The 72,089-nt window shown below is 39.2% G+C and overlaps 1 protein-coding gene across 1 annotated transcript; it reads left to right on the top strand.

Moving 5' to 3' along the window:
• Positions 1-19,992: 19,992 nt before the first annotated feature.
• LOC124126312 (death-associated protein kinase 1-like) lies at positions 19,993-54,671 on the top strand. Its single transcript, XM_048390334.1, has 9 exons — positions 19,993-20,053; positions 20,241-20,319; positions 25,330-25,698; positions 27,978-28,033; positions 28,450-28,537; positions 37,461-37,517; positions 38,004-38,059; positions 38,555-38,663; positions 53,863-54,671. The coding sequence occupies exons 2-9, from the start codon at positions 20,262-20,264 to the stop codon at positions 54,483-54,485; spliced, it is 1,416 nt and encodes a 471-aa protein (XP_048246291.1). The 5' UTR covers positions 19,993-20,053; positions 20,241-20,261; the 3' UTR covers positions 54,486-54,671.
• The last annotated feature ends 17,418 nt before the right edge of the window (positions 54,672-72,089 follow it).

A 72,089-nucleotide genomic window follows, 5' to 3' on the forward strand; every position in this document is an offset into this window, starting at 1 on the left:
GTAAGCATGTCTGCATTACCAGTAGCACCCGTAAGAAAGACTAGTGTTGTTGCACGCCGGCGCCACACAGCCGTCACCGTGTCAGGCGACGGCTGTATGTAAGTTACCGAGAGAAGCAAGTAATCGATGGACCAGAAGTCCAGTGACACGATATGGTATTTACCAAGTTTGAGGAGAAAATAATGTTTGTTTTTTAATTATGTTATATGTTGTTTTTTAATTATATCTGCTGATGCAGTATTCGGAACATCCATCGAGTTAAATTAAAAAGCTTGGAATTGGATAGATGAACAGAATTGGAAATTCAAAAGAAGCGAGAGAGCTAATACTTGAAGAATTTGAATGTCAAAATGAGGAGAGATAATTCAATTTCAGTGAAATGGAACAACAAAATCAAAATAATTCTCCTCTCTAAATGTCAGATTAGTCCCTCCTATTCTTGAAAATGTGACAGAAAATTACTATTGTAAAGGGTATTAAAGGCAGAGCTCAAGAAGTATTTTTCTGTACCAGTTACTCATAAGGGTAACAGTTACTCATAAGGATAACGTCAGGTCAGGAAAGTTCAGTCACTTCTGTGCAGACAATATTAAGTCCAAGGATAATTCATCCACCTGTAAAGACTCAGATAGCCCAGTTCGAAACAGTCTTCAGGTTTGTTGTCAGGGTTAAATATAGGTATTCTTAAAAGGCAGGCTATTTGATTGCTGGTTGTCATAATCTGAAGACCTCACCAAAGACCAAAAGTGATTTCATGTGCAAAAACATTCGGAAACTACTTCATATATTAATCTGTACATACACAATAAATACACACACGAATCCTCACGAAGACTTTGATAAGATACGAGATTATTTCCGCAACAATCGATGCAAGCACGGAACAGTTTCATAATATCTAACTGAGCTCATCATTGAATCCACCCAATTCAGAGGTATCCAACCATTTTTATTATGTATTGTCATTATACGTCGTTCCTTTTCTGGGTATGTTTTCATGGAATGATGAGCTTGCATTCGTTGGTGAATATGACGTTCTATTTTTATTGTTACTACTACTACTACTACTACTACATCATGATGGGATAAATATAAAGAGGGTGCGGATGATCCTGGCACAGTCAGGCTAGTTAGGCTAGACCCTTGTTCCCTCTACACACAGCACAGAGTAAGAATGAGACTTCTCCCGGGAATCACTGCCTTGTCGAACACATTAAGAACTTTTCGGTAAAATGTGAAGACTCCCCAGAAGGGCTAGCAAATCTGTTTCATTTCTGTACCGCCCAGCAGTATAGAAACATCAACAAAACAAACATCAACACTGGTGTCGATAAACTGTGATATTTAGAACATGTTTAATAATCTCAAAATACCAAAATATTGTTTAAATGATGAATTCAAACATAATCGCCATATATCAACGCTGTGAAATTGTACATTTATCCTTTTTTTGCATAATTAATGTAAAACGACTGACACATCATTTGAGAAACTAATACATTATCTTTAAATTATTAACTTATTCTGTAATACATTTTTTTTATTGAAGTTCAGGAAAGTGAAATTGAATACAAAACCAAAACACTTTTGAGTAATGCATTATTCAATGATGTCAGCTGACGTATGTTTTTCCTCCTCTAAATATTGTGTCAATATATATTTTCAATTTTAATGAATAGTTGAAATAACTCAGACACCAGACCACAAAAACCCACGATTGTCGAAATCGTACAATTGACTCTGATATTAGGAGCAATTACTTATGATTATGGAAATGGTTTTGTCGCTTTCATTATAATAACTTTGAATATCGGTAACATACTTGAAACATTACTTTGCCAGAATGCTGCACCTGAAGTAAAATAACTCATAAATAAAACGTCAACGCCAGAGAACAACTAGTCTTGACCATCCGACGAAACAGATTCCACCGGATGCAAAAAACCCTGAGTGGTTCACTGAAAATCAGTCATGACACCAGTTGTTCGTGGAAAGGGTAAGCCTGCCCTGCCTACCTGTAGCACCCACCAACATGTGCACCATTGATGGAAGGTTTAATGAGCTTCGTTTGTAGTTGGAGTAGCACAGTTAGTAATCTTTTATATCAACTGCACCTCTTTCTTAATACGTGCCACATTACACAATTAATAATATTTTCTTTTCTACAAAATATTTATGATTGATGTTATGTTCTACAATGGCAATAATTGAACTTTAACTCTTATACCTCTAACAGACAGGGGGCACGGGTGGCCCAGTCGTCTTAGGCACCGCGATTCGCTGTGCAGAGTTGCGTCCCTTGGGCACGCCAGAAACCTATGTTGTGGGTTCGAATACCGGTTTACGTTTCTAGGTTTGTCAGCCCCATACCCGTGGTCGTGGGTTTCACCGAAGTGGTAAACGTCTGAGACCTGCATCACTTCGGGCTTTCTTCCCAAATTAAGCTGACACGCCGCGATATAACTGGAATACTGTAAAAAGCGGCGTTAAATCCAACTCACTTACTCACGACGGGATATTTCTCTAGAAACGATTGTTGACAAATTGCTGAAATATACGTCATTATTTGCACAAGGTACGTTAATAATTCATTGAATCACTATCGGTATCGTCTACTGCATATGCATGTAACCAACCACAGTTTCCATGGATATCACCTAAATTCGCCTTTCATTCGTCGCTGTGCGGCTTGTTAATCGTTGGGACAACGTTTTGTCAGTAATATTTTATTTAGAAATAAAGACTGACACATATATAAAAAAGTCGGGAAATACTCGTAAATAACTTCAAAGTTGCAAAGTTGAAAGAGATATTAGTTTCTACAAATAGATATATGATAATAACGAGCAAATATGGAACACATTTTAATCGGTAGTGAAGTAGAACAGGAGACGTTATGGCCGCAAACGATCTTGAAGGACGATATGTGAAGGATTGGAAATTTGAAGGTGGCATTTTTGTCAAACATCTTTTCAATCGACAAGGCATACTACATATGAATCACCCACAGGCGATTTGAGGGAGTCTGTCCCTCTCCTCTAGCATCGCCTGCCCAAGTCCAGCCAACATGTTCGACGGCCTGTGACGTTGACGCACATCTCTCCCTATCATGTCCATGACATGTTCAGTAGGGGACGGGCTCATTGCTGTCAATGGCATTCACTGGATAGTGAACTGCCGGAGGTGAGGACGGGCGTTGTCGTCCTGAAAGACAAAACATCGATCAACACACCATAGAAACGGGACAACAAAGGGTGACAGTAGTACTGTCCAGTTTTTCCTGGAGTTGGGTCCGCTCAGTCACAGTGATGCAACCCCACACCATAACCGATCAACTTCCAAATCTGCCATCAGGTCTCAGGTTGACATTGGCTTGACGTTTATTTCGACGTCGTCAGACATGATCATGCCTATCAAGGAAGCAAAAAGTTAATCGGAACTTATCTGAAAACATGACACTTGACCAGCGACGATTACCCCGGTTTCAACGATTACCCTAGTTGACCTATGTCGGCAATTACAATGTGTAAGCGGCAGAAAACACGTGGCCGTCGAGCGTGGAGATGATCATGAGCTGCATGTACACGATTTCTAATCGTCTGACCCGCATCTTGTACTCATGTCCTTCTGATGGAAATCTGCACCAATTTGATTCGCTCGATTTCCTAGAACATGGTTTTAGATCAATCGATCCTGTACTCTTGTCGTTAACCTGGGACGCCATGAACAGAGTCGATCGTCAACATTTTGAGTTTGTTGGTACCTGTTTCATAGTCTGCTGATCACAGACTGTGAAGAATGGAACTTATTGGCCAATACACTCTGTCTATTGCCAGCTTCGAGCGTGCCGATAGCCCGTAGACGCTCCGCTCGTTAAAGACGCCGTATTCCAAGTTCATACAGAAACTGTGAATGATATCAAATCAAACCATTCAACAGGTTTATTCCAAACCTTGGTATTAACATTTAGCTTTCATAATTCCTTACTGTTTTAAGAGTATAAAATAGCGTACTCTATTGCCTACAAGTAACGTTTACACACGTGTATAACAGTCTGACATCATGCTGATATGGTTATGAAATTATAGGTAAGTGAGTAAGTTAGGTGTTGGATGACGGTTACAACATGCAAGGCTCCAGTAATATATTGAACAAGAAAATATCCTGTGACACTGAATAAGATTTAATGAAAAGTTTTTTACCAAATCTGAAACAAATTCGGTTTGCAACAGATAAAAGTCTCCTGTAAGTGTACAAATGGTTTAATTTGCCATACTGACTTCAGAATATGCGTGATTTCATGAAAAACATGAACATGCCAAAATGTAAATTTACAAATCAATAGCGCATGTGCCGGCCAGGGGATGACATTCACCTTGTTTTGTTGAAGATAATCCTGAACAAGTCAAGCAATATGAGGCGTTGTCATATTGAAAGGTAATGGCCGGGCCATGACGACGCAAAAACGATAGAACAACAGGGCCGATGATCTCGTCGCGGTAGCACTGTCCATTGAGATTTCCCTCTGCCACTATGTGTCCATTGAGATTTCCCTCTGCCACTATCAAACGGGTCCTCTGCCTTGCTGCAATTCCACCCCATACCATAACCCTGCCGCCCCCGTGACACAATGATTGACGTAACGTTCACCTCGACGTCGGAACACTCGAATCCGTCCATTGCTGTGGCTGAGGTGAAAACGAGACTCGTCAGTTAATAGAACTTGTCCCCACTGCATGGCCGTCCAGCATAGACACTGTCTGCACCGCTCTAGACGTGCTTGAAGGTGGTTTCCTGTCAAAATAGGACGTCTGGCGGGTCTTCTAGCGACAATCCCTGCACATCTGAGGCGGCGACGTACGGTTTTTGAAGATATTCGTCGTAGGCCAGGTATGCTTCTTGCAGTCACTGTTGCTGGCTGGAATCGATTTCGTAGGTGTGTTGATTGATTCCAGTTGTATGGTCGATTATTAGTTACGCGTAGCCTCTGGATGGTCTCTGACTGCATTCGTCTGTTGCCATCGTTGCCATAAACACCAAATGGTGTTTCTTTGGACGTTAAATTGTCTTGCAACATCCCGTTGACTCGATCCTGCTTCAAGCATACCAATGGCTCGCAGACAGGCATGGCATTTCGTATTGTTGAATAATTTCGTAATTTTGTTGGTTTTTTTGAATGGTTGTTGTCAGCACGATGCTAAACAATGCATATGGAATCCCGTTAACACACATGTTTTAATACCCGTTCTTGGGTAGTGAAATGCATGGGGCTTGCATAAAGTCAACTTTTACATGAAATGCAAGCTTTTCTGTAGCAGTTGGGTTTTTGTGACTTGATTCCATACATGTACTACAATATTGAAAACCAAACTTTACTTGTTTGAAAAATACACTAAAAAATTGGTGTCACGGGGACTTTTGTTGTTAAGTATACTTTAAAAAAGTTGAAAGGTAGATATGTGGAAGGCATTTCCATATTTGACGCATCTGAAACAAAAAATTATGAGTCACGCAAGTCCCTATTTTGAATTGTTCTGTATGTTTCCGTGTTTTTTTCGACTTGAACAACTGATACGCCTTTGCGTGTGTTTGTGACAGATGAGATGCACACCTTTTCCTTAACGCCTGGTATCATCTCTATTTTATGGAGATTCATATACACATGCTCATGAATCTGACAATCGACTCTGCTTTTCCTAGAGATGATTAATATGGAAAGGGTTTTGTCACTTTTGTGTCGAACAATATATCATATATATGATACCGGGTGTTGAGGGAAGGCCTGAAGTTATGATGAATAAACCATGTTCCACTTCAATGAATCCCTTGATCGCAAGTACAAACGATCAGGCAGTTCTGCACATAAAGTCGGCCAATCATGCCCCTGTTTAATTATGGGACTTATAACAACGTTTAATTTTGGAATATTTTGTTCAAAACGCATCTTAGACAGTAATAAGATATATCAGATCTCTTTCGGGTGTGATATAATGAGCCGTGCAAGTTAGAATACATCCAAGGTTTGATGAGGAAGGATGTCCTTAAAATCAACGTCATCTCTAGAAAACAGTTTCCATTAGCACTGATGTGTCACATATCAGCTGTATGGTTCGACCTGGTCTATGGGAAGTAGAAACCTTATCAAAACAGTATTAATGAACTGTCGCCTTAGTGTGATAGCTCAGTGATAGCTCAGTCGTACTTCAGTGATAGCTCAGTGCTGCAGGCAACACATCACTCATTTTTCTCGCTGCTGATCATACAGCAACAGCTTATCTCAGTGGACAGGTACGTTTTGTATTTGAATTACACCCATCCATCACCCATTAATGTTATTCTCAGTCAACTGCTAATTTGAATCATGAAACTTATCATAATGGGGTTAATTTTAATGCAAGTGTAAATATTCATTTCAGGACAGTGATGGACATTCAGCTTATAGTAAGTGTGACACTTACGATTTTGTCGACACAAGGTAACTTTTGAATTTGTTTCTCCATTTATTCATGTTTTATGGTTTAATTAAATTAAAATAGTTTGATTTGTAATATATAATGATGGCTTAATAACTTCGAATAGCACTATGTGTTTACAGTGAACAATGTTCTTTGTTGTAACACTGCGATAGACAATTGACTTGGGACTGGTATAGAAGTTATGTATTGGTTAATTTAGCCCCATGCCCGTTCACCTCAATCAGGATGCATGTATTGGAACGTTGTCTTTCTTGAGTGGGGAAACTGTCAACACGTTTGCTGCCACCTATCTTTTGTCAAATCACTGGGGCATCAAATTTCCAAACGACGTCATATTTTGTTCCCAACACGAATCACCTATTGATGACTGAGTATCACATTATATGTCAGCTTGTTGGTCTTTGTGTGTCTAGTTTACTATCCCGTGGTGATTCCGAGTCCCGAGAGAAATATGCTGGTCGTAAGAAACGACAAAATTGATCCATGGTCAGGTTCGGTGACTCGGTATGTGTCCTCATACCACGACAGCGTCAATGGTCACAATATCGATCACTGGGTTGTCAAATCAAGTTGCTGCTTTGCTGATTGCGGAGTCAAATCAAAATAATCAAATACAAAATATTGCTTATTGAATAATCAACAATTTCCTATTTCTCGCGTTGCTATGGCACTAAGCCCTGTTCCCCTGTCAACTATGTAGCCACTATACCCCCTTTCCATCCAGCGTATCAATATGTTGTCATCTGCTGCTGATTACCATTACGATGGAGGACTTGCCGTTTTGCTGCAACAATAAAACACACAACAAATGCTATTGCTTTAATGAACGTATACTATACTGCAAATGATTTGGAATGCGAGTTATTTCTATCCTCAACATTACGAAAAAAAATAAAACATGAAATGATATTCTTGTTCAAACATTAAAAAATATGTTTAATTATATTAATTGTCATTCTAATAATAATCCTATTATATCTTACAGCGGAAAATTGTTCGGAGAAGCAACAGTGTTCAAACTGTTCAAGTATAACAAAACAGTGCATCACAGATTGCTTTCCGGGGTATTTCGATCTCAAGTGCAAGTCGCCTTGCATCAAGGGATGCAGAAACAGTGAATGTACTCAAGCAGGAACAGGCATTCAAGAGTGTTCTGACGGTTGTATACCTGGTTTCTATGGTACTCAGTGCAATATCCCGTGTCCACGTCCGAAGGGAAGCTGTACAAAATGCCCTCACACATGCAATGGAACATTCTGCCATCTTACATCGTCTTGTGTTTCTGGATGCCATGACTCATACTATGGGTCCGACTGCAAGACGTGTTCAGGCAGATGTCGACATTGTAACAGGATAACAGGCAGGTGTGATGTGTGTCATGATCCATATTCCGGGCAGGACTGTCAATTTTCATGTGAATATTGTTCAACAACAAACTGTGTACAAGCATGCGCACCGGGATTGTATGGACGTACATACCCCAAATATGTAGTGAAAACTGTGTCTCTTACCCAGCCGCTGATACCAATCACAGTTTGACAAGTTACAGTTCTACCTCCTGCACATCTGAATGTCAAAGATATAGCGGAGAGTGTATCCGTGGTCGTGGAGATGGTTAGTCTGGTTCAAAATAATTCAGATATGTTAAACTGAAATATATATATATATTTTAAAACATATTACCAATCATCATTTTCGTAGATTTAAAAATCGTGCCACATATGTAATGTATGTAGGTATGTATGTATGTGCGTGCGTGCGTGCGTGCGTGCGTGCGTGCCAGCGTGTGTGTGTGTGTGTATGTATACATGTATGTATTTAAACTACTTCTATATGTTTAGTGAGTGAGTGAGTTGGGTTTAGCGCCGATTTTAACAGTATTTCAGTTATATCACGGCGTGTCAGCTTAATGTGATGCAGGTCTCAGACGTTTACTACTTTGGTGAAACCCGGGAACACGGGTATGGTGCTGACAAACCTAGAAACATAATCGGGGCGAACCGGGATTCGATCCCGAATGTATATTTAATAAATAAACAACTAGTCGGACTTGATTATAGAATTAGAATGACCCCGACTCGTTTATTTCTTATATGTGATGTTCACATTATATACAGTCTCTTTACGGGTGTTGATAAAATGTACAAGCGTTCAACATAATATTATTTACTAAATTTTAATAATGATGACTCCTTGAATAGAATCCGACCTCGGAAATGTCGGAAAAGTCCATTATTCATACATGTTGGTTAAGTTTGGTATTTCTGGCATATTCATCTCATCGATTACCTGTAACCTTTTCGCCTGATACTGATTGTCATATTTCTCCCACTTTTTTATGCGAGCGTTCGGCCAATGCGTTTATCTGCGTAGCCCAGCTACATCTATGTGGCACCATTTACTTGACACTTCCCTCTCGCATAACGTCGTCCAATATATGACGTCATCAAGTTGCATAGCGAGCGCATATTCGAATATCCAAAAATGACGTCATGATAGAACAGTGTTTTATCGTGACCTAAACCAAGCATAGTTTTTCATAGACCATTGCGCTTCGTCGCGTAGCTATCATAAGGATTTTAAGGATGTTTTTCACAGAAAGAACATCGATATTTTGAGGAAAAAGATTCAAATATAAATGTTATTAAACAGAGACAGTGATCAAGCTTCTTTGCATATTGTATAATGGGAGCCTAGACCTATTTTCGAGTGTAACCAGAAAGGCGTCCCATCTATACTAACATCTCAAAATTATAAGTGAAACCAATTAAAACCAGTTGTAAGTTGTGTATTCCATACTATCCACCAAAGGCTGAGCTTATGCGGAATAGATTCTGTCAATATCATTCATACATGATTGTGTTGACATGTATTTCGTTTAACTCTTCTTTTGTTTCAGGCCTGAGTCCCATCAATGGTGCCACAATCGGAACATCAACAGCACTGGTGGTTTTGGTCTTTGGAATCATTGTAACAGATTGCATTTTTCTCAGCAAAAGAGTCTCAGCAAACAGGTTTGTATATAAACTGAACTGATCTTCTTCACAAACGACAAAACTAGTCTCTGCTGCAATTTCATAGAACTAGATAATGTTTAACGGCTTTTATTTTCACCATCTTGTCTATAACAGTTGCAGTGCAAGGGTGGCTCAGTTGTCTTAGTGGGCAATTCGCTGTGCAGAGTTGCGTCCCATTGGCACGCAAGAATCCTACGACCTTTGGTTCACCCTGATTGTGTTTCTAGGTTTGTCAGCACCATACTTCTGCACGTGGGTTAACCGACGTGGTAACGTCTGAGACCTGCATCACTTGGGGCTTTCATCCCACACTAAGCCGACACGCCGTGATACATGGGATATTGTTTGAAGCGGCGTTAAACCTAATTCACTCCCTCACTCTGGCAGTTGCAATGGAGGCATTGCACCTGATTCATTTAATATTTTGTTGGCAAACTTGATTTAACATACACTTGAGAGTAGATTTTTATTGAATACCATCGCATTACAATTTATCAATTGCAAGCCCCACTTTGATTCTTATAGGGAATGTTGAAATACACGTTTTATTATTGTTATCGCAAGAACTTTTCCCATTGTTCGTTTTAGGGAAGAAAGACGCCACGGGGCAGTCATCCGTCAACAAAGTAATACAAATAGGCAGGAGGACTCAAGGAGGCTCTGCATGTCGGAAGACATCTACAATGAAATCAACGAAGGCGACAATGGACCAGTCATAGTTTTCCTTTAACTTTATTGGTTTACAGATTTCAAACACAATATTTCATTTGCATTTGTGGGTTGATAGCGAATTTGATAGTGGTTGATTGGCCTATTTTAACGTTCAATATGGTAAGAATTTTTGCACAAACACAAGGTAGCGTCGCTATTTGATAGTGATTCATAAACATGGAATTCTCTTTTCATGAAGTGGAAGAAAAACGTCTTTTTCGCATTTTAAAACAAATAAAAGTCCCCGCCTACTTCGCCTGTGGTGAAAGGGGGGTTAACATAATACATACATGGCGCAAACATAACTGTGGTAGCCGTAATGTTTGTTGATACAATACGATGCTTGTTTATACGAGTAAACTTATCTGATGAACTGTCATGCTTTTGTAATTTACAGTGTAAAAATATATATCACTATCTCCTATTATTTGAATGTACACATTACACATTATACAGGGACACAATTCTTCGACATTTAGAAATGATTTCTTTTTTGCATGTGATACCAACATTTGTATTTTTAAGACACTTCAAAATACATCATATGGAACCAAACAATTCCAATAATACTTATTCTGGAATGACACATTCGAACTCCCCTTTTTCTATTTCTACGATGATGTAAGTCAACATTTGTCAACAGATAATGTAATATATGATAATAATAATGAGTCCATTTGTTTGGCGCCAAACTCCATACCAGCTCGTGTGCTCGTGGCGCTTATATGTTACTACCCCGGTCAATCGATCAGTTGGCACTCGATTTTCATTCTCAGCTCCTTGGGGAGTACACGTGTATTAAAGATAGACACGCCCTTATCACTGCTATAACTATCAAATTGTTAAATATTAATTGCATAACACATTGTACATATTTGCACATAATGAATATTAATGCTATGAAGCCTAACTGTGTAACTTGATATGCCAATAAGGAGAAGGACTTTTAAAATTGGATCACTTTTACACAATCCTTTTATGATTTGTCATTATAATATTTTCAAAATAACGAGAGTATATTAAACAGTAAGGGGGAATGTTTGTTAAAAAAATGCTCACATCAAGAACTGTATGTGCCATGAAACGTGCTAACTATGTTGTAATAGTGTTAGTTATGGTTATCAGGATAAGATGTAATTCGCTCACCTCAGACTGGTCTTTATCGTGTTTTCTCATTTGGTATATTTTCTGTACACATTCTACATATTGCCCTGTTCCATTTTGTCTGATAATAAAGGTTTCCCTTCAAATTTATTTTCTAATTCATCAATAGGGAATATTCGCTTCTATCATGTTATATGTTGAAGTTTGCATGTTTAACATTAAATATCCATATGTATGCTAAATCATACTGTGTTACTGCTACTGTGACGTATTAGATTACTAAATGATGAAAGATGATAAGAATAATAATAAAAAAAATTTAATTGGACCTGCTTCAGATGATTTCATTGTCTCTAAGCGAAGAGATTAAAGCATTAGGGTAAACGTATGGTTTCAGTGTTTGCGAGAATACGCGTGGATTAAAATTGATCGTCATTCATCCCTGAATACGATTGAACGACAGAATGGATGAGGTGAGGTGAGGTGAAATTGGGTTTAACGTCGCGTCCAAAATTATTGCACTTAAATAGCGACGTGCATGCACGTGTGTGTGTGTGTGTGTGTGTGTGTGTGTGTGTGTGTGTGTGTGTGTGTGTGTGTGTGTGTGTGTGTGTGTGTGTGTGTGTGTGTGTGTGTCTGCTTGCTTGTCGAACCCCGAACTTTTTCCGAACTCTCCGGGAGGACGCTCAACCACTAGACCACGGAGGCGGTGAACGACGGAATGGATCGTGTGTTCAGGCTCACACTTTGTTGATTGCGTCTCATGTATGTTACCCCGACAGCATTGGACGAGATTCCAATCAACAACAACAGTGTGTGGTGAGAGGCGACACACAAACGATCTGGCATACTGTCAGCATAGCTAGTATTTTTACTTGTGTTGTCTTTAAAGTGTACATGTTCTTCTAGGGAACAAGTACATTTTACTTATTCGGAAATGGTTATAAAGAAGTTATTGAAGTTAATTAAGAATAATAAATGGAAGGCGGTTGAGATCAAACACTTATTAACATCATAAAACCAACTCCTCCAGTCATTCATGATGAAACAGTACTGACAAGAAGTATGTCAGTAGCTAAAATGTGCCTCAGCCAGATATGGGGATACTGTGTGTCCTTGATCGTGAATTAATTAACCCTGTAGCGATATTCCAGCCTGTGAAAATAAGAATGGCTCCTTACATTCTACTCACAGGTAGACTTTAACTCGAGTCGTTGCCAGACATAGTTATTAGAGTCGCACCTCATATATACATCTAAAAGTTAAAAGAATATATATACTATCATATGTGTATCCATGAGTCACTATGTAAGAGTTATGATAGACATGTATATGCAAATGTTAAAAGGTACATGTATATACATCACATAAAATACAAGGGTAAAGTACATGAAACGTAAGTAAACAAATAGAAAGGTATTGCCTTCATAGCAGATACCAATATCTTGAGAATATTTAATCCGGTTTTACTCTTTTAAACATTAGGTGATTATTAGTAAAATTTGCTTGCCAATAACTGACATCGTAAATCTCTTATACCCCGCCACGATCACTACAGGCTGAACGTGCATTTCTGAGAGACAGAATAATTACACACTGCTTCAAAGCAAAACGCCGTACGCTTTATCCGAGCCAATGGATGTCACATTACATAGCGGAAGCTTACCTCAGCTCAACGGAGCAGCTGTTTTCAATCAATGTGGAATTTATTGGAATTATTTAACAATGTCATATTAAAATATGTCGGTAAGATGAACTCGTTGCAGCAGGATCTCTCGGGGTCATGGGGTTTTATGCGTCCCTCGTTAGGTATAATACCACTCACTCAAAATAATTTCTTACACTAAAGAGTTCGCGTTTTAGTTCGTCATGGTAGAATGGAGATAAACTTACTGTGAAGAGCTAGGTTACCGCGCTAAATGTAACAGTGGAAACCTTAAAAACCTGTGCGTTCGGTTCCAACTTCAATTGAGCACGGTTATATCTACAGGTAATTACGGAGTAGAATAGGTCTTCAGCAACCCATGTTAGCCGTAAAAAGCGATTATGCTTGTCATAAGAGGCGACTAACTGGATCGGGTGGTCAGGCACGCTGACTTGGTTGATGCATGCCATCGATCCCAATTGCGTGGATCGATGCTCATGATATTAATCACTGGATTGTCTTGTCCAGACTCGATTATTTACAGACCGCCGTCATATAGCTGGAATATTGATGAGTGCGGGATAAAAACAACAAACCAACCAAGCAACTTTCAGGATGCATTGTGTTTTGTTCAGGCAGCTGCTGGGAACTTCATGATTGCTGCAGCAAAAATACACACGCATACTTCACAATATGTACGATCACCTTAGGGTTGTTTTTGTTTGGTACCATGGCACTATCATTTTTCAACACATTGTGGCTCCCTTGTTTTGATCATATAGTGTTTTTAGTTTGATCACATTTAGTGATCTACTAGCTTCAATCACGTTTTCATCCACGTCCGTCGGAATCACTTGTTGTGGTACATACTTGATTCCATCACTTGATGGTGTAATTGTTTTGATCAGGTTCTGATCTTATTGCTTCGACCAAATGCTGTCACCTTAGTATATAACATTGATGAGATCTCATGTACCCCACTGACTCTTATTTGCCACCTGCAATTAAATATTGCTTCGATTTTTATGAGCAATAGTCCCTACTCCTAAAATGATTATAATATATTTGTATGTTTTTGTCCTTAGTTTATTTCAGGTATTTCATTTATTTTAGGTACCACTTTTCTCTTTATTCTCGTCCAGTAATTTCGTTTACGAATACCCAACCTAACACTATGGAGTTAACATAAGAAGAAATGGAAGTTATAGTAGCATTTACTAAAATGGGTTTCGAGGCTATTGCGGCCCTACCTAACGGCCTTAAAGCTTCGATAAATGATATTTCACAAAATGAGAATCCTTTTAAACAGGAAGAGGAACATGAAGGTCACACATCAGCATCACACCGAGATGTTACTTACCAACATTTTCCTAAAATTCCCTTTTTCAGTGGCAAACAAGGAAAGGACACTGGATCTATGAAGTGGAGTGCCTGATTGGAACCAAGACCCATAGCCAGGAAGTCATCCTTCAAGCTATCAGGAAGTCACTTCAAGGAAAAGCAGCCACCATATATATAAATCTGAGGCCCCATGTGGAATTTTGAAATCTACTTCACAAGATGAAAAGTGCTTTTGGAACAGTCTTATGTCACAATTTTACAGTTCCTGTCAAGGAGAAGATGAGAATGTTGCTACCTGGAGCTGCCGTGTGGATCGCCTTATGTGTCAGTTAGCTAAACAGAAATCTCTTTCACACGTTGAACAGGACGACATGCTGCGCCCTCGCCTGTGGGATGGACTCAATCATCATTGAAGACTCTGACTGGCTACAAATATGATTCCATCTACAGTTTTGATGATCTGCGCTTGTGCCTCAGGGAAATGGAGTTTGATCTGAAAAGAGGCAATGCTGACACACCCAAGACCTAGCCAAAGGCAAACACACCTTCTGTTAACATGGCAACACCATCCGAGCCCAAGGAATCCAAGAGTGAACTAACAGAGATAAAGGCTGTGGTTAAGGAGCTACACACTGGAATGAAACAGCAGAAACAGCAACAACAGCTCTCAGCTCATGTTTTTTCAGCAGCAAGCTCAATTTTCAGAATGTTTAGGGCCTAGGCGCATACACAGAGGAAGAGGTCGGCATATCAACAGAAGTAGAGGATACACAGGCAACTGGACTCAAGTTTCTACAGGAAATGGTAACAGCCAGAATCAGTTTGATCAGTTTGGTCCTCCACCTCCAACCTATCAACAGAATACACATATTGCACAAGCATCAGCAGCTCCTACAGCCTCAGCTTTTCAGCCAATCGGAGATGCCTTCCTGCTGAGGCTACCCAGGTCATCATTCTTATGGATGCTGAGTCAGCAAGGATCACATGTGACGTCCTATAAACTAGCCCAGGCCTATTTGGAGGTGCAACCCTTAGATTCCCGAGAAGAGAAATTCCAAATGGTTAAGTTGGAAGTAACCATCTTCATAGAAGAAACACCTGTACAGACTACAGGATCTACCGTATCAGTGATGTCACTATCCTTCCACGAAATTTGTTTAAGCCACATTCCACTCTTCCCACTTGATGATATAGTAAACATAGAATGTGCAGGAGGAGAGCAATTACCATACATTTGATGTGTACAGGTCGGAATCAAGACTACAGGCCGCGGCAATGACATAAAAGGGCCTAACATGTTAAGTGATGGACACGAGGTATAATGGAAGAGTGCCGGGACTTTTTGGAATCTACATACTTTCAAGACTCCTTGACAACTGCCGAGATACAGTTGGTGTTCAGTTCAACTTCAGTTGGACGTATATGACGACACACCATTCAAACAGTGACATCGTAGGATCCCTCAAGCCATGTATGAAGAAGTTGGGATGCACCTTCAGGAACTTATATCAGTTGGAGTCATTGAAAGGTCTTATAGCCAATGTGGCTTTAATGTTGTGTTAACAAAGACGAAATGAGGAAGTGTATTGACTATCCTGTGCTGAATCTTCAGACCATTAACGATTCCTTCTTGGCGAAAATACTGTTTTCTCTGTGTTGGATATGAAGAGTGGTTATCAGCAAGTGGAAGTCAAAGACGAACACAAGCAAAGAACAGCCTTCATAGTTAGACCAATGGGATTTAACAGAATGCCATTCCAATTTTTCAAAGCACCTGCAACTTACCAGCATCTAATGGAAAAATGGCTTGATGGACAGCACTCAAATATTTGCTTGATTTATCTTTATCTTGGTGACTTGAGTTTTTCAAATGGTAAGTCTGAAACATCAGATACATTGTTTCAGCAGACGGCATCGAATCTGACCCTGAGAAAGTGCACAAGATTACAGAGTGGCCTTCCAATCCAGAAGAGGTCCAGAAAATTCTTGGTTTTGCTGGCTGTTATGGGAAATTTGTCGAGAACTTCTCGAAGATTGCCAGACCACCGTGAGAACTGATGCCAAAGTCAGCATCAAAGAAGTCCAAATCTGAGCAGCATTCCAACAGCATCGACTTGAAGTGGGGCGAAGAACAGCAAAGGGCTTTTCAGGAACAAAAGACTCGCTTGTCAACACTACCAGTGCTTGGTTATATTGATTTTTCCAAACCCTTTGAGCCCCCACATTGATGCCAGTATTTGGGGATTAGGAGCAGTGCTATACAAGGAGTAGGATGCAAGCAGGGGTTTGAACAAATCTGCGAGAAACTACTCTGCTCCTAAACTGAAGCATCTGTGTTTGAAGTGGGCAATCTCAGAGAAGTTCAACGACTACTTGTATGAGTTTGCAGTTGGCACAGAAAACAATCCCCTCATTTATGTTTTAACCGCTGATGCTACTGGTCATCGAAGGTTGGCAGCACTCTCTGCATATATTATTTATCATTAGGTACAAACCAGGGATGCTCAACATTGATGCTGAAGTTCTGTCAAGGCTGCCAGGCAGGTTACTAATAGAGGAATTATCCACTGTGAAGCCATCTGCAACGTCATCCAAGTTCCTAACTTTGTGGAAAGTGTATGCTTGTCAAAACAAGTCATAGATGTGGATGATATCGACATACACGAGGGGAAGTGTGATGTCAAACCCCAAGGACTGGAGAAGATCACAACTGAGAGATCCATCCCTGGCTACCATTATTGACCACTTGGAATGTAGCATCAGACCAGGCAGAAATCAATACACTGGAGACAGTAATATGACATCCCTCATCAAGAACTTTCCACTGACGCAGCTGCACAGAGGAGTACTTCATATAACACAACCAAGACAGCTGCAACTTGTCTTATCTAGTATATGTGGAGGTGCAGTGCTGCGCAGACAATGTTGTTCATCCAGGCAGAGACAGAACAGTTTCTCTCTTAAGGGAAAGGTTCTAATGACCAAAGACGTTGAAGTGGATGTGCAGTCCTGTGATCCGTGCACCTCTAGTGAATTTTACAACATCACAACCACATGAACTTGTTTGCATGGACATCCTTGTTGTCAACACCTTACCTATGTTATCCCACTCATATATGCAATTGTTGTTACTGTTAATCGTCTACTGTTAATCCTCCCCCAACTATATATATTCTGTACTAAGTCCCTCATTCAGTCTTGCTTGACAACGGTAGAAGGATCTATACCAAAACGTCGCTTTTTACAGTATAAAAGAAGTTGTTATCCATAAAATTGTGTCTACCTTGTCTACAAGTGTTGCGGGGATAAAGAACCCAAGACCCACCAACCATGGTGTCACTCGAAAATAGCCGCTTTGTCAGCTAGCCAAAGTTTGAGCTTAAATTGTTTGTTTGTTGTTTAATGACGGACTCAGCAATATGCCAGCTATATGACGGGTAGAGGTACTATCATTGAGAGAACAGTCGACTGCAGAAATCACCATGCCTCCCCAATAACACTTTTTCATCTAAACGTTATAAAGACGAAGTTGGTTGTCCTGAACATCTTGAGCAACTTATGGGATAAATAAACAATGGAATAAATATTTAAGAATTGACATCTTTTGCGTGTTTAGATGTATACACTTAAACACCTATGTGCGATTGCTTTATAAATAAACATATTTTAACTGTAACAACTTCACAGACTGGTATTTATCATTGAAACACAAACAACTGTAGACAACGATACAGAATCAGTGACATCTTCAGCGCAATAATGCTACATCAGCCCGAATCTTGTTATTTTCAAATCAATCATGAAAAAGTAGTTTGTAAGAGGGCAGGAGCTTAATTTATTTCTGTTTATAAACAATTGTTTGGTTAGCCATTCCAAAGTCACGGAATCACTTAAAACTTATTTATCATGGTGTATGCGTGTGCATATGATATATACAATTAGTACCAAACTTTACTTGAAGATATGTACTATGTGTTATAATTCTAGTGCTACATTTTATGTATGTGTAGCCAAATTAGGCAATGCAATAAAATATACAGATAGAGTGATGTAACAGGTAAATGTATATTAACTATGTTAAATTATTACTCAAAGTAATCACCATTTAGATGTTAGTATGTTTTGACACATTATGTGTTTTCACATCTACAAAAAAACAATAGTACCATACCAAGATTGTGTTATAGTGTCTTTTTAGAAGACCAATACAATTCAACGTTTATATAGCCAGTCAACAAATTAATATTTCAGTTTCTTAACTGACTTACGAAGAATCACCAAACTGCAGCCACGTCTACATGAAGTCGCAGCTACATGGAAAAGAAGTGATATTATGTTTACAGTGTCAGCTGTTGTTCAATCTTAATATCATCCAGTCGTATGGTATGTACTTAGGCAAAAAATGCCTATATTTCACTCTGTACAATAATCAAAAGAAAGAAAGCACTTAATTCCAGGTGCTACATGCACTATCCTTAATATATAATTAAGTCAAGGAAACACGAGATGACTTAGATGTCACTTGCAGAGTTCAAACATTAATGAAAGTCAAGCTACCCGAGTATAGCTGGGATATTGCAAAAAAACAAAACAACCAAAAACAAACCCCAGAGTGTTGGCTCATCTTCAAGTGCTAGCTCCTCCCCTATTTTGGATGGTTATATTGTGATGGTATTATTCCATCTTACATTTGATATAACAGGAGATAACATACTGGATGACTTTGATATATATAACAACACTTACTCTTTTGGTTTGGCAAATTTGTACGAGATGAGATGATGGGAAACTATTGTTTTGATTTTGTCCTGATAATATGATGCTCAAGTGTTATCTAATTGAAGAGACTGCGACGATTGTGGACGCAGTTGAGTTGTACTGGAGAATCTCACTTATATTTTAGTTTAATTATAATGACCTTTAAGTGCTGCGCATTTTCGTGTGCAGCATATGAATACTTGATGATACGATGTTTCTTTATATATCATCACTTGCTTAAAGTTGTAACATTAATAGAACGTGTAATTTACCTGTGTCCTGAAGTGATAGGCATTTAAGAAACTAGTGTGTTTGTCAATGGCTATACCATAGGCCATGCAAGAGTTGAATATATCTGACATGAATGAGGTACTTGAGCAGATACAAATAAATACAGTTTCAGCCATGTACAAGTTTGTTGGTTGGTTGGTTGTTTAACGCTGTACGCAGCAATTTTCCAGCTATATGACGGCCGTCTTTAAATAATTGAGTCTGGACCAGACAATCCAGTGACTGATGTCATGAGCATCGGTCCACTCTATTCGGATCGATGACATGCATCAACCAAGTCAGCGAGCCAGACCACCCGATCCCGTTAGTCGCCTTTTACGACAAACATAGTCGCCTGTTACGGCAAGCATAGGTTGCTGAAGACCTATTCTACCCCGGATCTTCACGGGTCCATGTACAAGTACAAAACCATGTTTTTATATAAGCCATTGATTAAATGTATTATAAACGTATGACAACGAAGTTGTAGGGTAAGCTCTTATTTTGTTCTTTCTTTCTTTTTCAATACAAGAGACATGCATGCTTAAACATGCAAGTCTGGTTGTTGTATACAAACTGCACACAATACCAGCTATTCTTTATTGTCTGAACAGAGGCTGTGTTGCCAACAACAAACAAGCCAGCACCCGGGCTTAGTTACAACACAACAGTTGCAGTTGTGTTGCAGACTCGCTTGGAAGTGGTTGTGATTTGACTTTGTCGACACACAGGTATGTTGAAATCAAGTCAGTTAGCATCAGCTTCAGTTGTATGCCGTCATAGTTTTCTTTCTTTTTTGTGACAATTTTAAAGTTGACATCGGTTGTGCTTGCTTTCATTCAGAATATGTGTTATTTTATAAGAAGATGTTACGTCACTCTTTTGTACAAACTTGTGACGTAAGGTATTTCATTACAGAGGGAGGCAAATGCGAAAAGGATGGCGGAGTTAAAAAGTCCTACATCTGAGCAGCCCAAATCGAAAGTCTCATTTGAGGGTACGTTTTCTGAAGTTGTTTATATTTGCTTTTTAGTTGTCCGAGTGTAAATTAATATGAACTGTTGCGTGAAGATAAGTGGATGTATGAGTCGGGCTGAACTCTTGTTTCAACAGATTTTCAACATTTCAATAATGTAAGAGGCAAACCAGAAAAAAATGATGCAGGTCCTCGGCGTTTACCACTATGAACCTATGCGGTCCTTATAAACAGGGAGTCACAAATTATCCACGAATCCTGGCACGTCTGAAGGAGGCCCCTTAACACACCAAACACTGCCGCTACATAACAATAAAGAGGGACCATTTTATCACATATTAGATTTTCGTAAAGATACGAACATGTGCAAATAAATGTACATGTATACTCACAATATTTCCGGTTTTATGATTGTATGACTGCTTCGTTTGAGATATCACGAATACTGTTAACTGTACATGGCAAGGTTGCCATTCATATTAGTTGAGTTCATTAGTCAGCCAGAAGAATAATTGCAGGTGTTATGTTTGATTCATTAATACAACATTTTCACTCTTGTCCCACAGTTACCATGGATAATGATGAATTCGAAATCAAATACAAAGACATCCCCACAAGGGCTCACATCTCAAGATGGAACTGTGAGGTTGTTCCTGCGACATTTGACCTCCGAATTCACAGAGAACTGTACACGATTAGGGGGTTACCAAAAACATTTGCTGACTGCCTCAATGTTACCCTTACAAGTATACGGAACAGGAAACAGTGTTTGATATTTGCATTCGGACATGACACTCTTGTCGATGCTGTTGAGATGGTCAATAAGTTCGTGGAAGTTAAGGAAACACTTTTAAAGTTCATTCGCGAGATTTATTCAAAAGTGAAAGACATGAGTTTGAGGTGCTGGGTAGGAGAGCAGTACAGATCCTCAGAGCAGGACGTCAAGAATATAGGTACTTTATCTTGTGAATATAACTGAAGAAACATTGTACATGTCACTAAGAGTTGGTACATCTCTCGCGTGTGAAAACAAAAGAAGAAAAACAAAAAAATACTTAGTGCACATAACCCCATAGATAATACGAACAAGATTAAGAGTGCATGGACTAAATAATATGGATAGGAACATTCCCTACTGTCGATAAGTTTTCATTATCTGCATTTGGCACATATCTGAGATTCAGACTAGATAACAAGTTCAACTCATCCGCTGGCTTTACAGCTCTTCCTGATCTAGTGACATAGTGCTTAATGTTTGAGACTTCTGTCTTTGCTGGACTTACTGGCTGACTTTATTATTATTATCACTGCTTTCTTGATACGGACTGTTAGCCTTGTTCTGACACTACTGTTACTAATACACTGAAACTGGCACATGAAATATGTAGTTGTGAAACTGAAGATTTGGTGTCTTTTGAGGTTTTGTGTTTCTGAGTTGTTGTCTATTTCTCTGGTACTTGGTGCCAGCTTCTTCAGTGATCTCGAAAGTTCTGCTGTCAACTAACAACTGATGGCTTCCATTCATTGTTACCTGTGTTGACTGGTTGCATTCTCACTTGTTCTCCTATTGTCAGTGGCTTTAGTTATCCGCCGACATCCTTTCTGAAAGATGCCATTGCTTTCCGCCTGTCAATAACATACTTTTGGCTGCTGGATACAGAGAACCTTCCTTTAGCAGTTGGTGACATGGTTTTAGTTTGCTTCTGTACACGACCAGTTTCAAAGCCTTCAGTTGGAGTATTTTGCTGGTTAAGCATACCAATGCAGGGGGCCTCTTTACATGCCTTGCGTTTCTTTATCACGATTTTTACCCGTTTTTACAGCTGCTTCTCTGCCATTCGATTTGCTAGTGCCAGGGCAGGACTTGTCGTGTGTGAATCCCCACTTTTGAGCAAAACGTCTGAATTGTGGGCGACCATCTGGTATGAAGGTGACTTGACATCTGTATCTGGCAAAGTGGGTCTTGAGTTTGTTTGTAACCTCGGATTCTGTGTTCTCACTAAGGTAGACAACTTCACACAATCTACAGTAATCATGTGGTTGTAACCTTGAGGTCAGAAGAGGCACAGCCTACTGTCTCCCATGGTCTTTTTGGGGTTTAACGGAGACGTACAGACTCTGGATTATGTTTGTTGCTGTCTGTCGAACAAACAACATAAGAGTTGATGTGTGGTCTGATGTCTGATGATGTCATATGAGTGTCCAAGAGATGCTCTCCCAAGACAGGAGTTGACACCTGGATGTCCTGGATGAACTTTTACCTTCATTTCCTGATGCATAGATGTAGAAAAAAACACTCTTTCTCCACGCAAGATGTTGCTATCTTGTACAGTGAGCTCATCGCGAAATGGATAATAATAGTATAACTGAAACACTGTAACACTGCCTAGTCACCTTTCATTATTGTGTCCATTAGCTGAATGAGTGTTGTGTCCTGTTGTTTCTTGTTGTGTTGCACACTGGATACTGTCCAACTGGTTGGATTTGATTGCACAGCATGTCACATTGTTCACTTCAGTGTATTCTGTTGTTGAACTCGGGTCAGTCTAGAAGTGTACTTCACCATTAAATTTATCTATCTCCAAATCCCACAATGGGTTGTACATTTCATCAAATCTAGACTGGCTTGATAATACAGCTGCAACTTCCATGTTGTCTCTCCTGACATGAATCAGTTTCATGGCCACTGCAGTTTCAATACCAAGTAATCGCATGAAGTATTTTATTAAGTTGATTGAGTGAACTGCTTCCTTCTTTAGATTGAGTACAGCTGCTTGATAGGTACCTAAAAGAGTGATCACTCGATTGCTGTCTTATTCCACATGAGCAATACGCGATCTTTAGTTTTCCGAGTAAAATCTGTCAGCTTCCTCTGAGGGATAATATTGGAGGTTGCTCCCTCCCGAGTCAACAAGAAATACTACTGCCATGTTCTCCACTATCATTCTGCATTTGTTAGGTTCGTTGGTTCAATGCTCATCACTATGGGTCATTTCCACTGTGCAGATCCTGTCGTCATTTTCAGTGTCAGCTCTTCTTCAACAGCATTCACTGTCACTGACTTTTGACATTTCACTGGATAGTAATTAACGTCCACCACATTTGATATGCATTTTCACCTATGTCGGGCAAACGCTTTTCTTCATTTCATGTGTTTCTCTACAAAACTTGCAATCAGCAACCTTTGGTTTATCAGTTGACTGACTGTTTTTTTTCATGTTTATCAAATTTCTGCTTGTATGCCCTACTTGCAACATTTACTACATCTGCGTCAGATCTGTATGCATAAAAAACTGCGTGTTTGCGTTCTCTGCATCTTTGAAAGTGTCAATACATCTCTCAATGTTAAGGTTTCTCTCACTCTGTAATAACTGTTGTGTTGACTGGTCACGAATACCTAGAACAATTCTGTCTCTGAGTTTAGATGGAAGATATATGGGACAATAGTGGCATGTCTCAATTTGTGATCTCAGATTGGCATGAAATGTCTCAAATGTGTCACCTTTATCTTGCACTGTGCTGTAAAACCTATATCTTTCAAAGGTTTTATTTTTTCTCAAATATTTCGTTCATAGTTCTTGTGTTTTCATCACTAAGTCTGTCTTGTAAACTCAAAACTGTTGTAGGAGTTTAGTGCTCCATCGCCAAGAGGGCTGAATAGAATGGCCACGTGATAGTAAGGACTATAGGAAGATATCTTCACAAGCAATTCATAATTTCTCCATTTCTGCTTGAATAACTTCCAGTTATCAACAGCACTGTCATCTAATAGAAGGGGGTGAGGTGGTTTTACACGCGATAATAATTTTAATAGCACTGGTTTAAATGTCACCCATTTTCACCATCGCCATGGTCCACTCTCGTTCATGAATAACACTGATACAAGACATGGCAATGACAGTATTGTATACAGGTAATGCACGTTACAGTGTGTGTAACTGTAGCTGTAACGGCCAGAACCAGCAATAAAACACGTGGTTAAGGTCAGTGTACGTTTATTTTCCAAACTTGTCTTGCACTAGACATGCATTCTCTCAAACCATCAATTATGTCATCCAATCGTAAGGCAACATCACTTTGTTTTCAAGGCAGTTACAACAACCTGCAACCTAAGTGATGTTGTTAAACCGGAAGTGCTTATGGTTTAGTTATTGAGGCAGCTAGAGTGATTGAACTTTCTGTTCCAAAGTTTTTGCACTGGGCATGTATTTGCCTAAATGTAGAACGGATGTTGTGAAACCGGACCTACTTGTAACTTTGTTATTCAGTCAGTGAAAGGCTTGAGACTTTCTGTTTCAATGTTGTAATGTATTAGGCGGGGTTGATGCAATTAAACTAGAGCTGAGCTACAATCTGTAAAATGGAAGCATAGGACTAAACGGTGCTGCATTACACAACCTCCTGGATCAAATATGAACACATAATTATTTGAGCATGTGTGTCATACTGAATTTGAAGTGTTGGGAATCTTGTATTTCCCGATCGAGAGAGATTGAAATACATGAATTCTTACACGAGCGTCATGAAATCAGTACGTGCATATGCCAATGTGATAAATTCCTTATTACCCAATATTTTTTATCCTTTTGATGAGTTCCTAATTTCGAAAAATGCACTGTTCACGACCGTCGTCGATTTCATTATTTTTAATATCCATGATATCAGAGTATAGATCGTAGTAACACACAACTAATTATTGTTGACAGGTATGATAGAAATCATTGTCAACTGTCTGTGAACAGAACCTATCTGCGTTGATTATTTTCAGTTTCATTTCCATTTATCACCAGCACTCAACACGAATATTACTAAAGCGAGATATAATTCCCTTTCACCGCCTCTGATGTCAAATGTTTTGAAAATTTACAGACAAAATAGAATCATCATAGTAATAAAATAGGAAGAGTCAATATATGAATGAAACTCCTCAGTTTGGGGTAGTAAGTTTCCATTAAAATGTATCCGTTTTGATACAATAAATGTTGTAAAGGTCACTTTTAGACAGATGGTTTTTTATATTTTTCTTTGAAGGTGAAACGAGAAACAAGAGCGAGTCGGTATTGTTTTTGGCACCTGGTAAAAGTGATGGATATAAATCAGAAACACACTGGTTTTGCAAACTTGGTCAAGATGAATTTGAAATGGACCTGACATCATCAAACGCAACATTTACCAGCTTAAAGCATATGCTTGAAGATACATATCGTTGTATATTGAAACGCGTGCGGCGAGGAAGCTTCATATTTGAATGCAAGCATGAGTCCCGGGAGAATGCTGTCAAGATGATGAAGGATCATGCGAAGGTCAAGGACACGATCTTACGATGTCTTCACGACATGGATCCTCGTGTCAATGCCATCAGGGTAGATGTCGAATATAGAGAAGATCACGTGGAAATTGGTAAGTCATCCGGTCTTACAAGATAATCATACAGCAAGTTGCATGCACGTGTGTTTGTGTATGCAGTTGTGCATGATTATGTATGAGTATGTGTATTGGTCGGTGTATATACGTTTGGAGTACGAGATGGTGAAACTGGAGGCGATTAACCGTGTGATGTTGTCTATGGAGAGGGAAGCGTCTAACTAGTCAATGCGGGTCTGTAACTTGCTTTGTAGAATTTGGACGGCTGCTTGCTTGAGTTATGTTGGTGTAGAGGTCAACTACATCTCAGCTGACCATGCGACCTATGAGCTTAGCTTCCTTATGTTTGGGGCAAAGGTACTGGAATTGCTGATGTAGGATATTCCTCCTTTTCCCGACGGTGCTGGTACTTTGGCAAGGTGCCGGTCTGTGTTGTAGACCACTGAGTCTCTGGAACACACAAGTAATCTGGATTTTGACAGTCGCTCTGGCATAAGGTGGCTGCGAGTTTATGGGGTTCAGTTTGTTAAATACAGTGTTATTTATTTCTTGGAGTTCTTCGATGGTTTACTGGTACATGTGTTGCCTTTCCAATTTAGCTGTTGTGACTTTTTTTGAGAATTTTGTAGGTATTGGTGTCTTCTACAGATTTGCTAACCAGCTGTATTAATTCGGGTGTATCCAAGGTGACATCAGCTTTACCCTTGTCAGTCTCTGGGATGGTGATGATCTTATGGTACTTTAATTCTGTGATGGCAGAACTTCACAATAAATGACACTGCATTCAACAACCTTAACCCAATAAACTAACCATTTTAAATATAAAAAAAATAAAGTTTTAAAGATATAGTGAAGTCCAGCATTTCTATTTTAAAAACGAGCTTGAATAATAAGAGGGAGACATTAGTGCTTACGACTATAAGTTACCTACGCATCAGTGACAATTGGAGTCAGTCTGACAGAATGTGGCTTGACGCCACTTGTACCCACAGACATTCTACTCAATGACCACAATCAACCTTCTCCCCTAAACGTTGACAACTGGTGTCGTAACAGATTTACAGTGATCGGGGAGGTTGGGCTGCTGTCATGCTACTGATGAATGGGTGGGGTCGGATGTTGTCATCTTGCTGGTGAACGTGTCGGGTCGGCTGCGGTCATGTTACTGATGAACGGGGAGGCTGGGCTGCTGTAATGCTGCTGATGAACAGGGAGGCTGGGCTGCTGTCATGTTGCTGATGATCGGGTCGGGTCATCTGCTCTCATGCTTCTGATGAACAGGTCGGGTCGGCTGCGGTCATCTTGCTGATGAACGGGTCGCCTCGGCTTCTGTCATGTGATTGATGAACGGGTCGGGTCGGCTGCGGTAATGTTGCTGATGAACGTGTCCGGACGTCTGCTGTCATGTTGCTGATGATCGGGTAGGCTTGGCTGCTCTCATAATGCTGATGATCGGGTCGAGTTGGCTGCTTTCATGTTGCTGATGAACGGGTCGCCTCGCCTGCTGCCATGCTGTTGATGAACTGGTCGAGTCGGATGCTGTCATTTTGCTGACAATCGGGGAGGGTGGAGTGCTGTCATGTTGCTGAGAATGGGTTTGGTTGGCTGCTGTCATGTTACTGATGAACGGGTGGGGTCGGATGCTGTCATGTTGCTGATGAACGGGTCGGGTTGCTGATGATCGGGGAGGCTCAGCTGTTGTCATGTTGCTGAGGAACGGGTCGGATGCTGTCATGTTGCTGATGATGGAGTAGGCTGTTGTTATGTTGCTGCTGAACGGGGAGGCTGAGCTGCTGTCATGTTGCTGATGAACGTGTCTAGACGTCTGCTGTCATGTTGGTGATGAGCGTCTTGGTTGCTGTCATGTTGCTGTTGGTCGGAAAAGCTGGATGTCTTAACGAGGATTTAAACCTCTACGTACATTAGATGAGGCCATTAATACATTTTGCCTGAATAGGATGGTTTTCTTGAAATTTCTATTGTAATTACTCTTCCTATTTCAGTCTATTTCCTGAAGTTCTGTTCCTATTGATTATTCTGATTCCGTCCTAGTATCGGCAAGGGTGGTTACTGGAATTTTACAGTCAGTTAAGATGTTCGGCTTTGAGCCCTAATAAAACCGATGATTATAATAGTGTTGTCGGCCATTCTGGCTTGGAGCCCTATTTAACGCATTCTTATAAGATATATGTAATACCCGACCTGTGTAAGACACATTCCTTGATATTTTCATAACTTGTCAAAAGGCGTAGAAATACAAAACTTATTGTTTCCCCGAGATGAACAGAACACTATTCACATTGGTTGTATTTTAGATCCTCCGCAGTTGCTTGAAACTGGTCACCAAGCCAAGGGATACGTGAATAAAGAGGTAAACACGTGATTATCAGGAATCATATGAATGGCATACTGCCAGCAAGTAAATTGTATACTAGTATGTGAGCCTTTAAGTCTCAAACACTAACACACACGCACACAGACTCACACACACACACACACACGCACACGCACACGCACACGCACACACACACACACACACACGCACACACACACACACGCACGCACGCACGCACACACACACACGCACGCACGCACACACACACCATTATAACAGAATATTAATTAGTCGGTTTCTGATGTTTTAGGTATTAAGGTATCTTATATTTAAGTTTGCAGTGTAAAATAAAACGTAATTGCATTCGAAAATACGAATATTTGATTTACATGTTGGAATTATTATACAGGACAGAAACGGGGTACTTATCGAAATACGTTTGAATTTCTTAGGAATTTGACCGAATTGTAGCAGCCCTGCAGCAAAAGCAATCGGAAACATTGGAAAAACTGAACGAGCTCAAACAAGCACAACTGGCAGGTATGTGTTGAACATCATGTGTTTGGAACATTAAAACTGTATTTGTAATTATAACGACCTGATAGACATAATTGTATGGATAACAACTTTTTAATACTGTGAAAAGCGACGTTTCGGTATAGATCCTTATACCGTTGACAAGCAAGACTGAATGGGGGTACTTACTTACTTACTTTGGAGATTTAACGTGCACTTTCCGACTGATGCGTATTTCGCACACGGACCCGGCCAGACCATTTAATGTGTTTCCGAAAGGGGCGAAAGTGGTCTGTGCAACCCAAGAGGGGGGTTTTAGGGGTTGCTTATATAGAATTTGGGAATTTTGAGATTTGGAATAGATGCCGATGGGATTGGGGAGGAGAACTAAGGGAGCTGGGTATGGTGGATGTTTGTTTGTTTATGTGATTTTGATTTGGTAGGTTATTGTGTTTTTAGATGCGTTTTATTAGTTCCGTTTTTATTAAGAATACGCCTAAGGCCTTGAAGTTTTCTAGTTTATTTTGTGGTTTTAGTATTGCTTTTAGAGTGAGAGCCTTGTTTAGATTCAGAGTGGTTTGTAATGCGGTTCGATGTGTGAGGTAGTGTGTGCAGTGGATGAGTGCTTGTTCTGGGGTTTCTAGTTGTTTGCAGTGTGGGCAGTTACCTGTAGTGTGTTTTTTTTATTTTTGTTAGGTGGTTATTTAGGTTGGTGTGTCCTGTTTGGAGTTTAGTGATTACTCTGTCGATTTTTTTTGATGGATGGAGAATTTTTGGTTTGGTTAGTGGTTTGCCGAGCACTTTTTTGATTTGGCTATTTGAGTTTAGATATAGTTTATGCCATTTTATTGTGATTTTTTGCTTGTTTACACTTTTAATATCTGATTTTGAGATGGGTAAGTTTAAGCTTAATTCTGGGATTTTGAGGGATACTTTAGCTGCTTTATCGGCGTTTTCATTACCGTATATTCCTACGTGGGCGGGTATTGTTTGCCTGCCTTAGTTAGGTCGTTGGAGCTTTTATGTATTTGATTTATTAATTTAGGTCGGTTTTTGGTATTTTTGTTTTGGAGGGCTTGCAGTCCACTTAGGGAGTCGGTAAGTATTAGGATTTTTTTTGTAGTTTTTGGATTCTTGATTATGGAGGGCTGTGGCCATGCCCATTAGTTCTGCCGTGAATATTGATTGGTTATTTCGGAGTCGGAAGGATTGTGTGGTTTTAGATGGTTGTGTGGTATGGACTCCGAAACCCGTGTGTTTGGAGGTCGGATCTGAGGATCCGTCCGTGTAAATGTGACACCAATTTGGCCAATTTTCGTGTATGTATGCTAGTGTGGAAGTTTTAACTATGTTTGGGTCGGTTTGTTTATTTATTTGGCTAGCTAGTGTTGTGTGTATTTTGGGTATTTTAAGTTTAGGGGTGAATATATTTGATTGTTTGCAGTTTTGTTTAAGATTTGTAATTTGGTGTTCATTTAGGTAGTTTGTTATTCTTTGGGATATTGGGGTAAGTAAGGGGTGTTTACGAGCTAGAGCTTGGTTTTTAGGGCTGATGTTTTGGTTTATTAAGTTTTGGATGAGAGGGTTTGATTGGGACGAGGCCCAGAAATTTAAGCTTAGCTGTTCCCTGCGTAGACTTAGTGGCATTTCTCCTGTTAAAGCCTGAAGTGAGGTGTAGGTGGTGCCATGTTGGGTGCGTGTAATTAGTTTGAGAGCCTGATATTGTATTGAGTCAAGTTTTTTAGATAGAGAGTTGTTTAGGGTGTTGTATATGGCACAGCCGTAGTCTAGTTTTGATCTAATTAGTGATATGTAGAGAGAGAGGAGAGTATCTTTGGAGGCTCCACAGTTAGAGCCAGTTAGGCATCTTAGGGTGTTTAGGTCTTTACTGCATTTAGTTGTTAGGTTTTGTATGTGAGCATCCCAGGTGAGATGTTCATCGAAAATAAGTCCTAAGAATTTGGTTTGTTTTTTAAATTTGATTGTTTGATTGTTTAGCTGGAGGATTGGGGAGGCGGGTTTCATGTTTTTATGTTTGAATACTATTCCTGGGTTTTTTTCTGAGTTAAGGGAGAAGCCCCATTTGTCAGCCCATTGTTGTATTTTATTAAGAGATTTTTGGAGTAAATTTTTGGCCATTTTCATACTTTTAGTGCGGATCCAGATGGCTCCATCATCCGCGAAATTTGATGTGTTTACTTTAGGGGATAGGCCCTCGAATGGACGTTTATCATTATATTGAAGAGGGTGGGGCTGAGGATACTGCCCTGTGGAGTGCCATTTTCTAGGGGACATTGGTCCGATAGAGTTTGGTCTATACCCACGGATATTTACGATTGTTTAGGAAGTCCTGGATGTAGTTTATTATCTGACCTTTGAGTCCTATTTTTTTAAGTTTTTGTATTAGCCCATCGTGCCATACCATGTCGAAAGCTTTAGAGAAGTCTAAGAAGATGCCTGTGGTATATTGTTTATTTAGTTGTCCTGTCTTAATATCTTGTTCTTGTCGGGCGAGGTTATCTAGGGTTGAGCGGCCAGGAGTGAAACCGCTTTGAACTGGGTTTATGATGTTATTTTGGGTTAAGTAATGTTGTAATCTATTTTTAGCCATTGATTCCATTACTTTACATAAGTTTGAAGTTAGGGATATTGGTCTATATGAGTTAGCTTGATTAGCTGGTTTAGGGATTGGTATGACTAGGGCCTGTTTCCAGGGAGTAGGAACCTGTCCGTTTAGGTAGATGAGATTGTATAGTTTGAGTAGTGCCTTGAGTAGATTTAGGGGGATTTTTTTTAATTATTTGGTAAGAAGTTAGGTCTAATCCTGGGGCTGTGCCCTTTTTCCTGTTTTGGATTACGTAGAGGAGCTCCTCCATTGTGTAGGGTTGATTTATTTCTAGATTGTTATTGTTTGGTTCTTTTGTGGGTTTGTTTTCTGTTTTAAGTTTATCTTGGAATTTTTGGCTGAAGTTGGTGTTACTGCTAACGGCCGAAAAGTGGTTGGCGAGATTATGTGCTTTTTTTGGCGGGGTTGGTTGAGTTGTTAATGTTAGGGGTTTTTTATGTCGTTTTAAGCCTCTAATGGCGCGGATTTTGCGCCGGACCGTTCTGGCATCTGTATGGTTATTTAAACCTTCGCAGAATTTTTTCCAGTCTCTACTTTTGGCTATTTGGACTAGTTTTTTACCCTGGTGGTTTAGTTCGTAGGCTATGTTTAAATATTTGTAGTCGCGTTTTGCTTTATTGAAGGCTGATTTACGTTTTCATCTAGTCTGTTCTATTTCCTCATTCCACCATGGTACCGTCAGTTTGCCTGTCTTAGATGTTTTGAAGGGGATGGAGGTTTTGGCTGCGTTTATTATATAGTTTGTTAGGTTTTTACAATAGGTTTCTGGATCATTATTTTCTATTTCGTTTAAGTTAGCTTCGTTGCAGATATCTTGGAATTGGTCCCAGTTAGCTTTATTGTAATTGAATTTATTATTTTATTTCTTTCTTGGTTTTCTGTTTGGATTGGTACGTTTGTATTTCCTATGGTTATGTTTATGGGGAAGTGGGACGGGACGTTGTGCACTTCCCATTGAGTGCTTTGGGCTAGATCTGCGGTGCATATGGTTAGGTCGATAGCCGACATTTTTTGGTTTATCTTATCGTACCTCGTGGGTTGGTTGCTATTAAGGAGTACTAGGTCGTTTGTTTCTATCCATTCGGAGATTAATTTGCCATGATTATCTATTTTATCATCTATGCTCCATGTAGGATGGTGAGCCTTAAAGTCTCCTAGGAATATAGTAGATTTATCGCTTATTTGGAGTAGTTTGTTTAGATCCTCAGGTTGGACTTTTTGTTCCGCCCAGTGGTAAATATTTATGATGTTTGTGTGTGGTTATTTAATGTGATTTTAATGCCGTTGGCTTCTAGGTTTGGCATGTCTATTTTTATTTCTTCGTAATTTATATCTTCCCTGATAAATATGGTTAGTTCTCCTGCGTCTTTTCTTGTTTTAGGTTTAGCTCTGTCAGTTCTAACTGAGTTGTAGTAAGGTAGTGTGAATTTGGATTTTTTTCAAAAATTTGGTTTCCTGTATACAAGCGATGTGAGGGCCTTTATTTAGTTTAAATTTAGTTTTTAGTTCATGGCCGTGGGCGGTGAGTCCGTTGGCGTTCCACTGAAAAATATTTAGTCCTTCAATTATTGGTTTCGGGCGATTAGTGATTTAGTTTTTATTTTATTCGGTGAGTTCTTTTAGATGGAGGTTAAGGAGGAAGAAGGGAAGATCGGTTAATTTTAGATTGAAAGCTACTTTGTGGAAGGATTTCATACCAGCTTTTGGTGAGTTTTGACTATGCATGTATGCTAGGAGTAAGGTGAGGTTATTTAGGTTTTGGGTGTTGGCTGGTTGTGAAGTTTGGTTTTATTCAGTTGGAGTAGTGTCTATTGTTTCCTCAGTAGTGGAGAAATCTTCGTCATCGGTTGGATTAGGTTTAGCTGATTGAGTTTCCATGGGGGAGGCATATGATGTGGAGGGTTGTGAAGGTGTTTGCGGGATGGGTGTAGCTGATGTTTTCTTAGTGTTTGTGTTTTGTTGTTGTGCTTGCTTGTGGGAGAGTGTTGTTGCTATATGGGCTGTAGGGTACTTGGATGAGGGTCTTGTTGTGGTGGCCATTTTGAGGTTTGTTTTGCATGCGGGGGTTGATGTTTTGGCTATGTGAGATGTGGGAGGGTTCGTGGTTGGTTGAGTGGCTGCTTGTGTGTGTGAGGTGGGTGCGGTTTCTCGGTAGGGGTCCCAGACAGAGCTGTCGGTTATGGGTGTGGTGTTTGTTTGTGGGGTGGTGTTTGGGTGTGGTGTAGGGAGGAGTGGTTTAGATGAAGGTGTAGCAAATGTTCGTGTTTGGATTTTAGCCGTGTCTATGTTTATGTGTTTGTTGGCCTGCTGGGTGAGTGTGTGTCTGTGTGGGCATTGGTTTGAAAGTGAAATGTGTTGGGTGGATTTGCAGTGGATGCACCAAGGGGGTGCATGTGCCTGGGCAGTTTGTTTGTGCGCATTTTTTACATTTAGTTTTGGGGTATGTGCATTGGGAAGCAGTGTGGTTGTATTTGAGTCACTTTGAACATTGTTTAACCTGCTTTATATAGGGTTTGACTTCTAAGTTGGTGTGGGCTCCGAAGGGTATGTGTTTGGGGGCTTCAGGGAATTTAGCGGGTTTTTTAAAGTTGATTATGACAATGGAGGTTGGGACCGTTTTTCCGTTTCTAGTTGAGTATAATTGTAAGTCCTCAGTTGTTTCCCTTGGGTAAACCCTAATTACGCCTCGTGTATATTGTTGCCAAGTAGGTGTTTGTTTGATTACCGTGACGTGGAATATTTGAGTTATTTTATTTGCTGCGTTGTAAGATTCTCGGTTAGGAAAGATTATCTGTTATCCTTTGTTGGGTTTTTTAATATTGTAATAATTTATGTCCTATTTTATCTGTCGAAAGTTCCAGTGAGAGAGTGGTGCCTGAGCCTTCTGAGAAGAAGTAGAGGGCGAAGGTGGTGAGGAAGGCGGCCGGGGAGGGTGTTGGCGATGGAGGTGGAGAGGATGTGTCGAGTTTGCGTTTTTTGGTGTTTTGAGGTGGCGAGTTAGCTGGTTTGGTTGGGGGGGGGGGTGTCGTGTTTTCGCCATACTCGGTCGGGACGATGTTTTCGAGTGACCTCCCAGAAGTGTTGTGCGCTTCCGCAGGCGTGGGTGAGTAAGGAGCTGGAATGTCTGCGAGTGTGGCGTTGCGGGTGTCAGTCATATTGTTTGGGTGTTGTGTTGGAGAGTTGGAGAGCGTGTTTTGTGGTGAGTGGTGTTTTGGGGAGGTGAGTTGGTTTGTTGTTTTAGGAGGCGGAAGAAGTTGCGGTGGTTATTTGTTGTTGGTTTTAGTAGGAGGGTTTGGGAAATGGATTAATTATTGAAGATTTAGTTTGATTCTGGAAGGCTGGGATAAGGTGAGACAAGTGGAAAGCGGGGATTAGGAGATATTTAGTCGAAGGAGTGGATAATATGAGTGGTGGGCGTGGGTGGTGAGTAGGAAAGAGCGTGCGTTGTGTTTAGGAGAAGGGGGATTAGGTGTTTTTTGTTTTTAGGAGTTGGGTCAAAGGGTGTGTTTGAGTTGTGGGCGTGGGTAGTGAGTAGAAATGAGTGCGAGCTGTGTTAGGGAGATTGGGGAGGATAAGGCGTTGGTTATTGAGTGTTGTTGTTTTTTAAGGATTTAGGGGTTTTGTGATTAATTCGGTGAGAGTGATTTTAAGAGTATGTGAATAAGGATAACGTGATAATTACCGATGATGGAGTTTCCTTGGCTGGCTATCAGGCAATGCTCTGTGCTGGCTTGGGAAGTGTTGCTCGCTTGGAGTACAAACTGCAACTGATTGTCTGGCCAAGACTCGTTTATTTACAAACCACTGTCCTATAGCTGGAACACTGCTAAGTTCGGCGTTAAACAACAAACAAACAAACGGTGAGAGTGATTTTAAGAGCATGTGAATAAGGCTGAAAGGATAACGTGATAATTACCGATGATGGAGTTCTCCTTGGCTGGCTATCAGGCAATGCTCTGTGAATGGGGGACATAGTGCAGAATAGATATAGTAGGTGGGGGATTAACAGTAACAACAATAGTATACATGAGTGGGATAACATAGGTAGGTGTGACAACAAAGGGATGGTGCTGTCACAACACGATGGGCAGAACACACATAGCTGGGAGTAAATAGGATCATGAAGCCAATAAACAGGATAAGTGATTATTGTTTTATGAGTTCATAGTAGGCGGGTGGGATGAAATAGCCTTGATCTCTGTTGATTGATGGCTTGTGGCGGCGAATGTGGACTGCTTCTGTTAGTTTTCTTTTAGTGAAATCATGGAGGTTGTTGGCGAGGATTTGGACGTTGTCCCAGTTGATGATGTGATTGGGACATTTGCTTATATGGTCCGAGATGGCTGATTTACTGTCTGGTTTGATGGTGGAGGTTTAATGCTCTTTGATTCTGGTGTTGATTGGGCGGGAAGATTCACCTACTTAAGATTGTCCACAGTTGCAGTCCTATAACGACCTCTTCATGGTCTAGAATAGTAGAAAATAGACATCACATATGTATAGAATGCTAAGGTTTCGATAGTAAAAAAAAGAAATGTATTAAATCCATGATGGGATCTCTTGTTCTGAGGTAGTGAGCTGAATGTTACATTTTGTGAATATTGTTTGCCATAAATAGGCGTGGTACTAAAGTTGGAATAGCTATATGCAGATTAATAGTTTGTGACTCAACACACGCAAGATTAAAGTGTTGACTTCTGGTTTCGCTGCAAACACAAGGATGACGATCTGGATGAAGTCTGATGCTCCTCAACCCTCTGAAAGCAGTGGATTCTGTGTGTAGAAACTACAATGCCGTTCCGCATTTTCACATGGATACTTCGCTGAGACACAGTAAACTGACTCTGAGCTGACCAATCCTTGTTTTATCCCTTCAATGCCGACCTTCTACTATCCGGGCTGACCCTCTATCCACTACACCATGGAGGCGGTCCAATGCTCTCGTTGTGTCGCTGTATTAGTGCTGAGTGCGGCAACAACAAGCGCTTTGAAGACCTGCCTGTTTACAGACCAACTGATTACATCCAAATCTTCGCTGATGTTCATGTTAAAGTAATATCTGTCAAGACACCACAAACCACGCAACTTTCAGTACACATATGCCCTAGGTTTGGAATATCATTCACAAGCATACATCTCTATTTATTTATACATATCCATGTCTATTAATGGACATCATTCCATTCTCTCTAATGAGGGGACCCTCGATGAAGTGATATCATTCCCACCTCCCAAATGAGGGGACGCTCTTTTGAGTGATATCATTCCCATCTACCAAATGAGGGGGCGCTTTGTTAAGTTGATATCTTCCCCATCTCGATGGTCTTAAATGAGTCGACGACAAGGAAATACATGCATTGGGAAAATGACTAAACGTAGACAACATTATTTGAACTTTAAATGGCGGACTTGATACTGTAGACGTTTCTGCGTTATTTGACTGTCTTGGTATCTCCTGTTTCGTGGACACGGGTGGCTCAGTCACCTAAGGGGCCGATATTCGCTGTGCTGAGCTGCGTCCCTTTGGGTTCCCTAGAAACCTAAGTTCAAATCCAAGTTCGTCCCGATTATGTTTCTAGGCTTGTCAGCACTTCGGCCTTCGTCACCTTGGGCTTTTCTCCCACATCAAGCCGACTTCGTGATGTGACTTGCATACTAAACATTTTACTAACAAATAACAGCTTAAAGAATAATTATCTGCAACCTTTCTTCGCGTATTTGAATTTAGTCCATCGAGAATCATAAACATGCGGGCCCCACCACAAGTGATCACCTGCACAGTTTGGATGTTATATGCATTGTTATCTTTAACAGTCGAAAGCAAACACCTCAATGACACCAAGTTTTGCAAACATTGAATGCAATCTAACGACTTTCCTGCATTTCTAAAAAGTCAAATCAGGTCTTTGAACTTGGCGGAATTTTGACTTTCAGTGGATAATTTCAGTGACAATCTTGTTCGTGACCAGTTGTATAACACTTCCGTTTCTTTCGGTGTGCGTTGGTATCTGTCCCTAGTGACACTTATTGTTCCCAGTGTTATACGACGGTCCCATGCCTGTAGGGAATAAGCAAATACGCCTCTGTTCGTGCGTGTGCGTGCGTGCTCGCGTGCATGCGTGCGTGTGTGCATGTGCGTGGTCGGGGATACCACTATTTGATACTAGTTTGTCAGTTAACCCAAATAGACCCATGCTGGGTAACAGATACAGCTACGAAATGTGAAGTTTACGTTACTTTATATTCGTTAATAGTAATATAAGAAATATAGAAATTTAGTGACAACATAAGCACTTAATCTTCAGTACTTATCTTTTACAGTTACAGCAACAGAAACAATAACAGATGTAAGTGAGGACCAGTTTCAGGCTACCGAAGGTAATACTATTGATATTGTGGAATATAGAATATTGGTTTAATTCCCCCTGAACTAGACAATCCATGACCAATAATTCACATCATAGATTCCACGTAATTGGGATACGACGACATGCATTAACCATGACCTCTCGATGAAGTCGCATCTTACGACAGGCACATGTTGATGGGGGTCTGTATTCACACCAGTTGCCGCATTGGTTGAATATATATGATGTAACTGGAATCCTAAATATTGTGGCGTTAAACCCAACGTACTCACTCACACATCACCTGTTTTAATTTGTTAATTTTAAAATAAAGCTGAAGTTGATATTCAAGAATACTGTCAATCTTATCAAACCTAATCAGTTCTATTTTGAAAGCTTAGGTATGCCTTTCAATGTCTGTATTCTTCCTGGAGTTCCTGGTGAAGTGCATGTTAGTTTCAGTGAGTGCTTGTGTTGATTTAATTACAAGCATATGTCTGACGTCTTTCAATTACAGATCTGTCAGAAGCTGAAGGAGGACACCGTCACAGAGGAGGTGTCAGTAAACCGCGGGTAAATCTATGTGTTATGTTTGACAATCCTACAGTAACACTACCACGATAGACATGTTTACAGTGTATCATCAGTTAGGCACACCATAGTTAGACCAGGCCTCATGTCGATAAGTTTGCAATTCTGTTAGGGAGAGATGTCGAAAATGTTAAACTTACACGACAGACAGACATGCGCTTGACGCAAAGACGTGACCTCGATTGTTTGACCCGCGAATTAATGGTCAAACTGAGTAAAAGAAATAATGCTCAAGGTCGCCAGTTACCACATACAACTCCTGTATTTCGTCACTTTACATAAAATACATGGAATCCGTTATGTAAAGACAATTTCAGAATGAACTGATTTCAGCCAAACCAAACAAAATGTCACATAATATCCGTATTACCCATTATACCGGTGGAACTTTCATTTTGCTGAGTAATACCACCTAATAAAAAGAGCACCTTATATTTCATACAAGTCACCCATGTCAAAACTCATTATTCATTTCAGCAAAAGTCTGAATCAGTTATTCGTCTGAAAAGACAACTGGCAGACCTGAAGCAAGAACTAAAGGCAACCACTGACAGGATGCACCGACTTGAGACTACACACAAGAAAGGTAACCTTGGTGATGTTTGTTTTGTGTGTTGGCGGTTGTATGCCCCCAATTCCCGGCAAATGACCTGCCAATCTATTTAAGATCTCTGAGCCTTTTATCTGACTCCATACATGCCCAAGTGCAACAAACCCTTCTCAGGTCACGTGAGGTGAACCTTCTCATCAGACAAACAGCACGGGTCAGCCACTGTCATGTTGCTGATGATTGGGCCAGCTGCTGTCATGTTGCTGATGATTGGGTCGGATGCTGTCATGTTGCTCATGATCGGTTAGGCTGTTGTTATGTTGCTGATGATCGGGTAGGCTGTTGTCATGTTGCTGATGATCGGGTCATCGACTGTCATGTTGCTGATGATGAGGGAGACTGCTGTCATGTTGCTGATGATTGGGTAGACTGCTGTCGTGGTGCTGATGATTGGGTATACTGCTGTCATGTTGCTGGTGATCGGGTAGGGAGCTGTCATGTTGCTGATGATCGGGTCATCTACTGTCATGTTGCTGATGATCAGGTAGACTGCTGTCATGTTGCTGATGATTGGGTAGGCTGCTGTCATGTTGCTGATGATTCGGTAGGCTGCTGTCATGTTGCTGATGATCGGGTATACTGCTGTCATGTTGCTGATGATTGGGTAGGCTACTGTCATGTTGCTGATGATCGGGTCATCTACTGTCATGTTGCTGATGATCAGGTAGACTGCTGTCATGTTGCTGATGATTGGGTAGGCTGCTGTCATGTTGCTGATGATTGGGTAGACATACCGTACTTCATGTTTTTCGTCGAACGATGAGGTAAGCTTGAGTCTACACTCAAAATTTCACAATAGCCAATGTTGTGTGTGCTGCTTTGCCTAAACTTGGCTTTGAAAATGTTTGCGTTCTCATAATCATTTGTTGCTAAAACTAGTTTTTTTTCATATAAACTCTTACAATGTTTCCTTATTGGTCAAATTCACGAAGGACTTAATTTGTCATGATTCGAAACCAAACACCCTCGTTAAGACCCGGAAGAAAATTGGCCTTCTGCAAGCCACGCTTGTTGTAACAGGCGACTAACGGGGTCGGTGGTCATGATCGGTGACTCGGTTGATGCATGTCATCGTATCTCATTTGCGTCGATACATGTGTCAATCACTGGATCATCTGGTCCACATCCGAATATTCATGACCTGCCGTCATATTGCTGAATTATTGCTGAGTGAGGCGTAAAACAACAAACAAGCGAACAAAACCAAAAATGAAACCAGGATAATTTGTCTAGTGCTTGATTTAAGGACCACCATTTTACACCGTCGGGGTGCGCTCCCAACCACGTGACCTGTTCACAAAGCTGTCTCAGCACTAAATTTACGACCAAAATTGAGACAGGTCAGGACCTTTTGGATGACAAACAGTCGATGTAAAACCCTGGGTGTCAATATCTATAGTTGTGTTGGAACAGTTTGGTTACACCTGAACAAAGAAATAATGGATTGTATTGCGTGATCCCTTTAAATATCAACTGACGTCATTCTATTATCATTAGAGGTTCTTGTTTTCTCAGGATAACCTAGTCCCCAGGCTACCGAAGTAGATTGTACAGAATACTCCAGGTACTTTCTATCATTCGTCCCTCAATCCAGGAACAGTAATCAGAAGGCCGCTCTCTCCACGTGGTATTCTATGGAGAGACTCTCTGTCCTGGAGATGTAGTTTGCATGTTAATCCAATCCATATAACACACATTACAATTGTGGGGTCACAGTCACAGGGATCGAACCTGTATTTTGCATGTTAATCCAATCCATATAACACACATTACAATTGTGCGGTCACAGTCACAGGGATCGGACCTGCAACCTTCGTATCTGTAACCAAGGGAGTGAACCACGCGGCGACAGAGTCGCTAATAATCCACAGAATCTCTTCCTCAAGTATGCGAGCAAGATAAATTTTACGGACGTTTCCTAACGTTCATGGAACGCGTGTTGGATACATAAAATTGTTCTGGCAGATTTTTGTTTCGACATTTGAGACAGATGAACCAATGTCCCTCGTCTTTGGTTAGAAATGTAAACTCGGGGTCGGTGATGAAAGGGTGTTCAGTTCAGACATGCTGCTCGTGTTCTTTTTTTAACGCGCTGTCCTCGAATTCGTTTTTAACCGCCAGGCTATTGTTTCCCTGTCAGGTATCCCGACGTTTGTTTTTTACCTCGTATTTCTTGTATTTAGACGGCTGATATGACAGTTAAAACACTCCCCGTCGGTTTTGATTGAAAATAAAAAATCCCAAGCTCGGGTTTTTTCTCACTAGCGCTTTTATATATTCAACTATAAATGTTAAGCTTGGCGGAGTTATGCCCCTTTTTCTGTGTGCATGTGTGTTGACCTCTTCGCCGTGTTTCGAGTGAGTGAGTGAGTAAGTTTAACGTCGCTTTTAACAGTATTCCAGTTATATCACGGCGTGTCAGCTTAATGTGGGAGGAAAGTCCGAAGTAATGCAGGTCTCAGACGTTTACCACTTCGGTGAAACCAACGAGCACGGGTATGGTGCTGACAAACCTAGAAACATAATCGGGGCGAACCGGGATTCGAACCCACAATCATAGGTTTCTGGCGTGCCCAAGGGACGCAACTCTGCACAGCGAATCGCGGAGCCTTAGACGACTGGGCCACCCGTGCCCCCATCGCCGTATTTTGACTTCATAGTGGAAAATATGTTACTGCCACATTCAACAGGTGTTGAATGTGTCACGTTCTACGTAACCACACAATTGTAATGTACGTGTTGTAATGTTGTTCAGATATAAGGCAGTATATTGTTAGCTCTCAGTGTGCATAAAGCAGTCCAATCAAACCTGTCGTTGCACGGTACTTTATCTATGTACGAATAAAAATGGCTACATTTTAGAGTTTTCTTCGTTTGCAAAACAGACAACATTTACTTTTCATTTAGAACTTTCTGATTTTCAAACCAGTCTTCAATTTTAAAACCACCGGGTAGGCAATTTAACACTAAACATCTCCGTCAAATTGCAAAGTCAAGCAGAGCCAGAGACGCGCGACAGCAATTCTCGTACACCACTCATTCATCAGTACTCATAAAAATGTGTGTCTGACAATTAACTCGGCAACCAGGGTTCTAGCGGTAATGTAATGAATGACGCTTCCAAGCATTGAGTCAGAGACCTCGCGAGATCCGAGCTTATGCAACTCGCCCCATGTGAATGCCGAATAGTATACAACTTCAGTTCGTGCAACTAATCGCATACACCAAGGTGTACCAAAATTGAAGAAAACGATTCGGCAGTATGGGTTCTGGCAACAAACCCGAGTCTCGAACCTTAAAAGATGTCTTCACGTGTATTTAAACTACCTCGTACATGAGTTGAGAAACTTAATATTTTTTTTACTTCAACGGACTGGGTTTTTTCGAAAATTTGTGGTGTAATATATTTCCATATTTCAGTCTATTTCCTTGAATAATAATATTCTGCAACTGTTTACCAGTGAGAGGCGACTAAGTGCATTGGTCAAAAGCCTATCAACCTGTGCCGGTCGTGGGAGGCGACTGAGTGCATTGGTCAATAGCCTACCTGTGCCAGTCGTGAGAGACGACTAAGAGCATTAGTCAATAGCCTATCAACCTGTGCCAGTCGTGAGAGGCGACTAAGTGCATTGGTCAACAGCCTACCTGTGCTGGTCGTGAGAGGCGACTAAGTGCATTGGTCAACAGCCTATCAACCTGTGCCGGTCGCGAGAGGCGACTAAGTGCATTGGTCAAAAGCCTATCAACCTGTGCCGGTCGTGAGAGGCGACTTAGTGCATTGGTCAACATCCTATCAACCTGTGCCGGTCGCGAGAGGCGACTAAGTGCATTGGTCAATAGCCTATCAACCTGTGCCGGTCGCGAGAGGCGACTAAGTGCATTGGTCAATAGCCTACCTGTGCCGGTCGTGAGAGGCGACTAAGTGCATTGGTCAAAAGCCTACCTGTGCCGGTCGCGAGAGGCGACTTAGTGCATTGGTCAACAGCCTATCAACCTGTGCCGGTCGCGAGAGGCGACTAAGTGCATTGGACAATAGCCTATCAATCTGTGCCGGTCGTGAGAGGCGACAAAGTGCATTGGTCAACAGCCTATCAACCTGTGCCGGTCGTGAGAGGCGACTAAGTGCATTGGTCAACAGCCTACCTGTGCCGGTCGTGAGAGGCGACTAAGTCAACAGCCTATCAACCTGTGCCGGTCGTGAGAGGCAACTAAGGCGAAATTTCTTGGTTTACGGATTTCAAACTCATTTCAAAAGTGAGGTAGGCCAATTTGGAAAAAAAAAGCCTCTCACATTTTTTTTACTTGAATTTTGTCCTAAAATGTTAGGTAGGTATGAAAAAAAATATCCTGGAGTAACGAAAGTAAAATAACTCAATTTTTCAAAAACATTTTATTATATCCCTGGCACTCAGCTTGTGCACAAATGGCAATATAACAATATTTATGTCATGGGTGGAAATGCATGAAAGCTTTTTTGGCAGCAGTAGGCGACGTTTTACTCTTTCAACACCAGCCAATCAGAAGATTACTGCTCTGACACTAAGTTCCCAGATAGTTTTGTGTGATAGATGCAGCCAACGTTTATCAAGGGAATTATCTGCTTGTGAAACATCTTTCCTACTACATGTTTGACCATACACTATTTGAAAGGTCTAATTAATCCTATTGTTCATAAATATGAAAGTTATGTGTATAACATTATTTAAATAATTCATTAACAACTTAATAAAGTTTGTTTTCAATAAAAATAATGAGCTAAAACATTCATAACGTCCAGATTAAGGACTAATGAAACGAAAATTAAAGGATTTTCGGCAAATATAAGATTTCATAAAATCCACTTACCTATTTCGTTGTTTTTTTCATTTGTTTACGTAGTCGGAAACATTATTTTAAAAAGAATTACAAATAATATCTGTCATCACCCATTTCCCGATGATTGTGGCTCTCCGCTCAATAACATGAGGAAATACCTCCGTTTTCAATGCTTCGTATGAACAACACATACGTCGAAGGCTGCCATGTCAGTATACATAAAAAAAAACTTATATTGTTTCACCGACATAATCTGCTACAAGGTTCGTGATTAGTCAAATTTGAGCACGTGACCTAAGGCAGCCAATCAAATTACAGCAACGGTAATTTTCAGACTTTGGCGAAAGGTTTGGGTTAAACCTTGTTATTCTGAAAGTTTTAGCATGAAATCGCGATCAGTATTAAAATATGGAACTTTATGAATGCATAGTGCTAGGTTAAGCCCCCTTACACGGGGCTGCGACCTTTGTGCAACCTTTGAGCGATCAAAAACTGGCCAGGACGCTCAATCGTCCTTTAAACCCAGAAAATCATGTTTCTATGTAACTGCTCCAGCAGTTGTTCAGCAGTAACTGCTCGAGTTGTCCAGCGTCTGCAACCACAATGAAACACTGCAGGAACAAACCCCTTTTTTATATGCAGGCTGAGGAGGCACTACAGGTAGCTCAAAGGAGGCAGAAAAGAGGCAGAAGCATTGCCATGGTGTCTCAAGGGTTGCCGCTGTCGCTGATGTTGGCACGGTGGTCGCCACAGTCATCGTTCAATGCACGCTGTTGGTCGCTCAAAGGAGGCACAAGGGAGACAGAGCAGAACGCATCTATTACCTGTAACAACTGCAATACCTGTGCCCCCCTTCTGCCACCTTTGAGCAACCAACCTCCTAGGCGACCTTTGTGCGACTGCTTTGAACATGTTCAAAACTTCACGGCGATGTCTAAACCTCCTGTGTACCACCTTGGAACGACCTAGGCAACCATTCTGCCTCCTTTGAGCCTCCAACGACGACCGGGCAAATTTTATGGTCACACACGGGAGGCACAAAGGTCGCCATCCTGTGTAAAGGCCCCATTACGAGCTGTGACAAAGATTTCATATGCATATATTTTGGCATTAAAGACTTCCTGTCCAAGCCGAGAATTCGAGGCGACGAAAGCCGAGATGTCATTTGACTTATGATTACATGCGATCGCACGAAAAGATGAAAATAATAACTTAGATGTCAGTTTGGCAACTTTTACATATACGTTTGTTGATTTTATTACTTTGTATAATGTATTGAAAGATTTGCTTGAAACGTCTTTATTTTGCTGTTTGACATGTTCGAATTGCGGGAAATATAGTGTCTAGTGAATACATTTTTAATCTATAGATCAACAATGATAAAATCAAATGGAATACGTATTTCAGACATTGTGAAATGCGACAGATTTAATAAATGAATGATATGACAAGTAGGTTAATAAAGTTATAAACTATTTTGACGTGACTTAGTCGGTCTACCCTGAGGTGTGTGAGTCGTGGCTTCTTGACTGGCCAACAGTGTTGAAAGAGTTAAACTGGTCACCACGTGCACTGCGCCTTGCGTTGACAAGCTTTGATGGTATTAGAGAAGGATCCCAGTGAGAAATATCAGAGTGACTTCCCTTTGCTTAACGCTCTACGAGGAAATGAAATCTTTTTTTGTTTGAACTTTTTGACGAAAAGATCGGCGGACATAAAAAAAGGGTAATTTCATTTTATTTTTTTTAACATTTGGACTTTGAAAGAGCCGGGCATCCCTAAACCAAGAAACAAAAAAAGTGTCGCCTTACGTTTAATACAAAACTGACGGTCTTAGGTATAAACAACCCTCTTCGACCATAACGCATTGTTTGTCACAGTCGTTACAGACTGACTATTGTAGTTCTTCTCGCTTCTTGCCTTGATTGACAGGTCCTATGAACATTGTTTTGTTCCTACTCCACGTTGATTGGCTACTGACCTTGTAGGCGTGTCAAGTTATGTGCATAAATTAAACAATCCTGATTCATGTCACGCCACAGTATGTATTCCTACACATGGAATGTTTATTAATCTCGTCATTTTTGTCTGCTTCGATATATACAACTGTTCTTGTTGAACTATTGTAGACAAAACATGTCTTCGTTGTCGAATTTAATTATAAGCATTGACTGTGTATTTCGTTCGGTTTATACAAAAGTTTGCACATTGGTTTTAAGATTCATACCTCAATGAAACATACTTAGTCAATCCTCAAGTACAGCATTGAATCTGTTTATGTTATCTTGTTCTGGTAGATCCCCATTTCCATGAACTATTAGATTGAGATAAGTAGGTGTATCTGCGAGTATAAGTTGATGTATTTGCGAGTATAAGTTGATGTATTTGCGAGGGTAAGTTGATGTATCTGCAAGTATAAGTTGGGGTATTTACGAGTATAAGTTGGTGTATTTGCGAGTATAGGTTGGTGTATTTACGAGTATAAGTTGGTGTATTTGCGAGTATAAGCTGGTGTATTTGCTAGTATAAGTTGGTGTATTTGCAAGTAAAACTTGGTGTATTTACGAGTATAAGTTGGTGTATTTGCGAGTATAAGTTGGTGTATTTACGAGTATAAGTTGTTGTATTTGCGAGTATAAGTTGGTGTATTTGCGTGTATAAGTTGGTGAATTTGCGAGAATAAGTTGGTGTATTTACGAGTATAAGTTGGTGTATTTACGAGTATAAGTTGTTGTATTTGCGAGTATAAGTTGGTGTATTTGCGAGTTTAAGTTGGTGTATTTACGAGTATAAGTTGGTGTATTTGCGAGTATAAGTTGGTGTATTTGCAAGTAAAAGTTGGTGTATTTACGAGTATAAGTTGGTGTATTTGCGAGTACAAGTTGGGGTATTTACAAGTATAAGTTATTGTATTTGCGAGTATAAGTTGGTGTATTTGCGAGTATAAGTTGGGGTATTTGCAAGTATAAGTTGGTGTATTTGCGAGTATAAGTTGGTGTATTTGCAAGTATAAGTTGGTGTATTTACTACGAGTATAAGTTGGTGTATTTAAGAGTATAAGCTGGTGTATTTACGAGTATAAGTTGGTGTATTTGCGAGTATAAGTTAGTGTATTTGCGAGTATAAGTTGGTGTATTTGCGAGTATAAGTTGGTGTATTTGCGAGTATAAGTTGGGGTATTTGCGAGTACAAGTTGGTATACTTGCGAGTATAAGTTGGTGTATTTGCAAGTACAAGTTGATGTATTTGCGAGTATAAGTTGATGTATTTGCGAGTATAAGTTGATGTATTTGCGAGGGTAAGTTGGTGTATTTGCAAGTAAAAGTTGGTGTATTTACGAGTATAAGTTGGTGTATTTGCGAAGGGGAGGTTGGTGTATTTGCGAGTATAAGTTGGGGTATTTGCTAGTACAAGTTGGTATATTTGCGAGTATAAGTTAGTGTATTTGCGAGTAGAAATTGGGGTATTTGCTAGTACAAGTTGGGGTATTTGCTAGTACAAGTTGGTATATTTGCGAGTAGAAGTTAGTGTATTTGCGAGTAGAAGTTGATGTATTTGCGAGTATAAGTTGGGGCATTTGCTAGTACAAGTTGGTATATTTGCGAGTATAAGTTAGTGTATTTGCGAGTAGAAGTTGATGTATTTGCGAGTATAAGTTGGGGCATTTGCTAGTACAAGTTGGTATATTTGCGAGTATAAGTTAGTGTATTTGCGAGTAGAAGTTGATGTATTTGCGAGTATAAGTTGGTGTATTTGCGAGGGTAAGTTGGTGTATTTGCGAGTATAAGTTGATGTATTTGCGAGTATAAGTTGGTGTATTTGCGAATATAAGTTGATGCATTTACGAGTATAAGTTGATGTATTTGCGAGTATAAGTTGATGTATTGGCGACTATAAGTTGGTGTATTTGCAAGTATAAGTTGGTGTATTTGCGAGTATAAGTTGGGGTATTTTCGAGAATAAGTTGATGTATTGGCGACTATAAGTTGGTGTATTTGCGATGAAAGTTGGTGTATTTGCGAGTATAAGTTGGGGTATTTGCAAGTATAAGTTGGTGTATTTGCGAGTATAAGTTGGTGTATTTACGAGTATAAGTTGGTGTATTTGCGAGTCTAAGTTGGGGTATTTGCGAGTATAAGTTGGTGTATTTGCGAGTATAAGTTGGTGTATTTGCGAGTATAAGTTGGGGTATTTGCGAGTATAAGTTGGGGTATTTGCGAGTATAAGTTGGGGTATTTACGTGTATAAGTTGATGTATTTGCGAGTATAAGTTGATGTATTTGCGAGTATAAGTTGGTGTATTTGCGAATATAAGTTGGGGTATTTGCGAGTATAAGTTGGTGTATTTGCAACTATACTAATTATATTTCTTCATTAAATAAGCCATAATCAAAGAAAACATTGAACGCATTTTCACATTTACTGCCACGGAGACATTCTGCTGTGTCTTTAATTCGTAGCCCACATCAATCCTTATTAAACTGACTAACGGTAAACATTATGGCTTGGCTTAGTATGTACAATATTATGTTTTGTGTCCAAAAGAGAAGTACGACTGGGCCTTGGGAAGATTATTCTGATTTATAAGTGTTTTAAATGTTGTGTTGAATTACAAGTTCTTTCAGTAAAAGGCACATCGTTCCACAGCTTGATGACAGATGGTGAAAAGACTCATGTGAAGGTTTTAGTCTCGTGAGGGGAATTGGGACATTTTCAGAATTTCTAAGGGTGTGTGTATTGCGCATGTTTTAAGCATCTGAATTTTGTAAACTATTCAGTAAGATCAGGCTATGTTGTGAAATATTTTATATTCTACCATGACATTGATGAATGCTTGATTCTGATTGGTTAAAAAGGGGTTTCCTTTTTGCTACGGAAACCCCTTTCAAATATATTAAGCCTTTTCACAAAAAAACGTGCATATGAATACATAGATAGCCTACATATCGATTCACAGAATATGGCTGCCGATCGATCACCCCATATGAACTGTAAAACATATCTATATTTCCTCTAATACACGCTGGGTCTCTAATACCAGCCAGGTCTCTAATACACGCCGAGTCAAGGGCTCTCGCGAAATTAATAGACGTCGTAGTGTCAAATAGAGGAAATACGGTAGTTTGACATCGGATGTTTGGGGCGTTCTAGGCCGCAACCCTGACTGCTGCGATGATGACATTAAAAGATTTAACGAAGGCATATCTTTTGAACACAAATGAAATGTTTATGAAACTGTTAGAGAAATGTTCTATGGTGACCAGAATCGAAACAATTTCAGCTATTTCCTCATTGAAACAACCGACAATGAAAGTAAAATATAACATTATAAAAATTGTTTGAAAAAACATCACACCAGCAGGGATAGTTAGTCAACATGTTAATGTTGAACAGCATCACGAGCACAGTACTGGGTTGCCTTCTGGTTTCCCGCAATTCTTTAACAGCACTGTTACTGTTAACAATTTCTTTGGCAGCCATAACTGAGAGTGCAGTGCAGATACAGTGACAACCGGGACACGTTAGGACGGTTCTCAATTCAGGGTGGGGAGGTTTAATAAATTAAAGATTCACACATTCAAAATAAGTGAAAGAGTGATATCTAATCAATTTTGTTGAGAAAATAATAATTGTTCATTTTTTTGGTAACTTTTTCTGAAACCTACGAACAGATAATTATTATTATTGAAACAACCGACAATGAAAGTGACATATAACATAATAAAATGTGTTTGAAGACATTTTATTCATGACAACATGATGTTTACAAACCTTTTTCTGATCGATATCCATTGCCATCTCCGTCAACCACCACCGTTAGAATTTGGCAGGAGGGGATTTGAAAGTGCATCAGAAAACACTCCCTTCGAAAGTCCACGAAAACAATGTCCCAACTGAAGTGACAGCTTATCAAACTTGAAGAAATTCATTTCAGAACACGCGCAATTATGAAAATCATACACGACCTACTATTTCTGGACCAGAAATGTCTAAGTTCCGTCACTATTTGGCTTTGGATCCGTGAAATCTTGAAATTGACAGGTCACACCATGCAGATTCCTCGTTTCAAAATATCCGGCTCGTCTGCAGCCTAAACAGCTGCTGTTCAGTCATACTCATGAGTGAGTGAGTTAAAGTTTAACATCACATCGGCAATAATTCAGCCATATCGTGAGGAAACAAAATTTGATATGAACAATATATATTAAACTGTATCAAATTCTGCCGACAAAGAGCAGTATAATGACTAGAACATCACAGACTTTCGTAAAACTAGTTTGAGAATAAGTAAAAATAGATAACTAACTAATATAATCATTTAACAACACATTATACAAACAGGCTACCAACTGAAGGTTGATCACCTCGCTGGGGACCATGGGGACTTTCAGTACTTATGCTACCTGTATGGACCCCAGTCGGATTTACATCATCCCTTCAGTTGTTTGCGATGGCTGACAAATTTAGCCAAACATTAAAATAACACATATACTACTATTAAAAACGTGGAAGAAATAAATATACTTTGAAAGACGTGGTCTTACTCAGTCATACTCAGTTCCATTAGTAATCACATGGATGTGCCTGCAGGCTCGATCAATCCCAGTAAATCTACAGGTAAATGTTGATCCACATCATAGATCGGGGTTGTCATCTTGCTTCTTTTAACTAGATCTAGTTAATGTAAACACATGATTGTCAGCCATTGACAGCTGTGAGGTGTGAGTAACCGTGATGTAGGTCAAGTTCTCCCACATCCAAGTTCAGGGTGGAGAGGCATTTACTTTGATTTTATTATTGTTTACTGGGGGCAACTGCTATCTAACTAATAACTCTTAGACATGTTCAAATGTATATTAGAATGTTAATTCATAAAGTTTGCTGTAGAAATATATTCGTTTAGCATTTTAAAACCTTTTTCTATTAACCGTCACCCCTACAATAGAAATGTTGGCATGTTCGATTTCCAAGAAATGACCTCTCGCACAAATTTCCGAGAAACGACGGCCAGTCAACAGTGTTCAACAGTGTGCCACAGTTTGATAGAAATTAAAACATCTCTCTCTTTGGATTAAGTTAGGAGTTATATTTGTCAACTTCTTTTGAAAAACTAGATCTATGTGTTTTGAACACTTATTATGAACTACTCAAGACTATGGTGTTTTTTAATCTTCAACTTTTGTAATAATTGCTACATATATAAATACCTGTGACTTTTCAGAATATTCTAAGATTGCGGATTGTGTTATCACGCGTTGCAAAAGAGCGCCGTTTTCAAAGCGTTGTTGCCGTCATGGTAGAATGATGATAAACCTACTGTGTTTTGAAATTTGATGTAGTCCCACTGTAGAATAGATACCTCTTTATTATAATTTGGAACCTCACGCTAAAGCGCTCGATTCAAAATTATAATATCGAGGTATCTATTCTACAGTGGGACCACATCAAATTTCAAAACACAGTAGGTTTATCTCCGCCGTCATATAGCTAGAATATTGCTGAGTGCGGCGTTAAACAACAAACCAACAACCAACCTAATTAAAGAGTTTTCGTTTTCTTTTAAGTTGCTGTAAAGCTTCCCAACCAGTTTTGAAATATAGTGAGGCTCGGCATGCATGTGTATTTTGGTAGCCCAGTAATTAATGTTTCTAGCTGCTTCCAACTGCAGTCTTTCTAGTCAATCACTCTGATCTATTGTACACCCTAAAACTCACATGCGTATACAAATTGGTGCCAAATCAAAATCTTATAAATTGTATTGAGAGTGTCTCGGTTTACTATAAAGAAAAGTAATCTTTATGAGTATATGATTTGTGAGTTTGTTTTAACAATCGTGTCTGCATGACAAGACCACTTGCTTGGTGATTCGAACGTAACGCCTACATGTCACCTGTATTAGTTTCTCTCACATCAAACTATAGTTTTATCATAATGTATATCTTCTTTTAGTGAGAATAAAAACAAACTGTTCCTGTTCAGATTATTTTGGAATCATTGCATTACATCTCGTAGACATAAAATTATGTGTCTTCAGGCATCATCATCATCATCATCATCATCATCATCATCATCATCATCATCATCGTTGACGTGGCCGGCATCATCATCATAAAAAAACATCTGTAGTCTGACATTGTTATGTTAATAATGATTATTGTAAATCGTGTTCTACCACATTAATGGAGGAGGCGTGGCTGGGTGGATATTTAATTACTGGGGGCTTATTCGTTTGTCTAGCAGTTGTACTGTTGACCATCAGACACAGTAAGTCGAGCGCCAAACTCTGTCGTGCTCCTGACAAGACACGTCACGGTGACGTCATATATATAGCGCGCACCTTACCGGCCGTAGTGTCGCCAGTCAAGGCGTTTCATGGCTGGGAGTGAGATGTGTCGCTTGTCTTAGGACGTAATTGTTGGGTAAGTGTTTTTACCACCGTATTTTGTACTTTTAGAATCTTTAGGAACATAGATAGGGTTGTAAACAAAGCATGATTGATGGACAACGATATGCTTATTGTAGGTATCAGACAGCAGGTGCTTGCTTCACACTGAACTGTGACTGATCTATTTCTGCAAGCCAAACTATTCATTAGCTTGAACTGACACCGGGGCTACACACATGTAAAGATTTCCACAAGCCACACACAACCCATTAATTTTCAGGCATGTTTAATCTAGATCTAGTAATAATTGTTTTCGAAATTTTCATTCAACTGATTTTTTTACAACTAAGACCTAATGTTTTGTTGATTCTGTTTTCGTGAATCAAAGAGTTATTGAAATACATATATAGATACTGTACACAGATGTATTTGTACATGTCGCTACACACTGCAGTTTCTTTGTGTTATTCAGGGTAGAAAATACATTCACAAGTTTATGTCTGCATACACACGTTTATGGATAATCTGTCCCGACATGTGTGTTATTAAATTCAGTTGTAAGTAGGCCTAGAGCGCTCCATGTTAACTAGATTCACCAGTCAATAGGCCAATGTCGTCTATTCACGAAAGCCCACACAGTAGGGCCCAACACACGAGGTGGGTGGAGACAATGTCACATGTATTGTAGTGGGCAAACCACCCTCCAGACACACACACAACTGTGTTAGAACTGTAAGACCTGACACACGAGGTGGGTGGAGACAATGTCACATGTGTTGTAGTGGGCAAACCACCCTCCAGACATACACACAACTGTGTTAGAACTGTAAGACCTGATACACGAGGTGGGTGGAGACAATGTCACCTGTATTGTAGTGGGAACACCACCCTCCAGACATACACACAACTGTGTTAGAACTGTAAGACCTGATACACGAGGTGGGTGGAGACAATGTCACATGTATTGTAGTGGGAACACCACCCTCCAGACATACACACAACTGTGTTAGAACTGAAAGACTTGACACACGAGGTGGGTGGAGACAATGTCACATGTATTGTAGTGGGCAAACCACCCTCCAGACATACACACAACTGTGTTAGAACTGTAAGACCTGATACACGAGGTGGGTGGAGACAATATCACATGTATTGTAGTGGGCAAACCACCCTCCAGACATACACATAACTGTGTTAGAGCTGTAAGACCTGACACACGAGGTGGGTGGAGACAATGTCACATGTGTTGTAGTGGGCAAACCACCCTCCAGACATACACACAACTGTGTTAGAACTGTAAGACCTGATACACGAGGTGGGTGGAGACAATGTCACCTGTATTGTAGTGGGAACACCACCCTCCAGACATACACACAACTGTGTTAGAACTGTAAGACCTGATACACGAGGTGGGTGGAGACAATGTCACATGTATTGTAGTGGGAACACCACCCTCCAGACATACACACAACTGTGTTAGAACTGAAAGACTTGACACACGAGGTGGGTGGAGACAATGTCACATGTATTGTAGTGGGCAAACCACCCTCCAGACATACACACAACTGTGTTAGAACTGTAAGACCTGATACACGAGGTGGGTGGAGACAATATCACATGTATTGTAGTGGGCAAACCACCCTCCAGACATACACATAACTGTGTTAGAGCTGTAAGACCTGACACACGAGGTGGGTGGAGACAATGTCACATGTATTGTAGTGGGCAAACCACCCTCCAGACATACACACAACTGTGTTAGAACTGTGAGATGTTACAGAAACATTCTAACCATGTAAATACCTAAAGCATACCAGCTGTTGCCACTCCCTCTACAGTCGCCATGTTGTTGTCAGCCATCTTGCATGTCTAGATAATACATCAAGTGTTTTATACCCTCACTGTAAGATGTGAACACTGTAGCTGTGAGATAAAGATGTCGGACATGTGTTCAGAGTTTACTTTGTGTTACAGCGACACCGACTCCCGCAGATAGAGACCCCGAGGCAGACCGCGACCTCCTTGAAGCCAGCAGGGAGGGGAACATGGCGGCCGTGAAGCGGATCCTGGCAGCAGGTCGGGCTGACGTCAACAGTAGAGGCGTTGTCGGGCTGACACCGGTGATGTCGACAGCACACGGGGGACACAGAGACGTAGTGGAGCTCCTGGTGAGTGAAGGGGCTGATGTGTCACTGGTGGACGAGGACGGTACCAACATCCTTCACTACGCCTGTTGGGGAGGAGATGTGGAGACGGTGAAGTTTGTGCTGTCTCTGAACGTGGTGGACATCAACTGTAGAGGACGGGGGAGCAGGACACCGGTGATGGCGGCAGCATTCAAGGGACACAGAGACGTGGTGGAGCTCCTGATGAGTGAAGGGGCCGATGTGTCACCGGTGGACGGGGACGGTAACAACATCCTTCACTACGCCTGTATAGGAGGAGATGTGGAGACGGTGAAGTTTGTGCTGTCTCTGAACGTGGTGGACATCGACGCCCGGAACAACCTCGGCCTGACAGCGGCCGACGTGGCGAGACGCGAGGGACATAAGAAAAATGTGAAACTTTTGAAGCCGCCACGCTGTCACGTGATGTAAATAGGAGAAAATGTTGGATCGCGGCGGTCACCTGAAGTGAGTGTCGTGTTTGTGTGGACGGTGAAGGAGGACATGTTGTTACACACAATGACGTGTTGTGCCGTTCACGTCGTCGTGCTTTATATTTCAGGATTAGGTGAGAATGTTTGTTTTGTTTGATGATAAATAAAACTTGCTGAAAACATTTTCAGACATTTTGTCATTTTTTGTGTTTGGAACTTCGCATGATCAGGTAAGAAAATTGTTAACAGAGTGTAAATATATATGCTGTGTGATTAGTATGTAAACTCCTCATCTCGTGATATTAATCTGTGTTAATTGTGAGTAAATAGTTTATAATTAATCATGAAACAAACACAACAAACTGTTTGTTTACATCTCGCTGCACTCTGTGACCTCAGACTGAGCCGAGGTTCGCCCAGCTGACGTGGCGCCAAATGTACAATGACAGTGACGTCACACTGTCGATGACGTCACGGCCTTACGGCACTGCTTTAGCCTCACCTCGCCCGTTTCTAATATCTCACTCCGGCGCAGTGGTGACTCAGCATAACACTATGCTGGTCGCATGGAGCTCTGGGTAGGAGAGTGTTCTGATATGTGTTAGAATGGGCGATCTTTTTACAACTGAATATGTTTAAGTAGCACATTTTTTGTAGTGATTATTATTTTATAATATCAACATTTGTTGAGTCTTCTACTAAAAGACGAATTGTCACGATTAAAGATAGCGGGAAAAACGTCATGAAAAACAGTATATTGCCATGGTATTTTCTACGTCAGAAAACAGCGAGGCATTCTGTCAGTCTGGGCTAACATATTGCATCGATGAAATAATGCAAACTCATTTTATTTATCAGGCTTTGTGTTATTTTCCCACTACAATTCCGATTCAAATCTCAACAAATACTACCATGGTCTCAATGTAATACAATTGGAGATACGCCTAAATGTGCAGCACACAGACATCTGTGACAGGCCTTTACCACTGATCTCTATAGTTAGTATACATCCGTGCCTCTACAAATAGTTTGAGAAGAAATAACGTTCAAAATAATAAAACAACTGATTTTAACCCTCTTGGTGCAACGGGACCATACATGGTCCCTCACTTTTCACACCCGCATAGTGCCAGGGGACCATATATGGTCCCGAGAAAATGCCCTTTTTAAACTGTGAAGTTTGATACTTAATACTGAGTGCGCAAAGTCAAAACTATAACCATCATCACCCCAATCATCTTAGCTTTAACATCGTGTAACTCATACTTTAAACAATGCTACGGATTGCGAAATATGGCGAGATTAGTAAAGTGGCTACCGCTCTTCTCGGCCTTTTTCTGCCATGTTTGAACACCAAGCGAATGACGGCGAATTTTGATTATGCACCCATGTCGCATACACGTAAATATTTTCAGACAAAATCCTTGTTCATAAGAATAAATATGACCTGAGTGGTCAGAAAGACATATTTTTCCCAACTATATACTTATTTACGTAAATACAATTCTGTTCACTCCTTTACGAACAAGTTTATTTACACGTTTTGTATATTTTTATCGACTATCGGTAATGGCGGAATGGTCGGTACACATGAGAAAACGACAGTGTATATTTCCATTACATTTATGACGTACATTGAATGAATTTATAACCATTATCACCCTAATCATCTCAACGTTAATATCGTGTAACTCATATTTTATGCAGTGCTACGGATTGCGAAATATAGCGAGATTAGTTATGTGGTTACCGCGCTTCTCGATCTTTTTCTGCAATGTTGAACTTCATGCGAATGAAGGCATTTTTTTGTTATGCACTCGTGTCACATACACGTAACTATTATTATATCAGACAGCCAATTTGAAAAAGAAATCTGATCGGACTGGTCAGAAAGATTTACTAGTCCCCACTGTACAGTTATTTGCGTAAGAGTACTAACGTTTAGTCGGCCACGGAAGTTTTTTGTTCAAGTATTGCATATGTTTATCGACTGTGTGTCATGGCGATTTAGCACGGCGCTACATACCAACCGACTGTGCAGATTGTCTTTTTGTTTATGATGCTGATTTACAGAAAATATTCAAATAAGAAATGTGGTAAGATAGCTGTAATCGTTAATATTAAGTTGGTATAGTGTTTATTTATGGGCAGGAGATTCATGATCGAAACCTAAACATTGAATGGCCAAGCCCGAAGTGATCGACAGGGCACGTTTGCATCATATCTGTGCCGCGATTTCTTGTTTACCGGTTGTCCTACATAATCGCCCGTTCAGACAAATAACTGCTACTTTTTTCATATGAAATGACTAAAAGTCATGTGTGATTGCTCAAACTACCTGACCGTGTGAGTGACTTGCCCTAACTGTTTCACATTTTGTCGCAAATAGAGATTTCAAAAGTGTGGCCACGACATCTAACGTGAGTCGACGCCATATTGTAAACAAATTGTGTCAAGGTCGGTTCCACATGTGGTAGCTCGGCCCCCGTTTCTGTCGATGGTACACGCGATACAAACATAATGCAACACTGCAAAAAAAATCCATATATACAAGCTTGTATATCCTTTGGAAAGATGATATTTCCAAAGGATATACAAGATTGGAAAGATGATATATACAAAATATACAAGTTTGTATATATGACATATACAAAATATACAAATTTGTATATATGGTGTATCCAAATTTGTTTTGTTTGTATATATTGGTAAAGGGAGATAATTATTATGTATTTGTGTATAATTATGATATATGTGCAAATTGAAGTGTTTTAAGTTGAGCACTGTGTTTCTTTGTATATGTTGGTAAAGGAGGATAATTGCTATGTATTGCTCTATAAATGTTTTGTATGTGCAAAATAGTATCAGCAAGTTACAAAAAACTGATTTAGTGGCGGGTAACATTACTGGAAGGTTTAATTAGTACTCCACACTGTTAGCGGGAGTACATACTGTCCTTGCAATGATATTGACGGGTGGGCGGTTGAGGCGTCTGGTACTTTTCCTGGCGCGGTGCTTGGTATGTGAGTAGACTTTATGGTCAAATGCACAGAGGGGATTAGCTGTCGGGGGCGATTGCTTTGGCGGTAACTTCTGTATTGAAAGTGTTTGAGCTTGGATTTGTTTTACGGGGAGGCCGCGATGTGTTTTGTAACATGCTCTCGTGCACATATGCCAACAGAGTGGATTGCACAGAGGATGAAAACTATTTTATCACTACTTAAAAGTGTTGAATTTGGTTTGTTCTGAGCTGTCGGTTTCATTGTAGATATACATTGTTATAATGTGAAATCTCGGCGGAAACGCGGAAAATCGCGTTTTGTAAAACGGTAGTCCTTGGGGAAAATTGTATTATGAGCAACCGGATGCGTAAATAACGTGTGTAATATATTCCCGTATTATATTTTATAATACTTGTTCTTTAAATATTGTTATCAATGCGAGAACGAAGATTACCTTGAAAAAACACAACAGCATGCATATGTTCTAGCAAAAGGAAACTTGATATATATTCATTTGGCTTAATTTCTACTTTGGAAAACTAAAAGCTTGACGCTGTATAATTTGGCACGCGCATGGTTGGGTGCAAACCATATGTACATCAATAATAATAGTAAAAATAATAATAATAATAATAATAATAATAATACATCATGATGGCAGTTTCAATGTAAAGATTAAGTATTTTTAAAGATATGGAAAATAAATCTTGATAACTGCTTTAATCTTTGATCTTTGGGAAAATAATAATGGAATTGGTTGAGTGACTAACGTATTCTACTTTATAAGTGACAGGAACGTGATTTACATAATTAAAATATAGAATAATATACAAATTATAAGAGAGGGTTTGTGATTTATTTTGGGATGAAGTCAGTATTTAACTTGCGCTTTCCGACATTATGCGTATTTCGCACACGGTTAAGAAAAAAAATGCAATTCATTTATTTATAAAAAGTACGAATGCATCAATCCTACATCACAGGACCATGTACATCATTTGTTGAATGTTATTTCGTGAATACACAAATTGCATAACACATTCCCTGAGGACAAACCCAAATTGCCCGTCCCTTTGTGACAGGTGTTAATTAGAGAATGTATTGCCACCATATTATGTCCCAGCACTTTTATGACATGTAATGAACCTAGTCAATCCCTGGGTCTGTAACAACAACATGGGTCTAATAAAATCAAAGTAACATAAATGTTACGTCATTCGAATTAAAAAAGAGACTGAAAAAATGTAACATGAATATAATTGCCCTTTTGAGGGTAATATAATTTTGGGAAAATATACGTTTTCTTGTATTTATGGACGACTTCACACAAGCTGAAAAATTAAACATATATGTTTATATAGCTATATTTACATACATGGCATTAACATGTAATAATAATATTGATCATGTTTGTTAATTTGTACATTTCGTTGTTATTGGTATCCTGAGTATGTTGTAATAATGCATGTGTTCTGATCTTATTTGACGTAGATTACATGAACTAGTAGAGTGACTTTCTTTCATCAGCGTGGAAGGATTACCCACACATATACCCTTAATCCTTTGTCAAACAGAAAGAAGTCATATAGATATCATATCTAACTGGTACTAAAAGTTCACTATCAATCTCCTCTGATAACAAACTTACATTTAATATCCCCAAGCTACAATACCAAGCATGCTCATGGAGTAATTATGAGAAACCCGAATGATATCCTGTCTACGTGGTCACACCCGGTGATTGTTAAGACATTCAGACAATATGGCAGTCTGTATTCATTTCTTATATCCCAAAAGTCACCACCAAGCTTCCTTTTATTAACATTGGGATGAGGGGAGATATACATATTGTATTAAATAATACATCAATACATCAAAACAGAACAAAAAAGATAGGTCAACAGTGCGGTTGATGGAAAGGGGTTTCCTAAGAAAAGTTATTTAACTCTTTAATACTTAATACGTGTCTCAAAGTATGTATTAAGTCTTACTACTAGTTATTATATATGTGCAAATCCACCCGAACGTCGGATGTACATGGCCGATTTCAAAATAGCTAAATTAGGCACTGTTCAAATTGTTTCCAATAAACCACTGATTAGAAACTCACTTAACCTTTAGAATAGAATCGTTTCTAAATATATTGTTGTTGGGGCATGTGTAAAAATTAATGCAGTGTACCATTGTGACAGCCACAAGAGCATGCATGATGTGTTATCTGAGATGTGTTTTTTAAGCCGATGGAAGTTTAAAGTGACAAAATCTGGTATCATGGCTTAACTGAATATAACATTGTCTAAGTTTAATAATCCTCTTTTTCCGGTGACTATTCCAATTATTAATGGTATCAGGTAGGAATGACTTGCATTCAGTTCTACAACGTATAGCCTGTGAATTGGTTAGATTTCTTTATATGTAATCACTAACAGCAAAGATGTTTTCCATCTTGTAAAAAGGTGTAATGGCTACGTTGGTCTCACTCTACATTTTCACGTGGCTTGTACCTCTTATTGGCCCACAAATAGTCCGTAATCAGTGAGTGGGCGAGGTAAAAATTAACGTCTCATCGGCATTATTTCAGCGTCCGTAATGAATTAATGTGTAGACATTCTAGGATTAATTCTTTTTCTTTGGTACAATTATCCAAAACATGGGAGCAAAATATTGGCAATATATATATGCTTGTTCATGACTTATGTAAAAGGGGTTATTTATCTGAGTGATTGAGTATGGTTCACGGCGGTGGACACCAGAAGGTTATTTAAGACAATTAATCATAGGGCTTACCTCGTTAACTCGCCAATATCATAATCTGACTTAAATATTAATACCAAAGTCCTTTCATTTTAAGATTAGGTTTTGCACTTGGGCACACTTTGACGTGATATTGAACAGTTTTCTTTTTCCCTGGATTAAGTTTTACTTGCATTCATTCATTTGGTAATTTTCTCCAAATTGGCATTAATATTTTATGCAGTAGTATTTGGAACTGTCCATTTTGGGAATAGGGTTGACCCCACCGCAAGCACAGTAAACAGAAATTCCAAGGTGAATAATATGTACTATAGTTTGTTGGCTCGACATGCAAGACTCCATAATTTTAGCTATAAATTCATAGTAATATTAAATTAATTTTTTTTATAAAGAATTCATTGATGTATTTGACATGAGACGTAGCGACACTCATGTATTTTATAATAATGTACAATTTCAATGCCTTAAATCTGTTGCATTAAACAAATTCTTTGATTTGATGTTGTCATATTGTGACTCAATTTGTGTCTAGTCTTCCAAATGTTCTATTGCGAATACATATAGTGTCAGCGCTCATGATCGCCATATCTATGAATGGATGAAAATATCATCATTAATAAACTTACCTGAGCTCAATATGTGTTCTGAAGACAAATCGCTGTTAAGCATCTTGCACGGCTTCGTTCACGTTCACCCTCAAATGTACGAAAGGAAAATCTGCAACTGTGCGTGTTCAATGTTCGTTTGCATTTTTGTGACAGGCGGTCGTTATTTTCATGAAGATTCCACAAATTCATAAATCACAACTGATGTAGCTGCTTTGGTTAACTGGAGTCAGGATATAACTAATTACAAACTCTGTTCTAATTATGCTAATCGAGGAAGTGCATTATACTGGATGACAAACTTAGTAATCCTTTCACACTAATCCTTGTTTACAATGAACGCATGTCAAATGACTAAATAAACATCCTTTTTTATTTTCTTAAGTAGAAGTATCACAATGGGCGGTGAACACAACTGTTTGTAGAATGATAGTTTCAGAAAGGAATACAAATACAAATATACAGAAAGGGGTTTAAAATGGTTTCTTTCTTTGCATCCACGCATTGTTGTTGTGGATGCGGTTATTTGCTGTCGGAATTGTTTTTGCAATTCAATTAGTTAATTACATGTCACATGACAACTGCATGTCACGGGGGCCTGGACATAAATCACGTGGTGCACTATTAGGCCTATAATAACCCCCAACCTTGATTCTGCATCAATTCAAAAACTCCTGAATCCTCATCGACTCCTGAACACTTAGATTTTGACGTTGTCATCTTGATCATCAGAACCATCAAAGGCGGCAAAATACAGTAAGCAACTTTTCTCCCACTTTTCAATTCAGATGTAGACAAGTACAACACGTTTAGTAATGATTTAAAAAATTGTACGAGTTTCTTAGTGGCAATAATTTGTAGAACAGACGTAAAACAGACATACGAATGGACACGTTATAGACAACAATCCTATATATTTTAGTAACAATGATTAGTTGGAGTGACCACTATATATTTGCAAAAAATAGATTTATAAAAGTTCAGCTTATTAAGTACAATACACCCATCAAATAGAGCTGCATGTGTCAGGGACCCAATCTAGATAGCGCCAACATCTAGAACCGCTGCGCCGGAAGTAGGTAACGTTTCTAGCTCTTACGTCGAGTAAAATCAGAAATGATTCGCGTGATACATATATGATGTACATATATGTGAACAGCCTCTCGTTATTAATGCCCTTTAATTGTAGTCATCTTACTATTTGATCGTTTGTGCCACACAAAGCTATAAGTTCCGTAATAAAATACGGAAAAATGAACAGATTAATCTCATGGACATATATTCAAAAATGGTAGCACAACGAATGAAGTAATGTTTTAATTTCCGTTCCCATAATACTGTTTAGATGAAACACCGTTAGCAACTTGAATGGGAATAAACAGTGGTAGCTGTCACTAGCCAAAGGATACTAGACTATACAAGAACAGTTTTAGCATCTCACACCGTCCCGACAGGCGCCAACCTCTCAAATATTGCACAACATATATTGATGGCGTAGTATGATATTAATATTACATTGTTTCTTGAATACTGTGCGAAGAATATTTTGTACGATGGCAAGATTCAAAACAAGTATCATTATCTTCTTTGCGAGGAATTTGGAGTATTGAGAGAGGATAAGATCTGTGGATGAACAACATCACTTGCTTGATAATGGTGTTACAACATACACCTAAGCGTCGCTCCTAACTGTAATAAAGACGTTGTTCATCAATATATCTTATCTCTACTCAGTTTTCATTATCGCTAAAATTAGACAAAACTGTAAAAATGGTTTAACATGTGTGGTAGCACAGCTAGTCCCTGTAAAATTTTCATTTAAAAAAAATAAATAAAAAATCACAGCGCACAGGGAAATTGAGCGAGGCTCAATTCGAACGGTATTCCCATGTTATGTTATGTTTTTCTGAAAATGTACATGAAGCGGATTGGTCAAGAAGTTTATATGAAGACCACTCCGGAATACAATGATTCAAAAATGCATACATGATATTGTAAATATATCTAGATTTTTAGACAGGATAATGCATAGATAATATTCCAACAGTCAGATTAACCAGATTAAACAGATTCCTCTACGCTGGGCAAACACTGGTCTATGTAGAATCATATCGTTATCTGGGACTACGGGTTGACGAGCATCTAGATATGTGAAACTGTGAAAGAGTTGTACAATTCTGCCAGCCATGCTTTGTCTTATTCTGTTGGGTGTATGTCTTATGATGTTTTTTTTATGAAACTGTATGAGAGTCTTGTTGAGCCGGTAATGATCTATGGCTCTGGTATATGAGGATAAAATCTAATCCACAATAGAGCCGGTAAATTATTTCTTGGTGTTAGTAACGGTACCTCCATGTATAGCCACTAATGGAGACATGGGTCTCTCCTCCCCGTTTGTTACATTACATGCTAATGTTTTTAGACTACCCCAAGATTTAATAACAGTACTTGTAACGCTTTGATGAAGAAAATGGTTACTATGTAAAAGTTCATGGAGTACTAAAGTTGTTAAAATTGCCTGTAATCCTAATATTTATGATGTTATGAATATTATGACTGCTCCAATGTCCCGAAAGAAGAAAATTGCCCATATTAAAAACGTTCTCATAAACAAAGATGAACTGAGCTGGAGAACAGAGCTTTGGAACGATAAACATAACGTTAAGGTCAATACATTAAGAACTTTCATGATCGTAACGTTGTTGCTCCTTATGTTTTAAATACAGGGACCACCGTCGCATTTTAGCTAGTTTTAGATCTGGATCGAAACAGGACGATTTACAACCCCCCAAACCTTTTAGAAAATAGAATCTGCCCGCACTGTTTTAAAATTGTTCATAAAAGTTTGTCGAAAATGAATTTCACTTTATTAAATGTTATGTCCTTTATGATCTTAGAAGTATTTTACTTAGATAATGGTCATCTCTTTTGAAACACGTGACGCATTCATAAAATAACTTCCTCTGTAAGGTTCACACCCAATTGTCAGACATCCCATTTGGCAGGTGACCGAATCATCAGACAGACCAGTCAAGTGTGACCAGTGTATTCGCCTGGTCTAAACTACTAATTACTGTGCTACTCTCGACTGTGGGCAGAGTAAGCTATTCACCACTCGTTAAGTGATACAGATTAACCAGATTCCTCTACGCTGGGCAAACACTGGTCTATGTAGAATCATATCGTTATCTGGGACTACGGGTTGACGAGCATCTAGATATGTGAAACTGTGAAAGAGTTGTACAATTCTGCCAGCCATGCTTTGTCTTATTCTGTTGGGTGTATGTCTTATGATGTTTTTTATGAAACTGTATGAAAGTCTTGTTGAGCCGGTAATGTTCTATGGCTCTGGTATATGAGGATAAAACGTTAATCTAATCCAAAATAGAGCAGGTAAATTATTTCTTGGTGTTAGTAACGGTACCTCCATGTATAGCCACTAATGGAGACATGGGTCTCTCCTCCCCGTTTGTTACATTACATGCTAATGTTTTTAGACTACCACAAGATTAATAACAGTACTTGTAACGCTTTGATGAAGAAAATGGTTACTATGTAAAAGTTCATGGAGTACTAAAGTTGTTAAAATTGCCTGTAATCTTAATATTTATGATGTTATGAATATTATGACTGCTCCAATGTCCCGAAAGAAGAAAATTGCCCATATTAAAAACGCTCTCGTAAACAAAGATGAACTGAGCTGGAGAACAGAGCTTTGGAACGATAAACATAACGTTAAGGGCAATACATTAAGAACTTTCATGATCGTAACGTAGTTGCTCCTTATGTTTTAAATACAGGGACCACCGTCGCATTTTAGCTAGTTTTAGATCTGGATCGAAACAGGACGATTTACAACCCCCCAAACCTTTTAGAAAATAAAATCTGCCCGCACTGTTTTAAAATTGTTCATAAAAGTTTGTCGAAAATGAATTTCACTTTATTAAATGTTATGTCCTTTATGATCTTAGAAGTATTTTACTTAGATAATGGTCATCTCTTTTGAAACACGTGACGCATTCATAAAATAACTTCCTCTGTAAGGTTCACACCCAATTGTCAGTCATCCCATTTGGCAGGTGGCCGAATCATCAGACAGACCAGTCAAGTGTGACCAGTGTAATCGCCTGGTCTAAACTACTAATTACTGTGCTGCTCTCGACTGTGGGCAGAGTAAGCTATTCAAACTCGTTAAGTGATACAGATTAACCAGATTCCTCTACGCTGGGCAAACACTGGTCTATGTAGAATCATATCGTTATCTGGGACTACGGGTTGACGAGCATCTAGATATGTGAAACTGTGAAAGAGTTGTTTATTTATTTACATTTATGATGTTATGAATATTATGACTGCTCCAATGTCCCGAAAGAAGAAAATTGCCCATATTAAAAACGTTCTCGTAAACAAAGATGAACTGAGCTGGAGAACAGAGCTTTGGAACGATAAACATCAATGTTTAAAACTACTTTCAACTACTTGTTGCTGGCGTACGCATTTTATATTGATCAAACTGTTATTAAGATCTGTAAAACATAACGAAATACAAATTATTTCATAACATCATATAGTTGTCATAATGAAAATAGTATTAAAGCATTATTGTCACATGCAATAATTATACTGTTCGGTATCATTAGTAAACTTTGCAACCACATATTATGTGAAACATTCTATAAGAGGTGAGGAAATTGAATGAAGCAGTGGTAAAATCTAACCATATATACAAAATTGTATATTTTGGAAATACCAACTATACAAAATTGTATATTTTGGAAATATCAAATATACAAAATTGTATATTTTGTATATATGGGTATTTTTTCTTGGGCAACTACTGAAAACATCAACATAACTTCTACAATGATGACATCAATACCTTTTTGTATTTGGATTAACCGCTTATTGATAGGCTGTGCTGTTAAGTTCGATTTCGATTTGTTTTTCCTTTCATTGAAACTGTGATAATGGCGCTGTGATTGGTTTGATGAAATAGTATTTTCCATGAGTCTAATGTACATGGTACATGCTGTGATTGTAGAAGATAATTGATAACCAATTGTGTATGCATATATATATCATCAAATACACATTACTAATCTCTTCAGAAAATGGAATATATTATAGGTCTAGCTCGATTTCAAACATTCTGCCATGGATATTAGATTCAAAATTAATATTAGATTTACAAATTATTTATGTACGCTGTACTCTCGATTAACGTATGATAATCTATTGTAAGTATTCAACTCTTATTTGATATGTCATCTGAAATGTCAGCAATGAGTAAAATTAATTTTATTTCGTTACAATCTGCAATTTTATTCAAATAGGCTAATAGACGGTCGATGATTTCCCGCCGCTGTGAATTTGTCGTCTGGACAGGTGCGCGTGATTTGACCTCGCGTGTTGTGACGTGGATGACGTCACATGAAACAGCTGATCTAATGTTGTGGTAGTATAGTGGATACACGTGGTTTCATTTTCCAAATAACAATATTCTCTTTGACTGAACTAGAAAGCATATCTAGTACATCACGATTGGAAAATATCTACGGCGACCGACGAGTGAATGAGACCGCTTATCATTTGACTAACAGTGTTGGAATATTTGGCGCAGTTTTCTAATTTTGGTATGTTGACATGTGCTTTTCATATCTGTTTGAAGGCTTGATATTCCAAAAAAAATAATGTGCATTTAGTTGATTACAGCGAGAAAGCTGTCAAAATGGATCCAATATTAAACAACCTAGAATTTTAATATTTTAGCTTCATCTATTAGAATCTCGAATGGTTCAATTTATAACATAAACAGTAAAAGTAAAGATCTACTCACAATATATAGATACTCAATTTCTGAAAGACAAAAAGTTTTCAGTGTAAATGTGATTTTGTTTTGATGATTTATATAGTTATATTTATGTCTTTTATCTGCATTATCTAAATGACCATGCAAATACTTCGACCAGTGACATAGTAGTGATTAGATTCTACTTTGTTTTGTATCCTAAGTATGAAATAGATTTTTTTTTTAATACATTTTTGTCTAAGAGCAAAATCAATGCATTCTTGTGTTATGCATTTTAATTTGTATATCTTCCCTCCAAGCTGTAGATCTAGTTTAGCTAGGCCAAAATTAAAAAAAAGGAAAGACATAATAAACCATTTTTATTAAAGATTTTGCTTGTTAAGTTTTCGAAGTTCAATACCAAGAATATATTTTTCCTTTTATGACAAATAATTCCATTACTTTCATTGACCTACGATCATTATCAATTTCAAACTTTTCCTTTAGTAGAATGGGATGGAATGGGAAACTAATGGAAATAAACTATCACGTATGTCCTTAAATGTACATACCTATAGCTAGGTGTAAATACACTTCTAAAGTCGTATTTATAAATCCAATGAATAAATGAAAGAAACAGTGGTATTTCATGGACTGGCCATACAAGTATATTTTGAGCAAAGGGCTAAGTTTGGCAGCCAAGTGCGAAATACGAGCTGATACGAGGATGTATGTTTTCTGGTGGTCATAGTGAAACAATGACATATCGCGCCAAAGTTGCGAGTGATCGAAAATAGGTTTGTTGAATAGATTTGCTGCCCATGAAAACGTTTCAACAATTTTGATTGAATCTACATGTACTTACTCTTGGGTGGTATTACGTTAGTATAATCTTGTTAATTATTAAGAAATAATAATGATGCCAAATATTGAGCGATGTCAATTAGGGCTGTTTAGCGATCTTTCACATTTTGTCTTTGAAAATGTACGATGTCAATTACCCCGAAGTTGTTTTTATCACTAATAAAAGAGCACGGTCATTGAAACATACATGGACGTAACCGGGATTTCTTTAAGATATACATTCCAAACTGTCATTCGTTTTGTGATTTTATCTTTGAAACAGTCTGCGTATGAATTAATCACGACCACTTCCGTCAATTTTGTTTTGACGTCAAAAACGAGCACAATTTCATCGGAATTTTTTATCGGTAAATAGGCTATAACTCACGGAAAATTCTCAGTGAATGTGTACTTCAACATAAATATCATATGTCTATCACTGTTAGGACATGTACTTGCCAATGATATGAATTATTGGTCATTTAGATTTCAAACAAGGGCGCTTACTTGACTTTGCTTGCCGTATTCGGGTGCGTCCATATTACGATTAATGTGACAAAGTAGGAAACTTATAATACCAGCACTTTTATCGATGGCTGGCCAGTGCATAGATCTTAGGGATTTGGTGACTTTAGATACTGTTGGAAAGACAATCAACTCGACTTGTATGTTATACAATTTGGTTACACTGTGTGAAGAAATAAAGACGTTGCAACACTTTTGATACAATGTATACGTTTTTGTAACCGCGACGTCAGCACAGTGCGGCACTGAGCGGTTTTGCAGGCTGACTGACGTCCAGGCACCATGAGGGTTAAATCATGTTACTTTTTATATCAAAATTAAAGTTTTATCTGAATATCTAAATTTATATTCTGACATTACTTTTTAGAAATATGCCAATGAAAATCGACCATGCATCTATCAAGCAATCAGTTACTCTGTGGCAGTTATTAGTCACACTTTGAAATAAGAAATTTAGCCATGTTATTCTGCACCTTATCACATGTGTCCCACCATTAAGTGATTTGAGTCATCACAGGGGTTAATTCATTAATCCATCATTTCTTACAGATTTCTGATTCTCATGCTCTTAAAATAGTAGTAAATTACAGAGATTTGTCCCAACAAACATCAAATCATACTGACTACCCCACAAAAGGTGTATGATCCATAAATTGATGGAAATCATAGTTTTATCTTATTTGGGAATCATAGCTTTATTTTAGTAACTTTATATCTATTTATATGTTGACAAATTATTTCCCATACAAACCCACACACTATCCTGCTGTAGCTATGTATCCTGATTTTCATTCAACAGTACTTCAAGACACTTGTAGTATAAAGTCCATATATTAGATATTATTATCATATAACAAATATGAATTTAGAAAGTTTATCATAAAATCTTCTGATGGTGACATAAATGCAAATTGAACCCCACAATCACCCCATGTAGATAAATGGATTTATTAATATTATTTCTTTTTGCATATAACAGATTATACTTGCATATGTTACAGTCAGTGTATATTATAAGGCAATATATATATTGACTGATTCACTCAGGCAAGGTATATTTTTTCTTATGCTTTCATTCATTATACATATTGCCTGAAAAATAGGAATGGATTTTAGACGGACTGACTGAACTGAATTAGTAATGTGTAATCTAATACTAGTACTTATGCACAGGTATGCCAAGATATCAAATAAAATGATGACAGAAAGCTGTTGGTGTGAAGAGAAAAAAGACATTAATAATTATTTTAGTGGGAATGTGAAACATCAGATTAGAATAAGGAAACATTAAAAGCAGGGCCTAGTGAAATTAAGAATGAGCTTTATCTGACAATCATCTGATTATTGTCATTGCAAACTGGATGTAGACACTGCAATGTTAATACAATCAGCATTCTAGAGAATGAAAAGTAGTATGAATATATTGTTTTAATTTATCAAAGTTGTAGTTGGTATAAGTACTCTTGATTATGTATTTTAACCAATATATAGAGAATCTCACCCGAGTGTCTTTTGATATCAAATATATCAACACGAGTTGATAAAAGTGGAAAAATTCCGAGGCTTGCCGAGGATTTTTGCGACTTTTATCAACGAGTGCTGATATATTTGATGTCAAAAGACACGAGGGTGAGATTTTATTTATCATCCAACATCATTCTTCCAACATTTTCAATTTGGAGACAGTAATTAGCAGTGTCTTCAGTGTAAAAAGTACTGCTAACAGCTTCAGTAGCAGAGCCATTAGTGATGTCATTTGATTGTGACGTCATGGTAACCAGTGATGTCACAATGGTCTGCAAAGCATTGTGATGTAATTTCTCATCCAAGCGATATCTCCTGTGAGAGCCAGTTTTGGATGATAAAAACCGATAGGGTCCTCTGTGTCTGAAAGAAACATAATTTTCTATTTTGTAAAATTTTAAAAAGGCCAAAATGATGTATGTCTTTCATTTATCATATTGAAATATAATCATGGTAGTATTTTGCAACAAACAGCCACCATTCATCAATAAAATCCTTTTATACAACCGCACCAATTTACCCTTAAATATCAAAACAGTTTTCAGTGATTTCCATTTCTTTTATTTTGAACATTGTATTATGATATCTAGTTGATGACATAATTTTACAGTGGCTGTTTCTCTTACAATTTCTTGAAAACATTTCTCACAGCTCTCAGTTATATATCTGATAAATACTTACATGTGTTGCTGTCAATATTCAAAACATGAGGCTACTAGCAACTTTACGTTGCAAAAGACCTTCACATTTTGCATACCGCATCACCTAACCGCTGTACATGCTGAAAATGTATGCATATGATGTAGCCTGCTCGGCGATACTACAACACAGATATAGGAACGTATACAAAATCTACTTCATTTTTAAAAGTGTGATATTCAAACATCAAGGGCAACACTTTCAGTACCGTTTGCAAAACGTCAACAAAGCGACATGGAATGAACGATCAGCTCATCTTACCGCCTCGCTTCGAAAGGCTATCTAGCGGTTAACTATACAATGTAACCAGTCGTTGTCATCCCTGATGTATCATTGAATCACGGAACATCTATTTCCGGACATGACAATAGATAGATCATTCTTAAGGCGAAAAGATATACTGTCCATACACCAGCGTGACCGTTGCCGATAAAGGGGGAGGCTCTACTGGTTAACTGTCTATAGGCGTCAAAGTAACATGTACTGCTCGTATCGCGCATACCACATACGCCGTTAGTTTACGGTAGGACCGCCCGGGTCAGCGCCACAAGCGGGTAAGTGAAGGGAAGATAAACAGAAAAAGATCGCCCATTATTACCTAGCTAAATGACAGATAGAAAATCGATGGTCGGCCAAAACATAAATTGTCTCATTCCTTCAGACCGATTTGGTTGTAATGCGATTGTGTCATTTGTAGAAAGTCGCACAGATAACTTGTGTATTAAAACACTGCCTTACAGGGGTAATAATTATGTTTCTAGTTCTTTCCCTTGATCAAAGTTAAGAAATTGCGATTTGTATCAGGATCACGTGATACATGCTGAGAGACACTGTTTCCGACACTGCTTAAAACTTCTAGTCTCATGCACAACTATTTCAAAATCGTAGTCACTGCTTCATTTTAATAATAGAGACATCCATAAATTACGTAGTAGTATTTCTCCGATAACATTACGTTTTTTAACAAAAATCAAACTAATTGGGGATATATCTTTGATGAACAGGTTGTCATAGTATATACCTTTCAAAATATAACTGATGCCGATATATTTGAATGATAAATATATGTGCTATAATGTATCATAATTATATTCTCCAGGCACACTGCCAACTGACATCAAGGCGAGTGGTCTGTTAGTTAATGCTGGTACTTACAGCCGAGTAGGTACACCAATGTTAGCAGCTACAGTCCTCGCCACTTGAAATAGAATCACGAAACATCGCGATAATTCATTAACGAAGATGCATGTGCACTATTACTTGTAAACTGAACACAAGCCATTCCGCCGATAAGGACTATTACTTACATTAATGACAAACATTGCAAAGTGCGCTTTTCAAGAAATATATATTTTCTTCAGTGATAAACATCCTGATTGAGTTTTCATCATGCTGTTACAATCCGGGTAAGAATCGCCAGAACGGTTATATTTAGCAGTGGTCAATAGCGCATGAAATACCACCTCTGCAAGGTTTATTGTCTTCAGCTTGTACTGGTAATGCACGTGCGCTTCCTACGCTGCTAAATATAGCCTATATATAGTCACCTGACTAGTGTCTGGAGGTAAACTGTGAGTACACCGAGAGCCGTAAGAGCCAGCACATTTCAAAAACCTGTAGGCCCAGTGGGAACACTGTAGGCCCAGTGGGAAAACTGTAGGCCCAGTAGAACACCTGTAGGCCCAGTGGGAAAACTGTAGGCCCATTCGGAAAACTGTAGGCCCGGTGGAACACCTGTGAGCCCAGTGGAACACATGTAGGCCCAGTGGAACACATGTAGGCCCAGTGGGAAAACTGTAGGCCCATTGGAACACATGTAGGCCCAGTGGAAAAACTGTAGGCCCAGTGGAACACCTGTAGGC

Source organism: Haliotis rufescens, unplaced genomic scaffold (genome assembly GCF_023055435.1).
Source record: "Haliotis rufescens isolate VD_foot unplaced genomic scaffold, xgHalRufe1.0.p SCAF_9, whole genome shotgun sequence".
Taxonomy (NCBI): Eukaryota; Metazoa; Mollusca; class Gastropoda; order Lepetellida; family Haliotidae; genus Haliotis; species Haliotis rufescens.

Excerpts from the sequence above, each read along its gene's own strand:
- LOC124126312 (XM_048390334.1), top strand. The coding sequence starts at position 20,262 with ATGGCGGAGTTAAAAAGTCCTACATCTGAGCAGCCCAAATCGAAAGTC. Across the intron at positions 20,320-25,329 it reads ATCGAAAGTCTCATTTGAGG|GTGAAACGAGAAACAAGAGC; the intron begins GTACGTTTTCTG and ends TTTTCTTTGAAG. Across the intron at positions 28,538-37,460 it reads CAAACAAGCACAACTGGCAG|TTACAGCAACAGAAACAATA; the intron begins GTATGTGTTGAA and ends TATCTTTTACAG.